Here is a 52,613-nt window from a genome sequence, read left to right on the forward strand (position 1 = left end):
GGGTATACATAATTTTTTTCACGAAGATTTTCATTCGGTATATAGAAATTTCATTCGATACTCAGAAACTATTTTGCTATTGAAAAATCTAAGATTCCTGGAAAAAGTTCAGTATATTAGTTATATCCATTATATTTTTAAAAAAACAATTTAAAAAAGTTTGTGCCTTGTAAAAGCAAATAATTCCCTAAAAGTATTTGAATGGAAAAAGGAATCTATGGCTAAAATCAGTGTTCGAAATAAACTGCCACATTTTCGTACTCTTATTTTATTCTGTCACTTTAAGTTGTATCAGATAGCGTGAACTTGATTTTAAATTATATGATATTTATGTCATAAGTAACTACTTTCCGTATTAAAAAGCGTGCAAGCAAATTAGCATAACATAAGTATTCAAAATATTTGTTTTGCGTGCGCGTTGTGTATGCTTAATATACTATTTGAAAATGGGAGCATATTTAGAAAATGAAAGTGTTGAAATGAAGTTTATATTTCATGAAACCTAAATCTCAATATTTTAACTATGTAAACCGAGGGCTTTTAGCTTAATCTTTTTTATATGTGAAGAGGAAAAAAAAAACACAAATATAAATATTAAATATACAAAATTTGTTCGGAAATGTTTTAGTTAAAAAAATTGACCAGACCCAATTTTTTGTCTACAAGTAAATCAATGTTAAATGAGCTTCATTAGCAAAAATATAGCGAAACAAATATGGTGTATTTATTTTAAAATCAGGCAAATAAACTATATACTTTCTTCGAAACAAAAGAGGTTGTAGATTTATATAGTTTAAATCCCAATGTGAGAGTCCAGTTTACATAATATTTGAAAGTAGTTTTAAAAAAATCAAATACAACAATTTTTGAGATGCAAAAGATATCTGAATGTTTACTTTTACATATAATCGTTTCAAAAGGGACTTCTTATTTCATAAAAAATACTTTAATATATTTGATATTTCCAGTGACAACTAAATCAAATATTTGTAAAATAAGGAAAAGAAACTCCATTATATTTAGTTACATATTAGTCGAAGAAACTTCATTATATTTAGTCACATGTTAGTTAGTCATGTAACATTGCAGAAACAAACAATAAGGCATTGCAGATGAAGCTCGTAACAAATGATGTTGACCGTAGAAATGAGTCGTTCCGGTGTACAATTATAATGAAAATCCTGCAGTGAATAATTATAGTTTAATCAATCGTGAATTTTATCCGAATATATCTGAAAATTATTGATGCATTTGATTGAAAATTGATTTTAAACAATTAGAAAATTTTTCTGTGTAATAAAAGTTTATATTTGAAGCGAAAGTTGTTTAATTTTCTTTAGAACTCTTTATGAGTGCTATAGTGCATAGAAGCATGTATGATATCACTACCTGGAAATGCAACTGTAATAGCTTTAATTTATTTGAGTTGTAATTGCAACTTTTTAATTTAAGTTGTTATTGACTGTTGAAGGCATTTGAGATTACCAATATTTAGTTTGCGTGAACCCGTACAATCAACTCATTTTGTACTTCCATCTCTAACAGCAACTTTTAGCTTAAGTTGTTTCTGACTATACAGAACATCTGAGACTTCCAATACTTACTTTGCATTCCATATAATCAACCCACATATTGCTTTCATTTCTTATAGTAAGGCTGAAGTGGCCGTAGTGGCAAGGTCTCGGTAGCATCACCCATTACAGGGAAAATGCCATATACGTAGATATAGTGCACGCTAAATATGAATTATTGTGTTAAACTTCAGGTGGGATATGGAAGTTTAGAGAGGGAGGCACCAATTCAGATATAATTCAACAAATTTCATGATTCGCCTCCAAAATGTCCTCAAGTTGCTCCAGAATGGAAAGTTAATATAACTAAATTAAACTCCCTCTAATCATGATCTTCTCATTACCAGGTTTAAATTCTGTTTTTATTCTACTTAAATGAAATTTGAAACTACTTATTATTATCTCAAATTGCTCTGTTGAATATTTTTTCTTTTATAATATACCAAATAATAACCAGTTCATCGCAACTTTTTACTAAAAATGTGAAGTAGTAATACTGTGACCATTGAATACTGCAGAAGTACAATTTAGACGGAAGACATCTTCGAAGAATATGCAGAAATCCCAACGCTCTCTTGGTTTTCCCAGCGTAGCTTGCATCATCCCGAATCTGAAACGAGCAAACAGTAAAGAGGAAACCACGAGTGCCAATCATGTATATTTCCCCTCTGTTTAATTTCCTTCCAAACGGTGAGAATTGCATTTTTAAATACACCTATTCTCCAAATAAATGAGGCTGCATTATCCCAGTGATACGACCAATTACACGCAATTTATTGCTGGAGGTATTGTTTCTGGAAGCAGAATGACTGTGTGGCCGTCCCAACTTCAAAACGTTTCCAAACTCGTGAAAACATTACGACCAACTAAACCGCCCATTCCCCTCCACCTACGGTCTTCTGGAGATATGCCGTTTAAAATTAGCCCTTTATTGCCCTATCTTGGGCATCCTAATCGCCTAGCTTTCCTTTTAATTAGTACCACCCTTTGAGATCGAGACCTCGATGGCACCTCTGTTTAATAGCTATTCGGAAAGGAAGAGGGAAATGGACTAGGGTAACCGGCAACAGTTAAACGTTCTTAAATGCCATGTTTTGTTGTCGGGACTGGCACAACAGAAAAGGTAGATGCCGGGTCTGCTATGGGTGATCGGGCATTTTATTTTTCCGTTCGCTGGGGATCTGATTGGTTGGTAGTTGCTGGCCCATTCCGCAGGCCGCTATGTAATGACTACCAAGAATGGGCACGGGGTGAATGCTGGGATAGGCTGACTTGGACCATTTGGTATCTCAAAGTCCGGGATCAAAAATATCTTTAGATACCACCGTTGTAGTACCTTAAACAGCGAATGAACTCTGAAAAAAATATTCAGATCAAAATTAAAGTTTTTATTGATTTCTTTACACATCCTATTTTACCATCTGTTGTGAATATGATTTAAATATTTTGATGGAATTGAGAATTTTTATATATATAAGAGGGGTTCTCAAATTATGGGGGCCATGTAAAATCTTTTCGGGATTGAGAAAACTTTCATGTCAGAATTTTTTTTCTCGGATCTTTCGAAATTTATAATCAAATTTTTTAAGATATTATTTCTGACTTAAAGAATCTTGTTTAAATGTGCTGGGATTACTTTTAAATTCAATTTCTTTATTTTTATAAGTTAATTCGTATTTATGTGTGTGTGTGTGTGACTTTGTGCTTGAATGAAGATATGCCAATGCTTTTTGACCAAAAATGATGGAGTAAATATTTTTTTTTTCCTTTTTAAGTAAAGGTTATGAGTAAGAAAAGTTTATAAAGTTTATTAATTCAGTAGAAAAAATATTTAGATTTATTTAGATTAACTTTAAACATGCTAGATCAAACCCGAAGAATATTGTGAACAAATTATTTTTTCTCCGGAAAAATATTTCGAAACAATAAAGTGAAGTATTCTTGAATATAAATATGAATGCCCCATATATGTCACGAAAATATGGTATATATGGTGCAACGACATATATATATATATATATATATATATATATATATATATATATATATATATATATATATATATATATATATATATATATATATATATATATATATATATATATATATATATATATATAATGAAATGATATTGAAAACAATTATACGAAACTGCATGAGTATCTTCACAGCAAACATTCAATAACTGCGGTAAAACACGTTTTACAGCTAAATCTAATTAGGTTTGATTCAACTATATTAACAACTCATTTGTGAGCCTACATGAGAGCCAAATTGAAATGGATCATATGATTTTTAGCCCTATTGAGGTTAAGAAGATGATACATGAGATTGGACCCCATCTCATTTTCACAACACACAAACAGGAAAATGTTTCAGGAAATGTCGATAAATCTAACGATCACTTGTCCCGCATGCACAAAGGTTGGAATCCGGTATCGAATCCGATTAACAATATACTTACCTCTGCGGCCCTTTAATTGAAGGGGAATTAATAGAATTTGCCATATCTGGAAATGCAATCTCTCTTCAAGACTATTTTGAGTATTCAAAATGTTAAAAGGGATGAAATTCTCAAGCTAATTGGTTGTAAAATAGACAGGATACAATTATGGGGATATCATAATGTTTTAATGACAGGAAATTCATCTCAAACTATTGATTTTACTATGTAGGCAATGAAGAAATGCAATCAAACACGTTACTTGGTTCAACTATCTGGTAGAGCAAACTTCCCATCATTGTTAGTTTGATGCTAAAATCACCAAGTACCAGATATCATGATCTCCATCTTTGAAAATCGTTGTATTCACCAGAATTGGGAAGTGTCCCTTACTTCTCATAATTCTTACTACACCATGATCAAGTCCTATATTATACGAATAACAAGCAATGAGAATTTTGCTTTTTTCTTGAATCTGCTTTTTCATCCAGATGTTTTTGGTAGCTCCAGTGCGAACATGGATTTTTGGTAAACAAAATAAAGTCCCAACCCAAGCATTAGTTTTTCAGTAAGATTAGAGTGACCAATCGCCATGCACAATAAAAAAATGAGTTCTGTACTTGCTGAGAAATAGGCCCTCTAATAGCATGTCCCATGATGAATAGCGGTTCATCAGTTCAGAAACAATAGTTCTGAAAAAATATTTTCAGAGAGAATGCCATTAAAATACACTTCTTAAAACGGTTTTAGATCTAAATAATTTGAGAATTTTAATTGGTATTATCGAAATTATATTTTAGAAAATTATCGACGTAACTTTTTTTACTAAGTGATGCTACTTTATCCTCTATAAGTACTTTTGTGGATGCGCTACTATTCTTAAGGAATTTAATTACGTGAGATTTAATTTAAAATCTATGTAAATTAATTAAGAAATATTATAAGACAAATATTGATAGACTGATATAATTAATAATTGGCTCGTGTGTATGAGATTTCATGTAGTTTTTCATATGGGTGAATGAAGAATTGATGGTAGAAGAAGACATTTTCATTGCAGCTAATGTATGAAGGATACTGCTATGCCGAACTTGCTGAGTTACTTCCATCCAGTACAAATCTAACTTCTTTGCTTACATATAGAAACAATATCTCTGATATAAAATTTAAAACGATTTCTCTTTCAGAACTTGGAGAAATGACTAATGAAGTAATGTTTTTAAAATTTTATGAGGTTACTTCAATTATGAACTTGCATTCTAGTTGCAATTTAAAGAGTCATTTTAGAAAACTTAAATCATCCATAAGCGTATTACCATCCAAACTTATTTCAAAATCAGATTAAAAAGAATTTAAAGATTCGTTAAAAATTCATATTTGTTAAAGCTTTGATTTAAGAGATCTATCAATGTTCCGGTTGAAACTGGGAATGATTAGGAGAACGCTCGTGTTGGTACAGTTATATGACGTACGTAAATGACCATGCCATTTAACATATAATTTTGAGTTGTCACTGGTTTCCAAAATTAAATTGGTACAGTGTACTTGACATGCGTTGCATATCCATGAATACACTCGATTAAAGTTTGAAATTTAAAAGAAATTAAAACTAGAGTGTCCAAGCAATTTATTATTTTTAATATTATAAAGCCTCAAAACTTCCTATATTCTGGTTTTAAATCAAATGCCTCGATGTTTACGTATTTTTAAATAAAAACTAATACGTTACTTCTTATTAAAAGTTTTTAAGACTTGATTTAGTTTTTTGAACTTTCTCTTTTCGAGATTGTATTATTATTAGAATACAATTTTAATGAGCGTTAGTACTCCAGTATTGATTTTTTAAAAAAATAAATTAGGTTTCCTTATGCTTTTGGGCTGCTGCCGTGAATACCAGTGAATATATATCCTATGATAGCCGGAACACAACCGGGTTTTGACTATTTTATCCGATTTCATCTTACCATATTTAGAGAGTTCCTTTCTGAAATGCAGAAAAACTACTCAATTCGAATGAATATATCTCTTAGAACACAGATGTTATAAAATAGTTTAAGTAACTTTTTATTTACGTTTGATAATCTTTAACGTCATTGTCAAGAAATTAAACTTTATTTTGAGAATATTGAAAAATTTGAGACAGAATGAGGAAATAGTAAATTAGTAACAGGGAAATTAAAACAAAAATTGCTCTTTCATTATATTTCATTATTACTCTTTCATCAAACTTCTTCACCACTTTCAAATGTAGACAAAGTCGGATGTGGGTAGCTTCATCATCAAATTAGCATGTTTACTTAGAAATTTTATTTCATTAATTTCCTGACAGGGCACAATATGGATGAGAACAATACGTATGCAGTGACCTTAACTTTTTAAAGCATTGTAATGGAACGCCATTCTATTTTTAACCCGTTCATTTGGGCTTGTCATTGACGAAAAATTCACACCATTTTCTCACTAATCTCCTCGACGAACGCCTTGCTAGAATACATCAAAAGCCCTCCCACTAAACTCCTAATCAAAAATGGTGCGATAGAAATTCGAAACGATTAGTTATCTAACCTTTGACTCTACGACATGCCAATTTATACAGGTTTTTGCATCAAAGATCGATTTTTGAGCGCAATCACTCTATTCACTTGATTGGAAGGATTCAAGAAAGTCCGGCTTTAACCAGGGTCTCTCAACTAATTTCTTCATCGATTATTGTTTTTTAATAATCAATTTTCTATTGATTTTAATAATCAATTTTGCATCGATTTTCTAGTAAGCTTGATAGTCGTCAGTTTTTATATATTAATAGTAAGTTATCCTATCATAGTACTTATTTTACAGAGTGTCTATTTACTTGCATCATTGCTATTTACGAAAATATTTCATTTCTACTGCTTTATCAGCTCATTTCTCTGAGTTGATAATTAATGTGGTATTAACGTTTTTAATGTAAAACATTTCCCACTTAAAACGTTGTTTTTAATAGCTTCAGAGATTTTACTGAGCAAAATTCTTTGCATTAACTTACTTATGCTTAACGTGCTATTATTGGTACTATAGACAACCAAACACAATCTACCTATATAATCAAAGGATATAGTCACTTCTTGTATAGTTAAAAATTATTTCGTACAAATATTTCTATTTCTTTAACTTATAAACATAATAATTCAATGGTGGCACATTGTCTCATATTCTATAAGTTTCGTATAAAATAGTTGAAAATTTTGTATTTTATATGCAAAAACAGACTAAAAAGTTTGGAATTTCTTTATTGAAAAATTTACTTCTTGTCAAATGCGATCATTATTTTTACAAAAATGTATGTAAATATTTCTCAAAGTAAGCAAAATCAGTGAAGGAGTATGCAAAGTGTTAACATCTTTCCGCGAAACGGGGCTAACGCAAATCAGTTTTTTTTTCATCAGTTCCTGGTCTGTCTAATAAATAATTTCGTTATAGAATTTTCATTGAAAAAGGCGAATTTAAAGGTATTTTTACTTGATATAAACTTAGGAGAAATAATCTTTCTGAAGAAATTCTAAAAAATGTGTAAATCCAAAAATGCCCGCGTTCTTTCGTCATGTTATATAGAATAGTAATTAAATCATGTAAATAATCAAAAACCCTGACAAAATGTACTTACAAATATTATGCATCTATTCATAATTTTTTTTATTATTCAGACCCTCTTTTGATTTGTTTAGAAAAGATTTTATCAACTACAGCAACATAACAGCGAGAAGCCTCGATATTGTACTTTCGAGCCGCTTCTGCTCCTTTGGCGCTTTGTTACATGGTCTGAAGACAATTTCTGCCGAACTTCTTCGAAATGGAATGTTACACTGACTTGTGATATGATGGCAAGAATAATGTGATAATCAATCAAAGAAAGCAAACATATCATAACAATCAGGGCCGGTTTAATCATTACGGGATTCTAGGCGATCGCCTAGGATAACCCCAAGCTTGGGAAGCTCATCAATTATGTCTTCAGACTTCGGGCCTCAATAATGAATTTTTATTGTAATTTATGTTTAACTCAAACTATAAACGCACTATTAAATTGGTTAATGAATTAATAATGCTTAAAATCCAAGTTACTGAATGATAGAAAATTGTTTTTCCATAAAGTACAATTAAAAAGTGTAATTAATTAAAAAAGGTTTCTCATTATAGTTAAACTTGTCTATGTTATGCTTACTTACATTTATACACGTAAATATGTAAGTGTGTATAGGTAAAGGGCGCATAAATTTGCTTAGGGACACCAAGTATCTTTGGACCAGTTCTTACAACAAGTACCGATGCTTGAAATTTGTTGTAACGTTTTTATTTGAAATCTTCTCTTGAATATTACTCTCAAAGTAACTAAAACTGACTTCTGAAGCAAAAACTAGGATTTCATTCTTTGTTTACAGAAAATCCCCATTAGGGGGGCACGCCGAGTATGAGAAGTCGCCAGTTCAGTGACTGAGTTCTCGGTCCAATATGTCTATACCAATGTTGTGGGGCCGAGTTATCCCTCATTCCAATGTCAGATCGTATTTCTTAAGGCAGGGATTGTACCGCAAACAGTGATGACCTTTAGGACGTCATTTTCCCGTCTTCAGCTGCTGTAACGATGTCAATTCAGATTACTCTAGGCTTTAAGATAGGGCGGGGTTAACTCCTTTACGGTTGTAATTTATTTGCAGTTTTGAAATGATCTTTGTAAATATTTCATTATTTCAATATAACAAAACTCAAAATTAGATTGATATCAATTAAATAATTAGATTGAATTTTTTGCTATATTTTTTAATTGCCATTTTGTTAAATTCATTATTATTATTATTTTATAATGTCATGTATACATATGAAAAGTTAAACTTCTGGCATAAGTGGATTAAAGTTGGTAAGCAAAACGTGGCATACAATCAACAAGGAAGACAATGAAACATAAGCCTACAACAATAAATTTTATTTGATTCATATACAATATTAATACACTTGGAAATAAATGGGCTGTCAAAAGTGCAGCAAATATGTAGTTGTTTTATCATTACATATTTTAGGAGTTATCTAGGAACAATGCATAGTCAGAGTCAGCAGCTCATATGAATGTATTAATTATTTTCGTCTTGTATTTGTTTAAAATCAAATAAAAAAATTAGAACATTTACGATATTAATTGTTTTTTTTTTTTCCATTGTTTTAAACTGAAATTGTAAAATAATAATTTTCAATACCGTTTTTAGATAATATGTATTATTAAGAGTTATAATGCACCATTGAATAAAAAGCATGAATTGAAATCATGGTAAAGAACAAAAACAAATAAACTTAATTCGAATGCTTCAACAATTAAACCATTTCTGAGAAAGATAAAGAGAGTGATTACATCTTTTGTCAACTGCATATATCTTTATCAATGTATAATGACCAACATCTCAATATGTTCAGGATAAATTAAAGTAATCTTAATTAGGTGATTAAAGTACTTGCATCATTTAATATCACATAAAGTTGATTTCTTCAGAGTGGAACTAAGGATTAAAAATTGCGTAATTTTATTGATGTAATTTTAATTGAAGTTCCTTATCAATTTTCACTTAGTGGAAAATAATATACTCTTTTAATCCAAATTCTGATTTTAAACATGAAACCTTATAAATGAATAATGATTATGTAAAATTCTACACAGCTAATTTTCAATTCCTCTTTGTTTCCAGTATCATTTTATATATATATATATAAGTTTGCCCTTGAATAAATTCAGCAGCGAGTAGTTTAGCTTTACAACATAACTTGTCATAGCTTAATAATGTCATTAAATTAGTAAATCAAGTAAATAATTTCATCCATCTTTTATTAGTATTCATTCACAAAGCGTAGCTTAGAAACATGTTTGGTCCTTGATATTTTGAGCAAAGTGGAAAGTTAGTCTAATTAATGTTATTTATAAGAGTGTATGATGTAAATTTATTAAAATATTTCATCTCCATTTCTTTTGTCTATTCATTTAAGAACCAAACGCTTTAGAAGCAGTACGCCCTCTATCCAATCATATCTTTGGAAGAAAATGTCTTATCCACGATTATTGGTGACCTATCAATTTATTTACACAACTATCAGCAAAGAATACATTCAAACAATTATATACAATGCAATTATGAAACACAATCATGCATATAAATTTTAAGAAAGTGCATACATAGGGAAATAACAAAGATGCTTATGAAATGCTTTACAGATAATTTACAAATCCAGGTATAAGATGATTATCCATCAATCTTTTGCTTTGTTATTTGTTGTAAAATTATGAGATGCAAAAAATATTTATATGATTATTTCCTTAAAAAGATAAAGCAAAGAATCAAGGAGAAAATGCAGTAAATACTCAAAAAGTAAAGATTTAATCTTGCTTGAATCGCCCAATCGCTTAAAAAAATGATAAATTTATTTCAGTGCTTTACAGATAATTTGGTGCTATTTTCCTGCAATTTCAAAAATACGATATGCACCGTATGGTCAAATACGACTTTTATGCCATGAAATCCACAATCACTTATAGATAATTTGCATTTCGGGTATACGGTGTTTATTCATTAATTTTTTGATATATAATTTTTTAAAAAAATTATATCAAGGTTGTGATGCAATAATTAGTTGTATGATAATTTCTTAAAGAATAAATAAATAAAACACAAAATGAGGGGGAATTATAAAATATTCATACGAATAAGGATTTAATAAAATTAACTAAAAAAATTGTCTAGACAAAAACGATTTATTAAATTTTTCAATTTAATTACATAAAATTAAGCATAGTTTGCCGTTAAATAATTGACACTTTTCTTGATAATTTATTAAGTCCACACATATGTAACATTAAAATCACGGCAATTTTCTGCAACAAATACAAGTTAAGACTGATTTGAACACTATTTTTCAAGAAATAGAATTATTAACGGCAAAAAGGCTTGAAAATATGCAAAGGATGTTAATGAAAAGAAGAGAAATAAACAACATTGAAATATATTGAAAACATTAAAGTTAGTAACGGTGTACTTGCATGAATGATTACAATGCCCACATGATCCATAATAATCTAAATAATTTCCAGTTTACTAAATTTTTATGAAACCAGTGTTTATTGGTTTAATTTTATTTAAATTTTTGCTTTAACTTTAGATCTGGGAATAAAAAAACTAGCGTTAAGGAAATAGTTAAGCACATAGCCAATATAAATAATCATCATTTATTAATAATAATATATTGAAAATACAATTTCTAATTCCATAAAATTTCAAAATTGCTTCAAGAATGATTATCAAATACCAGTTCAGATTTTGCATTTTTCCGGGTAGAAAGGATAATGTGTAGTGAAGAATACTTCCCCTTTAATCAATATTTTCTCATACTTATGTGCTACAAAATAAAAGCGTACTTTAAAAACTACAAAGCATAATGTTGCCATGTGTAAAAAAGTGCTCTTTTCGGTAAATAATACTGATTGCAAAAATTGAACTGAAACTTTTTTAATATGTATTAAATTTTCAAAATTGTATACTCTTAGAGATAATTATCAAGGAGATTTTTTTGCAGCTTATTTGAGATTAAATTTGAAATTTCTAAGAATTCAATGGTTGCCATTGGAATAATTTAAAAAAAATTCAAGCCACTGAAATATCACAATGCATAACGCAACTTTTCACCTTCCTTATCTTGAAATTGAAAACAGGCACGAAAACCTCTAAATCGATTGGCTAACCCAAATAACAAAATATAATCTTCCTTAATTAAATGCATAAATTTTATGCAATTTTTTTGTAGTAAAAATGTTATGTACCAACCGGAAAAGCATATACTTTTTGTGAAAAAATAATTTTCATACCTTATAGGTTCTATATTTTAGTGAAAGAAGTTATTAATTTAACCTGAAAACTTGCTAAAAAAAGTTTTAAATATATCTTTGCTTTCTGCGTTGCGTTTTTAAACTAACATTAAGCAATTTCATTTCATAAGTTTTCCCCTTAAAATGGCAATTGTTCTGGTGGAAATAGGTTACAAAATAATTTAATGAATCGGGCTCAGATGAATTCAAATTTTTGCTAGGCTATTAAAGGATGAGGATGTGCAGTAACTTTATTTTTGAACTTCGAGTCCCTTTTCTTTAAATTTTTACAACCAATTTTATCACAATATCTACAATAATACAGCAAAAAAATTAATTGGAGTTGCATTTTGAGGCAGTTAAGACTCATTCAGTAGATGTTTGAAATATTGGAGATGCCTTATAGCTTATATTTTTACAAAAAAAAAATGTCTCATTCATTTGAAATTCTTAAATGTTCTTATTTTTATAATAAATGAGCCCATCAGTAGGGTAGTGAGATATTTGCTTTATCAAATGTGCTTAACAGGAACATTAGACAAAGTCTTCAATGTCTGTTGTCTATCAACGTTTTCATAGTTGAATATCAAGAATTGTCTACTGATCTTGCAGATGAAATTCACTGTCACAGGAATTCGAAAGACCTATTGTCTCTGAGACACCAGGAACTATCTACTGGACTTAGAGAAGAAAGTTACTGGCTGTTGGATCCAAAGGCCTCTCAAGCTTTTCAAGGTTGCATCACTAGGAACTGTCTAGTGTTTAGCATAGTCATTGGGGACATACCGTAGATGGGGAGGAATAAATTGGATAAGGAGTCATTAGTGGTCCAAGGAGGGGCCTGGTGATAGATGCACCAAAATGAGCTGGTACACCAGGCAAAAAATGCGACGCACCAGCAGCGGTCATTCCGAATCCAAAGGACGGTAACAAAGGACGAGTAGCCATGCGAAGTTTTTCAATTTCTGCTTCTTTTAGCCTCTTTTCTTTTGCCCGACGATTCTGGAACCAGATTTTCACTTGCGTCTCAGTCAAGTTCAAAGAAGAGGAGAACTCTGCTCTTTCGGCGATAGACAAATATTGTTTTGATCGAAATTTCCTTTCAAGCGCCAGCAGCTGCTGGGTCGTGAAAGGGGTTCTTGGTTTTCGGTTGCTTTTGTGCTTCCGGAGTTGGCACTTCATCGGGGGCAATTTGGGAGGTTCGCCGGATTCTGCAAAGACAGAAATAGCAATCATAAGCGAAAAAATTTTAAAACAAAATCATAATAAGGAACAGAGTTGTCCTTTTGATTTTAATCCTATTACGATAAAATAATAAAATGCAGTTTGTATAGTTTAAAAAAGGTTTAATAAACTTTTCCAACTCGAGGCTCTTTTTCGAAGGTTGATTTTCTCCTCATTTTGATCGCAAAAACATTACCATTAATTAAATTACAGAATGAGGTTTCAATAAATTACATGATGATATATTTAAATAACTTCAATTAAAAATATTTTTCAGAAGATTTTATTCTTATATATAGAAACAAGGTGAATTCTTAACAATTTTTGAGTGCACTACATTGAATTACCGAAAAGGGGAAAGAGGAATTTCCAAGAGGAAAATGCTCTGTGTGACCTCAGATGAGGCAGCTATAGTCCGACTCGGACGAATTCATGAATATGGCATAAATAATACCAGATCACGGTTTCGTAGTAAATAGGGGCGGATGAATTGTCAAGTTCAATTTAATCACATTTATTACAGTCTTGTCATTTTTCTGAGATTTTCTTTCCATTTCGCACTTTATTTCTTCTCAGTAAATACACTCATTTATCTGAAGTAGAAGGACTTCAGAGTTATGCTATACAGACAGTTCTAGAAACCTTGAATTACAGAAGCGAAATCGCCTTTTATATGATTAATAGTCTAAATATAGATTCTGTACACGAAAATTCTTCATTAATGATTGTGTGACTTTGTATACATTATTACAATTCAGATATTTTAAAAATTAAATAATTTTGATTAGTAAGATATCACTTGTCATTTCCAGTTCTATGACAAATATATAGTTCCCTGGGTTAAAAAACTTCCCCTAATTCCTCTGTTTCCCATGAGAGATCTACGTAATATTCTCATAGGAAATGTTTTAATTTTATAACTCTTATTCCTTATTCTTCTTCTGTGTACAATTCAAGACTGCATCCTCCTTAATTAATTATTAATTTTTCTTTCTCTGTGTTAATGGGCCTTTCATTAATGTAGAGACTCTCTTTTTCTCTTCTTCTACGTATTCAGTCTTGATGTAACGTAAAATTATTTTCATTTTATAGAAATCTGTAAAAGAAGCCAAGAAATAAAATTGTTGGAAGGAATTGAAATAAGTGTTCTTAGAAAAGGAGTTACTGTGAATAAAAAATCGATATAACATTAATTTCTTTAAGAAGCTAAAATCGGCTATTATAAATCTTTGGTTGAAATATCATTAAAGATTTTTAAAAATTAAAAAATATCTTTTTCGGCATGTTCCTTTAGAATCTGATCAACATCATTGGTAATAAAATGGAATTTAGGCATTAAACATCTAATTTTCAGCAAAATTAAGTGCACATTCCTCCAAAAATTGGAATGAGAACAAAAACGGAAAATCATTGTCGAGTCTTCATTTAAAGATAAAAAGCGCATTTCAATAAGATTCGTAGTAATTAGCGAAAGATTTCCGACAAAGCAGCACTTGAACAATAAGACCTGTCTAATGAGGTCGATTTTAAAACTAATTTATTTGTGAATTGTCAGACGATTGTCTCTCCCATTTAAAATCTATGCGATGGTATTGAGTTGAAAACAGTTATGCAGTAAGGCACCAGCCCCAAAACTATATTCTGAGATATAATTGATTTTTTTTTTATTAAAAAAAATGGAGAAAAATTCATGTTTTGCTTCTTCCCAAAATAAAAGATTTCACTATAACTTGTGTTGTACAGTATGTATATGTACACTTGTGTTATACAGTACTTGTATTTGCCATAGATTAAAACGCCATAGATTTACGTAGTCTTGAAAAATTTTCAATTAAGAAATTGATACTCTTTTTCTGCACAGTCTGTATCGAAATTTGTTAAATGTTTATATTTAATAGGTTTTTATCATTATGTTCGTCATTTTTATCATGATTGAATAAATGCCATGTTCAAGCAGATTTAATAATATATCTTAGTAACAGGGAACATAAGAAATATTTTTTTAAAGTATTAGCTTAAAAATTTTAAAAGAGGAGGAGTGTCGTTTTTTTCATCTCACCAAATTTGAAAGAGCAAGAGCTCCATTACAAAATAGTCTGATCTAACTTTTAATTAAGATATTACTTTAGCTAATTAAGAATCTCCTTTCTCCTAAAAAGAACTTTCTTTAATTACAAACTCCAAAGTCTGAATGTAATGCTGTGTTTTTATTATCATACAGAACTAGTGTTCTCAGAATTCCATCAATATGTGTGGATAACGTTTCGAGACGATGTTTTGTTTTTCACTACATTTCTTCTGCAAATTGTATTGCTCTGAAAAATCAACAAAAATTATATCTTTTACTTTGACTTTCGAGACCGATTTCGAATATTATCTCGTGGTAATTGTTGGTACAAATAAACAATACTTAACTCAATAAACATAACCTTTGACTTTTATATAAATATGTATATGCAGAACACTAAATTTCCATTATTTTTAATGAACACATAATTCAGTAGCTTTTTTTAGGATATACAGTAAACATACAATTGCTTTTAAATGAGTAAATCTTGTTTACATCCAATACTCAATTATTTGTAATTGGTTAGGCATTATTATACATTGAATGGAAGTAAAGCTGTTACTATGGAAACAAATTGTTTGAACTAAAATTGATGACCGAAGTAAATAAAAATTGTCGTTACATATTGTATCAAATGCATTATAATATGAAATAAATTTTAAACATTTGAGAAGTTCCTTAATTTGTAAAAAGATATAACAGCTGTATCTATAATTCAGTTGAGAAATTAATTTATCTATTGCATAGAAACGATTTTGGATGATTTATAAATTATAAAAAAGAAAGGAAACAATAGCCTTACAAACGGAATATTTCAATAAATGTTATCTAAAAGCAAATACTTTTTTCTATGTTTGAAATTAATAATTTTCAAATTATTTTGCATGAAAATGTTTATTAGTTGGCATACTATATATAAACTGAGATATGCAACATGAAAAAATCATTCAAAAACTCTACTGTACAGATCAGTAGAGTTTACTGCGTACCAAATTTGGTACGCAGTTACTTCTGGGGTGTTAGATGCTGACTAAAAAGGATTTTTTAAATTTTTTTTATTAATTTAAAATTAGTCTTTTTATTATTTTTTTAATTTTCTTTAGTTATGAATATGTTAATGTTTTCCCTCAATAACTTCAGAGCATGTTATTGCATGAACACTATTTTACACTACTTTGAAATTTAAAAAATAAATTTTTCAGCAATTTTCCATACAATTGTTTTTTCTCCATTCAATTTTTAATAATATTTTTTGAGTACATTTTACAACAATACTTTTCATTGTTTTATTTATTGGATTTTTATTTATGAGCGTTGAGATTACGTCAAATACATTTTTGTGTGCACATTATTAATGCTATATAATTAAAAATTATAAGTTCTAAAAATATAATAAAGTCAAATAAATCAAGCCTAAACCATTAAAATACTCCGATGTTTCAAAACAGAGATTTGAATCTCTTTTAAGTTTTTAAAAAAATATTTTTGACTTATGAAATCTTAAAAAATAATTTCCTTTTTTTTTTTAGTAAGTGTGAACTGATTTTGTAAATTATTCTTGTAACATGTAGTTTTAAATTCACATTTTTATCTTTAGAAAGACGCGTTTCCTTAATTTCTCCGAACTTTGAAAATAATAAATTTTTTGTTGCTTAAAACTAAGAATCTGTTTCCGCTTAACAAATTTTATTTTTACTACTTCGTATTATGCACTACTGTATCTTGCTGAGCTGATAATTTTTTAGATTTTGATCTAAACCATGAAATGAATATAGACTGAGAATGACTATTTAAAATAAATGCTGTACGCTATTATTTTAGTGTATACAGAGAGCTTCAGAATTTTGAAGCTTGCATTTTCATTTTCATGTTTTATCCTCTTTTTCCCTTCTGTCGTATCTTCTAATTTTATAAAGAAATCAGCATTAAAAAGAATGGATGAACCATTCATATAACGAAAGATTATTCAAAGGCAGATCAGAAAATAAAATCTCATTTATTAACTTTCATTAAATTAAAAAAGTGGCAAGATAATAAATTATTTTAAGTCTTAAAAACTCGGTGGAAATGAATACCTTCGACACCTACACAAAATTCCATTTTTTTAACAGTACTTGCCCATATGGACCGAGTTCATTACTTGTGACTTAAAGACAAACTTTTTGCTTTCGTCGGCAAAAATCAAGAGCGTGTATTACCAAAGCCAATTCATTCCTTAGTTCAGACATAATGCCACCAAAACTAATTGGTCACCATTCAAATTACCGCTGTGCAAAATGGAAATAACCGATGAGTTTCTAAAAATGCCACACCATATGTTACTTGTTACTGAATACGTCGCTCTTTTAGAAAACACACAAGTCTTAGCAATGAATTTTATTTTTTTGCTCGGCATTCAAATAAAGATATATCTTTACTAATATATATCTTTAAAGTTTGGTTCCTCAAATTTCTCTTCCCTTCTTCATAAAGTCGAAGTTGCAACTGTCAACCAATCGAAGTGAAAAGCATCATGCTTGATGAGCGAAATTATTTGAAATCAGCATTATTGGATGACGTACTACTAGAACATAATTAAATGCATCGAAATTTACGATTTACCCCCTTTAAATTTAAGAGTAAGTGCATCTCTGAAAATTTTGCAGATTAAAATTAAATTTTTATAATTTTTTATTATCTCCCTCGACAAACGTTAAAGTGTTTTCTTAATGCCTACTTAACTGCCCACCTACTTTAATGAAACTTTGTAACTGGAAGTATATATCTAGGTGCAATATTTAGAGAAATAAATATTTGTTTCACTTTTTGGGAATCCTATATAGCTAAACTGAAATAACTATCTGATTTTTAATTAAAAATTAGAAAAAAATTGTGAAACCGCTAATAAAATTTAATTACGAATAATTAACAATACAAATAAATAAATAAATGTGGACATTTGTTAATTTAAAAGTGGAAATTTTAAAATTTGCAAACATTATGTGATCAGTTTACATGATCTTATTTTTGATGGATAAGTTTCACATTAAAAGTGATTTGTAGTTTCACCCTGATAGTCTAAATCTCTAAAAATGCCTACTTAATTTACTTTGATTTTATTTGTTCCACAACAAATATTATAAATCAGAATAATAAAGCCCGAATGTCAACATATTATATCTATTCTTGTGGGACAAAAATTCAGTTTCAGTCCAAGCCGTAAATATTTCACCTATTTTTATTTGCATAATAAACCCAACTGATCAATTTTTATATTTCACCACTTTGGTCACTGACTAGTGTCACAGCGTTACTTAAAATCCATCTCATTAACAAAAAGTAAGTAAAGAAAAGTCGCACTTATGCAGCCGTTGAATAACAGACTGTTTACTATGGGCAAATGAAATCTAAAAAATTAGTTGGAGTTGCACACTTTCTGCGACAATGCGGCGATATGATTTAATCTTTCATAAACCGATTTTCACGCGCTGATCACTCAACGCTTTCAATGAAATCGTTTACGTTATCCCCTCCCTATTCCCCTGAGGGGTTCCATAATCACTCTAGTGCGAAAAGAGGGGAAGTGAGAAAAAGGGAATCATAATCCCCCCCCCCCTTTCAACAAAACGGCGATCATTATCTAAAACGACAGCACGCGTTATGTGGTCTATAATATCCTTGATTAGAAGTCATATAAATAGCAAAAATAAACCTTAAACGGATTTTTTTTTCTCATCCCTACTCAAAGCGTTTCCACATATTTAACCACTGGGAATATTTATTTAACAGCAAGTCAACAGGCGAATGGCACGCAAATAAACGTGGCTGGAAACCACTTTTTATCCCTCAGTCTTCCGCGACTGTAAACAAAAGTCGTCATTTAACAGAACATATATACGCACGCATGAACAAAAACGTATATGCGAGGATCTACGTATTCAGTAGAGCTCGCAAAACGCGATTACTCTCAATTCTTTTAATGGCTGGATTCGGTTTGCCATTTGAAAAATGTTTGTCTAGCATACGGCATGGATCATTAATCGCAACCAACATGAGTCTATCACGCGAAATCAGTCGTCATATGGAGGAATAATCTACTTCATATATCCACAAAACTTGCGAATTAACTTAATGGAAATGGACAAACGTTTGGCAAAGTTTTACTGGCAATTACCAGAAACAAATGCAATGCATTGCAGATAAATAAATTAGAACGTGGTTAGTAGCCGTTTGTGACTCACTCATTGTGAGAAAAAGTGGGCAATTGTTATTTGGTTGTCAACAGCTGATTTCTGCATGTAAGAAGGAGTTGATTAAAATGAGACGGTTTTGGTTATATTTAAGAGTGAATCGGTGGTGATAAAGACAAATTAACGCTGTTCTCTTGGTATTTAAAAATTAAAAACTCAGCAGTGAAATAATTTATATAATCCTACTATTTAGAAAATTAATATTAATTACTCCGAGCCTTTTTTATATATATATTTGTTTAACCTCTTTGCGTCGACTTCTGCACAGAACGCTAAAATTTTTGATATTTAAATTTGAAATTAAATCAAAATAGTAATTAATTTCAAGGAACAAAAATCACTTTGACAAGTTTGAGTACCTCGGGTATCCCGTTTCTATAAAAGGATTCAATATCAATAAAAATGTTGCAAAAGAAATAAATCGGAATAGAATTATATTTGAGAGTATAAAATTCTACATTGTATAGAAGAAAAATGTTCATAATTCATGCTGTCTGCTTAGCCAAAAGTATTGCTGATATGCCTATTGTTACACTTGGTAAAAAAAAGAAAAAGAAAAAGCTATAATTTGGAGAATTTGCTCTTGAGATTTTTACAGCGTATGATTTTTTTTTTGCAATTAAATGCTAATAAAATACGGTTTCTCTTTTTGTAAAAAACTAACGCGCATCAAAAAGAAATTTACTTCACTAAATTCTGTGGTCTAATATCAATTTTATGAGTCAAAATTATCTTATATAAAATTGATGTCTTATATAAAAGTAATTATCTTATATAAAAATAATATAAAAATGCATGTCACATGTAAATCTAAAAAGACATCTAAAATAAAGAGAAATTATTTTGCCTAAAAGTTAATTGCATGAAATCTAATGAAGTGGAATTGAAACAGAATTTGTCTCTAGCGAGTGTGGAGAACTTTCTGCGTCAGCTCTTCAAAAGTGCAAAATCTGTAATTTTTGCTTACGGTGCCTCAGAAACGGCTTAGTGTCTTGGTAATTTTGACTATTATATAAACAATTAATAATATGTACAAAAGCTTCCTAACTCAAATTAATTGATACAGGTGTAGAATCTTGCAAATTATCAAAAGTGTTTGAATTATTAGCCGTTATCTGTCATGACATTGCCGATGATGGATTGTAAACTTAGCTACTCATATGATTTCATATTTAAGTCCATTATCTTCCAATGAGTATTCTCATCTCATTGACAGTAGATTTTCTTAATTTATTAATATTATATTTCAGGTGTCGCCCTCCAAAATTAATCTATTGGAAGGAATCTGGAGAGAATGCGAAACAAATTAGCGTCTCTCCCACCTAATCATCTGTACAACAAAATTCCATCAAGAGTTGCTCTCACGGTGTAATTAATGCAATAATTAATTGAGTTATGAATATTTGATTATTTAGTATTATTTTAGCGTTGTTTAAGGGCGTATGCAGTTTTGATGCACTTTGCATAATTGTGATCTGTTTCTTCGGCACTAAACTTTGAAAGGATACATACGTCTGTAACCAACGACGTAGGGTTTATTTTTTTTTTTTTTTTTTTTTTTTTTTTTTTTTTTTTTTTTTTACGGACTTAGTTAAAGCGATTTAAAAATAAATAAATATGACCTCTCATATGGTCTCGAAAAATTTCACGCATACTCTCCATATTCATAAACTTTTTTAAGAAAAGGAATTTTTGTAGAATATCTTTTTACTTTAAAAGATTTTATTTTAAAATGGTAAATAACCGCTTTTAATTCAACATCTCAATTTTTATTAATCAATGTTTTATTTTCTTATTTATTTTAAAACTTTGGGGTTGCAGTAACATATTTTTGATGAGATAGGGTGATGATATATTTGTCCACTCTAAACGGATTTGTGAATGAAAAAAATAATAATAATAAAGCTGCTCTACTATCATCCTTAAGAATTTTCTTTTAAAATTAAAAATATGAAAAGATTTCTTATACCATAGATTCAGTATTTTTAACACTCTACAATTGCTTAATTGGCAATATAAGATGCCAAACAATACATGATCAGAATTTGGTTAAATAAGATGCATTTTGCTCATAATTTAAAAAAACGCAATAGGATGATAAAGACATCATCCCCATTTGGTGCGAACAACTCCATTATCACTAAATATGAAGATTTATTATCAAACCATTTCATAGAAAAATTCACAGAATTATCTTGTTTCTAGCATTTTAAACATAGAGCATTAATTTTTATAGTTTCATTTAGCTTTTTGCTATTTTTTATTATTATTATTTCCGTTTTCATGAATTAATGTTTTGCTTTCTTCTTAATTTTCAAGTTTAAGACTGCGATAAAATTTATCTGTTAAGAATTAACAGAGAAATATTTCTCTATTAATATTTAATAAAGTGGTAAATATTTTTGATGGGATAAGCGATAAACCTTTCCACTCAAAAATGTGAGATGGAAAATTTAGGCAGCTCTGGCTTAGCCAGCAAAACTCGTCGGTTTTAATTGAAATTTTTGCTACTGAATGGAATCGAATCATGGGCTGTTGAAATCGTTTAATAAAATAATCCGCATGCATATAACATCCAACAGCAAGCTGTTAATTACCCAATTGTGATATCACCTCCTTTTTCATCTTGCAAAAGGCACAATGGATTGATTCCAAAATAAAATAAGTACAACTCTCGTTAATACATTCGTAAATATGTATTAATTGTTTTATTTATGTTTAATGATTATTATTACTTCATTATACTCAATTTTTAACCATTCGTGAATCCCTTTTATTTCAATATTTTTTAAATCAAAATTTGTAGAAAACATTTCCATTATTTTTTTCAGCCTTGTTTAAGAAATATCACAAAAGAAGGACAATCAAACTCCCAAGCGGTTAAAACAAGAACTTTAAAAGCGATTTTAATGATAGTTTAAGCATCATTTAATCATAATAATGCTACTGAAATCGACATTCCATGATGAGCATCATTACTTTCGGAGGAAAAAAATGTAACAGGTTGTTTGAGTCAATACTGATACAACCGTTCGATAGATTACTTTCTGAATAGACTGTCATTAAGGAAATGTACAGTTCTATAGTACTGTAAAGAATTTTTTTCTTTTTTTGAAGAAATTGCTGCGGGTACTTTTTGAAAAAGGCCATTTCCTTCGCTGCAGAACGAGTAGTTAAGAACGAAAATGTTTCTTTCGCTTTACCCTTTTCAGGAGATGGCTCTTGAAAGGTTGTGTTCCTGTGAGTTTAATCTAGAGGGGAAAAAACATTTATTTGCTCCTGAAACCCGAAGACGGATACTGACTGTTAATCGTAATCCTGATTCTTAAGCTTCTACTGTTTGCGATCTCCATTTTCTTGCCAAAAAATTTGTACTGCCACCCCACCCCCTCATGGGAAAATGATTAAGGAAATAGAGAATTAATTAATACTCATTGAATAGAAATTATAAGTAATTTAAATAGTATGCTGCGTTCCTAGAAAGTTCACAGAAAATTCACAATATCTACACATTTTAGATCCTCGGCATTTTCAAAATAAATAAATCAATCAAAATAAACTTAATAAAAACAGTATTGAAAAACAAAAATTTATAAACATGCTAAAAAAAAGATTTTTTATTTTGTTTTGTTTTAACTGTTTTCTTTTTCTCATTTTATAATTCATTATTATAAATTCCATGGAATCTTCAAATCAAATTTTTAACAAATTCGCTACCAGGAAGAGCCATTTGCCTGAAATAAAAATTTTACTAAATGAGTCGATTATTTAATTATGAAAATATTAAAGTAGAGTGATATTATCGAAGACATATAAGCGCATAAAATTTCGAAGAGCTAACACCTCAAGAAATAAGTGAAAAATCAATTACAAAATTCCATCATTAAAATATGAAACAAACCAAGTTAAATGCGAATACATAAAAATTGCCTTGACTTATTTCATTGAAACTTGTTGAATAACTACTTTGAATTGAATTTCGTTTTATTTGCCATTTATTTAAACATATTTTTATTGATCATTCCCCAATTTTGGAGTGACAACAATTTGGTCATCTTGATTTGGAAAACAAAAATTTTCAGTTGAAACTGCAACTGAAATTTTTTTTTGAAAGAAGGACCTGAAAGGAATAAGTTAAGAGGTCCTGTTTTGAAATAATGATTCAGCAAATTTTAATTAAATATTTTAAACGAAGATAATTCTTTTAACTAATTTTTTCTCTAAAAAAATATAGTTTAGAATAAAAGGCATATCTCACAACGCAAGGATTAAAAAAACCCTTGATTTGGAAATAAAACATTTGCTTTTGCGTGAAATAGAAACCAATTGCATGATAACAGTTGATTATTTGCAGAAATACTGACAATCTGCACTAACAAACTTTGCTTCTTTTTTTTTTTTTTTTTTTTTTTTTTTTTTTGCAGTCACAAACTTCTTTTATTTCTTCTAGTTTATACGTGTATTAAAAAAAAAATAACAGAACAATACCTCTATGAGTATGCAATAATGTTTTAATTTTAATAAAATTCGGGAATATTCTCCTCTCGACTTATTATAATATCTTCGCAAAAGAGTATCGCTCAAAATGTGCTGTCTCAAAATGCTTCGTTTTAAACAACCAAACGTTCTGGAATTACATCATTGAAATTCCCTTAAAAAGAATTAAAAATAATTAATTTTATTGAGAGTTTGTTATCTTTGCTTTTTGATTTTCCGTGAGCGGAGATAACTTCAGAAACTATTATCCGAACAAAACAATTTGCATGCAGTATAATATATTTCTCTTAAATGATACCAGTTTAACTCATATTTTATCTTTCTCCGAATTGCATAATTAAAAATTATGTATTTTAATCATTGCTGTAATCGTTTGCAATGAAAGCAGTAAGTGCATTTTAATTTTTTACTCGATGGAAAGGAAATGTGACTTATGTAATGACATATGACTTCATATGACTTATGTAATGACATTAGATATAAGACACAAGGGAGTTACCGAAGTATCTAAAAAATGCATATAATATTTTTCAAGCATATAAATGACCAAGGATATGTCCAAAATCAGTGAAAAAATCAGCTATTGTGATTTAGAACCAAATTCAATATAAATAATCATACTTAAATATATTAGGACCATACTGAGAACTTTTAAGCTAGGCTTAATGAAAAGTCTCGCAGTTTCCTCCCCCCCCCCTGTTGTCAAAATTATTTGTCGCTGAATGTCGATGGTTATACATCTAAATATGTGAAAAATCAAGATTTAAATAAAGGCAAGAATAATTCAGTATTTTTCGAATGAAAATAAATAAGCAGAATTAAAATAGAGTTTTCAGTGTATAACTTTGGTTAATAAATCGTGTGATGAGTATAATATTAAAATGACTTTTCTCAAATTTCATTACCTTTTTAACGAATATCATTGCCTTTAATTAGTGTAATAAGTATATTGCACAACTTTTTAAAGATGAATTAATATTAATAGGGTAATCTGCGACATAGAAATATGACTCTTTTTTCATAAAATAATATCGTGAAACCGATAATTACCTGATAGCAATTGTTTTGAAAATTATTGACACATTACTGAAGAACTACAAGTGGCGAGATAAATCAAAATTTAAAAATCTGAAAATTCTATTGAAGATAAAACATCGTATCACCAAATATATATTTTTTGGGATTATTTTCGAAATCTCTCCACAAATGGACTGAAAACATTTTACTATGTGAGAATATGTATTTCATGCGAATAATTATTTCTATTTATAATATAATCTAAAACATTGAAATTGATAGTATGAGAAAAGTTACGTGGTATATCACTACGTCCAATTGAATAATTCTGAATATGATGCTATAAATGTTTAAAAAATTTATATATTTGATCACATTTCAGTTTTACAATCAGTGATTGATATATTTAGTTTTACACAGCAACGTTTGATATCAGTATTTATAAAATATTATATTTAAAGAAATACATATGTAGCTTCACTTCATAAAGTTATTTCTATAACACAAAGATATGTAAAAGCACGTTTTACATCATTCATTGGTAACTCTACTGCTCGCCACTTTTAGTGTGCTATCAGCTTAAGCTGTCATTGACGAAAGATTAGAATTTTTGAATGAGGAATCACGTCCACGCTTCAAACACATCCGAGAACCCCAACAAGGTTGACACCATACACACCTATTAGATTAATCAATGTTTGTAAACACAAATAATGATTAAAACTGTCTTTATTTTTAAAAAAGATTTCTTTACATTTATTAAAATAACTTTTATAATTTCTTTTTTAACATTCATTTCCCCCCTCCTGTGTGTGCTTTCTTGCTTTTTCTGCAGGAAATAGACCCTGAATAAAATATTTCAGGATTCAGATGGGCACAATTATTGATATTTTAAAACGTATTGAGAAGGTATAACATTTTGATGAAATAGTTCGTGATGAATACAAAAAGCCTTTCAAAAATCGATTGAGGTGAAAATGGAATTTTCCGCTTTGCTTTCGATCATGTCGTTTCTTGATATAAAATGAAAAAAAGAAGAGAAGCTTTAACGGATAGAGTAGAAATCGCGTCTCGATTATTCTATCCAATTTCGCGAGTTGAGTTAATTATGTTATGCTTTTATGATATTGCATATGAAGAGTAATTTCTTTTTCTAAGAAGAGTAATTTAAAAAAATTAAATTTCTTTTTCATTTTTTTTCTAAGAAAAGTAGTTCTAAAAGAGTAATTTTGCGAATTAAGTCAATTATGTTATGCTTTTATAACATTGCATATGAAGAGTAATTTCTTTCGTAATAAAAGTATTAGGAACAAGTGGTGCATCTTCTCTCTCTCTCTCAAACACACACATATATATATTACATATATAAGAATAAAAGCATTAAGAAAAAAGAGACCGATATCAGAAGGTTAAAACAGATTTTACTTTGCATTCAAATGAAATGAATCTTCCATGAAGATAATCACTTCTAATACATCAAAAATGGGAGTTTGTTTTTAAACTTCAAAAGCTTTTTCATCTGCGACCCTATTCGATTAGATATATCTTCTTTTTGACATCCCTTTCTCCAAATAAAAGAGAAATTAGGGCAATAAGAAGAAAATAAAACACTAATTAATAAAAAAAATAATAAATTCCATTTTAAATAATTACATTACAAATAATAAGAAAAATGAACTATCTTGATCATTTTTGGCGAAACAACCAAAAACCGCTGTGGACTGGTGACAACACCACCGCGCTTGTTGATCTCGGGTTTGGACATTCGAGCTGTAAATCCGTAACACATAAAGACTTTGTACATTTTACATCCGCCACCATGGTTAAACAACTTTATAAAAATAGTTGTGTTAAGAATAAAAGCGTCACAATATGCCTAATATTTGTCTAATGCGTTTCATAAGGGAATCTTAAAGTATTTTTTTTTTGGAAATCTATACATTATAGATATATCCCGAATATAAAGTAGCAGACCAAAAAGACCTTTCACCTTATTGATTCTCCAGAAATTATAGAAAACCCATGACCTCTAAGACAGAGCTAGTTTAGCCATCTCCTTTTTTCAACGTACATAAAGGTATAAATGCTGTTGTCAAAATACCGAAATTCAATTATTTCAACTAATAGTTTAAAACTGAGGCAAACATGTCTTTTATGTTACCAACATATTATTTTATTTACTCTTTTTTAGCCTATGACCCTACTCAATGAGCCTGCATCTAATAAAACTGCCATGTTTTTTCTTTCTTTAAAACAAGGCATGAGACATTTCTAAGCAACATCATGATTGGAAATTACTGAAACCAATATCCAAGGGCTCGAGTCAAGGCAGGTATCGTTCTTTATTTGAAAACGGTTTAGAATGTCCTCCACAAAATTGCCGTTATATAACTACAAAAAGGATTTGTAACTTGCAAATCAAATAAAAATTTTACTCCTTATTATTTAAGAAACCCCAGAATAGCGCATATATTTAATACTTGGATTAATTGTATATAAATGTTTGTAAATTTTTTATTTCATTATTTGTTGTAAAAATGTTCTCAAATTATTTCCGCATAAGCTTCCTGATCCATTTGTCTCCTCATATAGTTGCATACTTGCTTGTTTATTTATTGCAAGAACTTTCTCAAACTGACTTCGTAGAAGTTTTCTGGTCCTTTAACAGCTTTCTGACACAACTAAGTATTTGTTAGTTGCTTCTTCCCAGAACTTCTCAAACTGTCTTCGCATAAGTTTTCGAATCCATTAGGTGCCTCCACATGAAGATAAGCTTTAGTTTGTTTATTTATTGCAAAAACTTTCTCAAACTGTCTTCGTAGAAGCTTTCTAATCCTTTATAAGCCTCTTCATATAGTAATATGTTTGTTGTTTGCTGATTACAAGAATCCTCTTCTTCACATTGCTTGCATTTGCTTCTTTTTTATTATTCTATCTTTTATTCTGAAACTGTCTTCAGAATTTCAGCTTCCTGGCTCTTTAACCGCCTCCCAGTATAGCTATTATTGAAGTGATGATCTGTCGAAGGAATCTTTATCATTGGAAAAAAAAATGACTTAAATATCTAATTTCTTTTTCCCACTTCATTTGGAATATAACTAGAGATAAACAAATTTACATTCTATAAACTAAAAACATTAGAAATATTTTTTTAACAATTGAAATAGAAAAAATTGCAGAGAATGATGTTCTAGTATGAATTTTGTTGAATTTCCTTTAAGCATGAAGTTGATGACCCTGCTGTGCGTATACAACAGATCTTTTTAAGAATCCAACAGAAAGGGAGTCCAAAAATGCATAGAGTCACGACCATAAAATTTAAAGTCATTTTTGCAAGTTAACGTCAATCAATTAGTATAAGCAAAAAAAAAAAAGAAAAAAAAAAAAAGAAATCTTCTGCCTCAAAATTCTGTACTTCCTACTCGAGAAGCATATTTAAATATAACTGATATCATTTGATTGAAGGAATTTTCAAAAGTCTGTGGTCCCTTCTCGTTTTTTACAAGCAGTTACTATTACATTCTTTAGTTATACTGTACATTAAAAGATAATTAATAAAAATAAAATGTAGGATTATTACACCAAAAAATTAATAACGAAGGAGAAAAAATCTTTACTCCGAGATACCTTTAGTTTGAAAACTGTACAGTTTTATATTTATTGCTCATTGAATTTTGTACATTACTAACCGTCTTCATTAAACATCATGCTGGCACATTAAAATAAGTATGTAACTTGCATCAATCAGTGTTTGAGCTTCTACGGCTTATGGTTTCTTTAAAATTTACAATCAACAACAAAAAAATTATCAAATTTATGCAGCAAATCTCAGAGGCTATTTTTGCTACTAAGAACAGTTACAGTACATAGCTGCCTTATAAATAAGATCACCATGTGCTTACTGTTTATCCGAATAATGGAAAAAAAATCTGCAAAATTGGGGGGGGGGGGAAGGAAACGAGGAAGACAGATTAAATAAAAAGTGTTTTAGTTGTGAGAGAACAAAGGTACTGTTGATTACGTTAAACAGCATAGAAAATTAATCAAACGTATAAGATTCAATTAAATGGACTATATATTTCATAATTTTGTAGCTATATTTTTGTATCTACTTTACAGTATGACCAATATTTTCAAAATTTCTAAGATACATTCATATATTTCTTTTCTACAGCATAAAAATATACATTTCTAATAAGCTAATAACTTATTCATCTTTGCAAGAAAAGAACAAATACGAAAGAAATATAAAGTTTCAATATAATCTAACAATATTATTATTATTATTTGATTTTATTTTAACAAAACTGAAGGGAAATGAGTCAAATTTATTAGAGATATTCCATAACTACACACTTAGTTGTGTATATCTATTAGTATGGTTATCCATTTGTAACCAAATATGTATCTGTATTGGGTGTAGTACTTATGGCCATCGAACAGTCTCAATTTAACTCCTCTTATCTCCTTTCCTCTGATATTGTGTGAAGGATAAATCCGAGTTTTCATTCCATTTTATTGCTTTAGAAATGCTGAAATAGGTGAACATTCGCACATTTCGCAGTTACTGGGAAATGTTTCATGAATGGAATAGTTTTGTTTAAAATGTATCTAATTGTGCAAACACTGAAGTCTGTAATAAGCTATAAGGCATATCTTTTGAAAGAATGAAACAGAAAACTACCTTCTAAATAATTTTGAAATCATTACGAACTTAAGATGCATATAAGATAATCACTATTCTTGACTAACAATGGATTTTATCACTTCAAAGGTTTTTCCAAATATGTGCTTACATATTTCGAGGCTTTTTTGCTTATATCAGTAAGAAATATTATCGCTGTACCGGCCATTAAAAACCATATGGAATTTTTATAACTGAAATCCCATTTGCATATTTTTTACTTTGAAATTTATACTTAATAATAATTAAAAATTACATTCTTCGTTGTTTAATTTAAAGGCATTTTACAATGCAAAGTGTACCGTATAATGTCCTTTGCATAGTGTACCGTATAATGTAACCGTTGTTCAAATGTCCTTTAAATTGATTCTGTCAAAGAAACAAATTCCAATGATGAAAAACATTAATGCACTTAACATATAGCTTACATTGTGAATCAGCAATATTAATCACTGAAAAGTGAATCTAGTATTACAATGATAATATAATAATTTTAATTTCTAAGGTATTGTGTCAAAGATGTTTGATCAGTTGCATACGCTGATAGAACAAAAGTGTGCAATGATCTTTTCTACGACGATTTGAAACAGTTTTATTGTGATATAAAACATTCGATATTTGAGGTTGTGACGAAAACAAATAAGCCTTTTTATAGATAAAATTTCATAAGAATACATCAATAATTTTTTTATTAGTTGTATAAATGCAGTATAATTAATTTTTATACCTTTTCATTATAGTTTGACGTAGAAGCTATTAAATATGAAATCCATATCTTGAACCCATTTTACTAGTTTATTTATTTATTAACGTAATAACACATTTGGAAGGATGTGAAATCCTATTTTTAATAATAATGAAACTAATTACTATGCGTACATGAAACTGGGAAATAAAGTATTTAATAAAAAAATTATTTTCAAAACAGACTGATGAGATCCTTTAAGATTCTCATTTAAAAAAGAAAGAAGCCTTCATTTCAGCCTTGGAATACAACTTTTATGATATGCTTCCAGACGCCGTTATTACATGTAGAATTCTTTAACTATCCTTCTATTTCATCATAAACTTCAAATAAGGATTTGAGCAACAGAATTTGCAAATCACATCTTTGTTCAGGCTTGTTATTGGCATAAAAGAGACTGATATAACAGAAACATGGACTCCATTACAACGTATTAATGCACACCTCCATTCCACCTCTCATTAACAAGGGAATAAATTGCCAACGCCTGGTCGACCACAGTCATTTTTTCCCCTACAGTGCTAGTTGGCTGAAATTGTAGTATTAAATATCCTTAATGGATTTTAATATAAATGCCTCAGGATGGATACTAATGTATAATTAATCAATATGAATGGAAAACTTGAAAAGAAAATTTCATTTCACAGAGGCGTAATTAAGGTAAATGGCGCCTGTTTAACGTCATTCTTTCAGTCGTTATAAGGGGTTGCGGCATCAGGACAATATGGTAAGATTTTTTTTTTATCCTTTGTCACAATTAGCTTTAAGAAGTGACACATGTGAGCTAATATTGTTTTTTCCTGTGGTGTCCCTTAAGATTGGTGCATTGAGTATCATACTTTCTCTCTCTCCCTCTTCTCCTATTATTACGCCACTAGCAACCGAAACAAAAATGCTTCATAGATCAGAAGTTTTAGACAAAGCCGTCCTGTTTGATTGAACCTATATTTAATAGAAATTACAAGAGAAAGATATTAGGAAAAAATGATACCCTTACCTAAACATTTAACTGATATGATCTAAATCGGAGTGCTTTTGAATTCCAAGCGTGAGAAACAAAAAAAAAAAAAAAAAAAAATGACGGAAAAGATCATAATTTGAACTTTTTACAAACAATATCATATAGGTGCCTCATTGATCAACTTGATTAATATCTTCTGGAAGTATTATCTTCTGGATTAATATCTTCTTCCCGTTACAAATTCTAACTTTCATGAATTATGAAAGTAATGGTAATGGTAACTGTCCGTATTGGAATATATTTTTTTCAGATTCCAGATCCATCTTTATAATGGTAGTCGTTCCTTCAATGGCATGGAGTTTTTCTTTGGTTTCTCTCTCTAAAGGCTGAATACTTTTCATCACTGTAAGATTATGCCTGCTCCACAAAACCTTAGAACGACTATAAACCATTTAAGCAATGTCATTTGATGCTTTATCGTCGTAATCCATTCTTCTTCATTCTAAAATTTGTTCATTGGAATATATCTTGATTTAAGTTTACACTTTAGAAACTTTAAGACATAACAATGAATTCATAAATGAATAAATTATAAGCATTGTAAAATCTCAATGTGGCTTATAAAGAAGGAAAATAAATAGCTCTTCTAAATATATTTAGAAAAATATTGGGATTTTTTTAAATTCTCTTAGTATTTTACGATTTGGACACTTTTTTATTATAATTGTCTACAGCAAAGAAATAATGAAAAAGAAAATGATGAGAATCAATAAAAGTCAATTCTGATGGTTTAATTCTCTAAATGATGGCATTCTTTTATTTCCTCGGGATAAAAATCTCAAGTTATTTTTAATCGATATTTTTTGTATTTAACACAGGCAAGCAAATTAAAATAATTTTGCAAAGAAATAAATTCTTGTCATATGCAATGCTATAACTGTGTTGATCACTAGCTTCTATGAATTAATTGACACCCGATTCCCAGGTTGCCAGACAAGACACCTGATTGAAAACACAACTTCATGACTATATGAAAATTGTTAACAACCAATATTACGGTAAAGTAACTTACCATTTAAAAAATATTCTAATAAGATGGTGCTTCAAGTACTGATTTTTTTTAAAGGCCTTCGACAATTAAAAAAATCATCTAAGAAAATTGATGTTAACATATTTATATATATTTGAAGTATTATGAATTGCTTGAAAAGTGAACATATGTGAAATTTCTTATGAATTTAAATACATCGGACTTCAAATCTTCTGAAAAATATAATTATGTATTAAATTTTTCATTCGTGTATCCTTTTATCTTTAAGAGAATGAAATGGCAATTTTAGAGTGTGTTCCCACTTTCTCTTTTGTAAATTAGTATGTCATGTAAATAAAACCAGTTTTTAATCTACTTAGATTCTTAAAATATTTTTTTCCTCTTTATTTAAGAGGAAAAATGAACTCAATTCTTTATAGCAATTAAATTTGAAGATGCTTTTTTTTTGGTAGATTTTAAAATATCACCTTAATAAATTGCTTGCAATTATAAATAGAAATTATTATTTAAAAACATGCATTTTTTTTAATCTGAAGAAAAAAATGTATTCATTAAATATCTCTGCTATTTTTCTTTAAAATTATATTTAAGAAAGTTTTTAGTTAAAAGTCATTGTTATAAAACATTCACTTCTTTCTACGTTAAGTTTTAATTTTCCTGTATAAATTCTTTATAAATGTAAATATTGATTTTAAAAATGTATTATAAACTGCAGGAACATTATAGATAATCCTAATTGTTATGACACAGGCATGTATTTAAAAGCGAAGCTAACTATTCTAGAGCTGAATTAAACTTTTAGTACTCAGTAAAGCTTTTTGTAAGTTGGTAGGACACATTTATATACTGCGCGACTAAAGAAGTTGTCATTATATGGAATAAAAACCATTGTTTCTGATGATAATTCTTTTCTCTGCTAAAAACACGTTTTCAGAAAATTTATTTTATAATCACTAAACGATATCTAAAAAAAACAGTTATTTGTATTTTTTAATCTTTAAAGCGACCTAAAGCGCTACTTTTGCAGTACGGCTCAATAATCTGAAAAAAACATTTGTCGAATAAATATTGAAATCGCTTATAAGACATTATGTTGTAAAGCAAACTGAATTATTCCTTGTGATATGAATCGAAATTATATAATATCTGAACAATGATCCGAAAAAAAAGTAGTATAACTTTAAAACATTTAGATATGCTTTTTACATTTTATTCGGGAATAAAAATCTATAATTTGTCTTATTTTGTGAAGCTACGTGTTATAAACAATCCTACATTGTCAAATGCATTAATGTTAATACATTCTTTTCAGAATTTGCATCCCTGAAATAGAGTTTGCCAAAAGATTTCAAATATACAAAATCATTTTTGACTTCCAGTAAATTAGCTTATAATACAAATAAGCATAGTTAAAAAATTTGTTTCCATGCACCTGCCCTAACATTTTCTATGTGAATTCACGTATTCCTGGTTCATTTTTAATAACTGTAGAGGTCTAAAGTATCACCCCCCTTCTCTCTTAAACATAAATGATCTATTTCAATTAAATTCAATTAATCATTTTACGTAACTTAAAGAAGTATATTTGCCGTGTGGTGCGCCCTTAACCAACTTTTGACAGAAAATTTCTTCAACTATTTATCGTACGATAATTATATTATTCGTACTTTCATGATTAGAAATTATTGTAATAATTATCAATTTTTTTTTTTTTTTTTGAAATCATTGCTATGGAATGGAATAATTATCCTTTCTAAGTTTTGCCACTATGTTGTATGATTTGGACGACTAACTAGTTCTTTGTTCTGATCCTTTAGCTACTGACAACAATAGACGCATCAGGCACTGCTCATTTTACTTCAAATATTTCAACTTGGTGCGTACAGATTCTTCTGATACATGTTTGTTTACATTTTCCTTTCCCTTTCACCAACAACAACATTACTCAGTAATGTCTGCTTAGGATCCAAACTTATCAACGATAACAATTCCCCCCTAACTACATGATAAAAGTAATGCTTTTTCCAATGTAAGGATATCTTCTTTAAGAAGTTGGAAGGGATCTAGTTATCGCAGTCTAACGTCTCAGAATGCGTTTTTTGACATCTCATTCGTTTTATTTCGATTCCTATCTCTAGAATTAGTGCTCGAAGTACTCTTATGCCATCCTTCTCCAGATAATATGGGCGGGGAAAGTTTACCAGAGTTTCGGCCTTTGCGGCATCCTTTTCGGACCGCAACCTGTTTCCCCGTTTGGACCCAATAGACAGCGGCTCCAAGCGGCTATTTCCATAAATCTAGCCGCCGGAACACCTCCGGCTTTTGTCATGACAGCTCCCCCTCTTTTCTTGCGGAGGTTATTGAGGTTTTAAAGTGTCACTGGATAGTCCTGTATCTACGACATCATTAAAGTGCGCCATGGGGGTGAGCGCGGCACAGGGGAAGGACTGAGCGGCCTTCGATTCACTTGCCTATGAGATTTTTCAAAGCGATATATACCTTGATGGATTACAAGCTGTATTCTTTTCAAAATAGACTCCAGTAAAAATAATTGTTAAGCAAAGAGGTCTCGGCTTGACTTGGATGATGCTTTATAATAAACATTTGGTTGACATTGTATGAGGAATTACTCCAAGTTCCAGCTGAAAACAATTCAGATACATCTTTGGCTATTTCAGTTCAATTGGTTAGGTAGATTTTGCAAAGTGATATGCATGACGATGAGTTGTAATTTTTCTTCTTTCGAAAGTATACTCCAATAAAAATATTTCTTAAGGAGAATTAGATTTGGTAGGCACCTAATACCATAATACATGGATATACATTTCTTTGACACTCTGTAAAACATTATTGGAAGCTCCAGTTCTTTAGTAGGTAATAGTGCATCCCAATAACGAGAGAGATCAGAAGTTAGAAAATATTTAAGAATTGGAAATTTCTAAATTTTAGACTTTAGAATTTTAAATAAATATGTTAAACGGTCAGTTAAAATCTAAATTATGAAAAGAAATAAATGGAAGTCAATGACTGAGGAAGTAAATGGTTTAAAAAAAATAATAATATCCTTATTGCTGAAATGGCAGTTTGTGGTAACATTCTATTTAATTCGAATGTCAAATTAGAAAACCAATATTGCATATTAACAAAAAGAAGAATTTTTTATTTTTCTAAATTTTCAAACAGACATAAACTTCCTTGTTTAATAGTTGGTTTCGTTTCTCTATTTTATTTAATTAAACTATGTTAACCAAGAACAATTTATGATGCCTAAATCCGTATTATTAATATTTCAATTGTAACAGCACATGTGAAAATATTTGTGTTGCTGTAATTATTAGGCAATGAATGTCCGTCTGAAGGTCAATAAGTAGAAAATATTCATCAATTTTATACTTTCGTTTTCTAGAAATTATTATTATTATTATTATTTTCCAAAAGAAAGCTGCAAGTCATATCATTTTCTCTGTTTGAATTCATTTACAAGCATCTTAATCAGTTGAAAATCAGTTCAAAAATCAGATTCCATTTTTCAATGCAATACTTTATTCATTATAAAACTGCAATGCTTTATATAGTATTATTGGTTATCAACTCGATACTAAATATAGAACATAAGGTAGTTGATATAGATTAAATTATAGAACAAAATGTTGTTTTGAGACTTTCCTCGAAAAACAAAATGAAATTTTCTCTTCATAATATCTTCAATAATTTATCCTTTTTTCAAATATTGTTCTCGAAATGCACAAAGATAAGAAAGTTAAATCACCCAAAAAAATAATCTGAACTTAATGACAAAGTAAGTAAAATTTATTTCACAAATTATCTAATAAAATTTGATACTAAAAAAGCGTGAAATTTCTGTTGATATCTCAGTAAAATTGAAATACAAAGAAAGTAGTTAATTTGTCCTATAATTTGGTCCATCATATTTCCATCCTTATTTTTAAGAGTCAGTTTATTACACACAAATCTCTATTAATAGGTAATTAAAAACATTCGATTTTACTGTAAGTTGAAATGAACAAAATGAGAAAATAAATATCCTGTATTTATTTTAAAACATTCTAAAATAATTTTAAATAGCCTGTAATAATATTTTAAGAAACCTTCAAAAAATATTTGTACTAAAATGTTATTAAACTACCTATACTAAAACATGTTGCTTCTACACAATAATATTTTAAATCAGTAGTTATTTTCACTCTTAATAAAATCAGTAGTCACTATTCAGAAAATCATTTAAAAATAAAATTCTTAAAAGCCATTTTACCAAACTAGGTTGCAAAAGAATTAAACCAACTGACTGAAAAGGAATTCCAAAGAAAAAAGGATCTATTAGAATTCATTCAATACTTTTTCCCCCTTCATCTGATTATGACATGCTTTTTGAATTATTTGTTTATATTTTTCTCTAAAACAAAACGTCATAACAATTTAATATAAAATTTAAAGAAATTGATTCCCAAACATTTCTGCAGTATTAGAATTAATAATGAAGCTATAGAAATATATCATAATTTGAAAAATAATGAAAAAAAATTTAATATACTGTGTTATAATGTTAGTATTTATACAGCAAAAATCTTCAAAACTCTATTTTTATCCATCAGTAGGAAACAAATAAGAAAATAAATTTAAATATAAGTTGGAAAGCTGTTATATAAGCTGCAAGAAAAAGCCATCAATTTAAATTTATTCCTTTGTTTTGATTATAAAATTATCTTAGCATTTATTATACAAAATTTGTTTTTACATTGAGTTGATTGATTTTATTATTCACGAATTGCTTTGTATGTATTGCATGTAATTAAATTTCGAAATGATCCTATACTTGTAACGATACACTTAAAACTGAAGAGTCATTGAACATTTATTCGGTCAGGTCAATTTTTCCAAAATTATCTATTATTTAAGCTTATTTCGATGACTTTTATTATAAAAAGGGTTTTATTATTCGTGAGTATGTAGATTACTTTGAAATAAATATCGTTAACAATACTTTATTAAGCCAAATGATACATTTCATATAATTATGTAAGCTGAAGGAAATTCCAGAATTTGTTTTTCATTCTTTAAGAAAACTTTAAGTTTAAAAACAGATTTTAATATTGTTCTTGATATTTTGAACATTATGAGGATATAATTATAAAAGTTTTGAAAGAGTTCTCAACTTGTTTTAAGAATAATTTCAGATGGGAGAGATAATAGAAACCTAACGTGTCTTCCCAACCCTTTTTTTGCATAAAAACTTTTCCCAAGAAGATTGTTTTTAAAAATTTGAATATCTATTGTAATTGTTATGTAATAAAGAGTATCAAACCAAAAAAGTTCAATCAAACTATCTTTTAATGTTCTTTCTGAGAGTTAATTTTTGTTTGCTAATGGACCATGAATATGAATACCAATTAAAATATGAAAGGCTAATACATTGATTATTATACCTAAGACCTTTAATCTGAAGGGCTTCTGCCTTGACTTGTCAATATTCACAAATAAATAAAATGAAAAGTAAATTTATTCAATCGAATTATAATCAAAAACAATTTCAACAGACTGTAAAATTGACTAGTGCACAGTAAGTTGAATGCTAAACTAATAATATCACATCTGTCTTACAGTATTTAAAAACGGTCTATTTTCATTCTACAAGAAATTAATTATATTAGAAGTTTATTAAAATCAATTCCATTAAGAAACTACTTTCCCTGTTGGTTTATTTAACGGAAACAATTCTTCTCGAAAATTCTAAACACCATTTAAATTATTAGTATTTTATTACTTACTGTTTTGTGGGGATAATGATCTAGAACCTTGAAGCCAAGGAAAAGCAGACCCTAGAGGATGTGCCCAACAAGGCGCAGCGATGGGAACTGTTGCTGCTTGGGACTGCAGAGCAATAGGCCGAGACCCTAGTCCAGTACATACAGTACCAGTCACCGGTAACCTTTTACTGTCTTCAGCAGAGTCCAAAATACCATCTACAGTGAAACGTTTATGTAATTGTTCTACAGGCCGACGGGTTGGCGGAGAGGGACTCCGTCTAAACGTTCTGCTTTTATCGGCCAAGAGATAGTCCACTGAAAATGATATACATGATTTGGAAACATTTGACCCATAATATTTTTCAGGGCCCCTTGGTGGGGATAAATGGTCATTGGGTCCTCTATAAAGAGGCGATGGACTATGTGACAGGTCCTCCATGTCATCAAAATGTCCAGAAACAGGAGGAGATGGAGAAGAAGCGACCGGAGATGACATCTTAACCTCTGCCATATCTTGAACAACGGAACAACTAAGCTGCATCTTCGAACAAACACCTCACAGACAGAAGAAACTATAACAAAAAGACGGTTGCAGCCCTTTACCCAGTCACGTTTCTGTGACAGCGATTTCGGCGCATGATCATTTCCCACTCGGGAAAATTTTCCACCAAGAAAACCGAAACTGTTCAAAAACCGGAGGTTCTCGGTGTTAAGTGTTTGGGATAACTTCATCCGAATTCTATCCTACCGGCGATGGTTGAAAGAGGCGGTGACAAAGGATACTAGAAGTTGTTTCATTGGCTCCATTACTTGACGTGGGCACTAGTGCGCAGCGGGAGGGCGTTTTCGAAGTATGAAGGGCCCGCCTTCCACACCGAGTCGCAACCCTCAGAAAAGATGGCTTGTCAGGTGTCGTGTACATTTTAAGTGCTCTTAATTAACGCATCACGGGAATCTGTGCTTCTTTTTCGTTCCGCTTCCGTTGCAAATAACGCTAAAGATCTCTTTTCACGACTGACAGCCCGTTTTTCTCAACTGGCGGGCATTCAAGTGAGACGCAGGGAATTGAATCCGAGTTTCATGGGAAACGGATCGAGGATCACAGCATATGGATTCGTCGTGCTGATGAGGGAGAGCAATTATGTTTCGAGAGTGTCAAAGGAACGATGAGGGATTTTTCGTTCCTTTTAATGATGAAATAATTACGTCTGTCTTTCTCTCTCGATCTATTTTCTAGCTGAATCAGAAACATTAATTACGATATAATTATACTTTTTTTTTCTCTCGCACTCGATTGATGGTAATAATAGAATGGAATAAAAATCTCAGTGTTTCTTCTCAAACTTCCAATTTGGCGCAATGTATTACTAGTGTTTTATTACGTAATTGTTTTTGTGTAATTATTTTTGTTTTCGGTTTCTTTCGTTTCTAAACTACCACCTGTGAGTATTTAATTTCGTTGAGGTAAGAAGAATAGCACTGAAAATGAAAATTCCTTTTTGATGACTTGTTGAGGTAAAAATTAGGTAAGGAAGTTTGTGAGGTAATTATAAGCTGGTAATTTCTATTGTGTGCAAAATTTTCAACGTAGCGCTATTTTTATAACAGCAGAGTATGAGATTTGATTTGAAATATTAGAAATATCTAAGTGTCTTATGATTACTTGGTTTGCATTTTTTTTTTTTTTGTAAAATTACTTTTATACCTGATTTTAATGTATTCTTACTACTTGCCTAGTTGCCGCTGATGGTGTATAGAAGCAATCAATGTTACAATCGTGGCAAACTCAGGCACGCCAAATTGCATATCAAAGGAACTTCTTCAGGATTCTGCTTCAGATTGATTGTTCCACAGCGAAGTTTCTCAAACTATGGTACATATACCAATTATGGTACATTACACTATTTATTTCGGTACATTTTTTACACAAAATATTTAAATGTATGCCAAACAATCCTCCTTTTAACATTTTGTTTCATTTATTTACGTGGTACAAAAGTTTAAAAGAACATGGATTGATTGTTCTACAGTCAAATTCATGTTCGCTTTCGCATTGAAACTCCTTAGCAAAAGACTTTTGAATGAGACAAAAGTTTAAAAGCTTTTTTTATGATTTATTATGAATTCATTTGGCGTTGGAGGCTCCGTTTCAGAAAGAATAATCCAAATGTTAAAAAGTCTTCGCTGTAATTTAATCTGACCTTTATGTCTCAAAATACTCAAGGTGAAAAGTACTGAGTCCCCATTTCTTCTTTTATTATTTTTTTTCTTCTTTCCTTTTTTAAAATTTAATTAAATAGTCAGAAAACTAGTTATCAGATATCAACCTATTGTTTTAACAACGTAGAAAAGAGCGAGAAACGAGAGGTGCAGCAATTACAATTTTTAATGGAATTATATATGCAAATATTTTCTAAATCTGAACCAGGTCGAAAAAATGCAGGATGGTTATAATATATTTTTACTGTTTTCAGATATCTGCAACTGAAACTAATGAACAGAATGAAACCAAATTTCATATACATACTATAGAAAGCATGAGGAGATAAATTCCATAAATAATAATAATAATTTAGCGACGAAAGTTGCCGACAGAGAAGATTTTGGTGCTCTCAAAATAGAAAACTAACCAATAATTACAATGAGCACATGGAAAATGGAGTATGATAAATTTCGTTAATATTCGAGTGCTAATAAATGCATATACAGAAATTAATGACATTAAATATGAAACTCACAGAAAATAAGTCTTTATTAATTTTTTTTTTTAATTTCCAGCATTAGTTTCCCCTGGGCACGTGACATTTTCCTTGTGCTGGCTTACCCTGTGAACAAAATATTGCATCGGTGGGTTTTGTTACTAGTTATTTATTTGTTCATTCGTTTTCGCCGTGGATATCAGTTCTCGTACTTGCGGTGAGACTGTGGTTGATACGGATGAGAGTACGATTACAAATTGGGAATTCGCTTCTTTGGAATAGTTATTAATGAAATGTGCCGGTGGCCTGAGTTTTGACAGAGATTGACGGATGGGCGAGAAGAGGAAAAGCTCTGTTGATATAGTTAGTATAGAGGAAGACGGGATTCTTCAGTGGTACGCGCACAGTTACATGGGGTAAAAGGCAATAATGGCTGGGGATGAAATATTTATAGTTAAAAGGAAACATTTCATGTGTTTATAGTATCACCGACAAAAGACGACGAACTAAGTTATATCGACTTAATAATTTGCATTAAATTAATATACTATCGTTCTATTGAGAACGAATGAGGTCGAAGAAATTATTAGACGATATCAATCGAGTTCAGGTACTCTTAGTTCGTATCAATTTTGTGCACCTGATACTTTTGTATATCTGATACAAAGTATCACCTGACACCAAAGTATTTGTATACCTGATACAAAGTATCACCTGACACCAAAGTATTTGTATACCTGATACAAAGTATCATCTGACACCAAAGTATTTGTATACCTGATACAAAGTATCATCTGACACCAAAGTATTTGTATACCTGATACAAAGTATCATCTGACACCAAAGTATTTGTATACCTGATACAAAGTATCACTTTGTACAGTGTATCAGTGTATACTTTGTATCAGTGATACAAAGTGTCAGGTTGACATAGCATCACCGAGCGCTAGTTAGATGACATGCTTAGTTGAATATGTAATAAGCATTGTATTCTTTAGTATGAAAAAAAGACAAAGTACTGCTGCTAAATTTTTATTTTCACACAATGGAAATTCTCAAAGATTTGGATTTTAAAGGCGACTTCCCCCCCCCCCCTTTATATTAGAGTGTAATCGGCTATCGATAATGACAATACAAGATAACTTTTACATTTGAATTATATCAATGACATGACATCTGTTTTATAGGAATCCTTGATAGCAGTATTGTGTAACATCAGTAGAAGTCACTGAATTTTTCCTTCAATCTGAATTCTCTCAAATTTTCAACTGATTCTGTTTTTATGCGATTTATTTGGTGTTACATTTAACTAGAAAATTGTACAAAAAGATGTATTTTAAGTAGTAAAATACTTTGAATTGTGTGAATTTAATTATCTTTAATAAATTGAATTTTATATCTTAAAATATGATCCAGATATTTGCGAAGCAATGAAAATTAACTTAAAATTAGTTACAAATAATTAACAATTTGAAATTTACAAAATTAAGATTAATGGGAGAAAATTTTATTGAAAACTTTTGTTTCATATCCTGTTTTATCATCTCAAAAGTAGCCGCTGTGAGCCGTGAATCTTTCATGTTTATTTTAATAGATATTTTTAATCAATAAACAATTTCCGAAAACACATCTTTGCATTTTTCATAATTTTTTAGACAAACGAAAGTCTTTTTTTTTTCTTTCAAAATATAAGATGACATAGTATCATTTCCATGAATATTCAAATCAGCGAATTCAATAGAATTTACTATTTTCAATCACAATCTTGCTTTTACCATTGAAAGTATCGTAAAAAGAAACTGGCATTTTAAATTGTTAATCGATAATCCAGTAAAATGGCTGTTTCCTTTCTGGAAGGTAACTCTCTGATGAATCAAATCAAACAAAAAAAATCATGTATTGATTTGCATTTTATTTCTTTTTAAGTTTATAAAAAAAATGCGTCAGTACTGTTGTTAATAATTGTTTGGTTGTCAATAATCCGAAACTGGGCAAATCCGAATTGGCTGCCCAGTTTCAGATTACTGACATTATTATTTCCACGGGAAAGGGGATGAAAGCCTGAGAGATTGTTTACTTAAAAATGAATGACTTCACTGACCAGCTCTTTTTTGGTCATATTAATAACATTAATTTAGTTACGTCAACCCATAATGTCTAAGGCACAGGAAAAGAAAGTATTGTTTTATATTAAACTTGCTAAAAAATGATAGAGCACTCATATTGTTTAGATATGCCTTTAAAGTGCAGAAATAAATTGGCGAAATCTATCCAGTTGTTAAGGCCGTGGTATCTGTCGAAGTCTTTTTTTCCCACATTAATGGAGAGTGGCGAATGGGTGGAGGGCAGACACTTGGGGGCCCTTGATATTATATCTTGGGGTAATAAGATTTCATGTGAAATAAAAAAAAAAAAATGGTTAAATAGGTGCAATATTTTTTGCTGGGGTCTCTGTTAGGAGTCATCCCCGTAAAAAATTGCAGTAAAGTAATGTTTTTGAGATTTTGCTCAGCAATGGAGGACGGTGGGAGGAATAGAGACGTCATTAGTAGTGGGTAGATGACCACTAATGACGTATCTAGGGGGTCATAAGTTTTTATATAAAATACAAAGTAATAATTCGAACTAGTTTTTTGGATAGGATAGTGGTTTCTAATCGGTGGTCTGTGGACTACAGATTCAGATTATCCACGAGAGGGCCATGCAGCACTTATAAAAAATCGTGTAGCAAGTAAATTCATTATAAAATTGCCTCAAAATGCCCTTTGTAGCATCCTAATTTTAAAAACATTTTTTTAAACTTTTCAAAACTTTTCCACGTCTTAATTTTCAAAACATAGGCTTTGAGAAAATCCCCCCCCCCCCACACACCTCTCAAAGTCGGGATGGTGTTGATCCGCTTATGATTCAGTTTCTGGCTTATTCATTCACAGATTCCGACGGTTGGGAATTACAGGGATAGACAGAGTAATTCTTTGGGTTTGCCAATTATCTTAAATATATGGAAATAATCATAACACGAAAAATATTCAAAGAATTTTTATTTGTAAATCAATTATCCTTAAAATTATTTACCTAAACTGGTTTTTATTCGTAAATTATTTATTAATTATTATTATGTATTGCATTCAAACATGGCATTGTAAAGTTGGTATAAAATAAATGAGTTAATTTGTGCTCATCTGACCTGATATGTGTTAAGTGGATCGATCTAATTTAGTTTAGAAATCCCTCACGCATTTAATAGGAAGAAAGATGAAGTGATGTCACAGAAAAGCACAAAGTAAAGCACTTTTAGATGCTAGATGACATGCTCGATTATGTTTTTCGTATGACTGTTATGTCTTCTGAACTGATTGAATGGTTTCACCGGACTTCCTTTTTCCTTCAAATTACTCCATCACTGCAAAACTCTGTTATTTTGAAAGCTGTATTTTGGTAATATTTTGCATATGCGAGCTCAAGATTTTACTTCCCAAAACAGAGTAATTGTGGAAACATTACTCTGTTTTTACTCTGTTACAAGCATTTTCTAAATAAAAAATGAAAGTGAGGATAAAAAAATAACGATGATTTTTCATCCCCCCTACTTTAACAAAGAATAATCCGCGATTTTTTTCTGGGAGCTTGAGATATAAAATCATGCATTCTTTTCTAACTGTAACAATAATTCATTGGTTCATATATATTTTTTTCATTTGAAGGATATTGAATGCTTTTTTTTTTCTTTTCATCATTAATGAAATACAAATCAGGCTTAGCCCTGTCTAACTATAAATCTTAATAGCTTTTAATCTACATGCTCCCATCATCCTGAAACATCCATCTTCTTTGGTAAGCACTCAAGAAGGGCAAAACATTTATGCCTTGTCCTGCTATCGCAATTACTTGCTATTTTCTGAACGATTTTTTTAAAAAAATCTTCTTCGTGATCATGGCTAAGCATATTTTAAAAGAAAAATATCACTTTTCAAACTGAGGGACCCCTTTCAAATCGTAACAATAGGGCAGAAAACACGTGCAGACGTAGACCAGGAGCATTCAGGCATATTAGGCATAACTAACCCCTGGGAAGATCGAAATTTTTCACTCTTTATAAAGAAATGTTCTGACAATATAAATGACACCATCCCCTTTTGTCATCCACATTCACAACTTCCTCAACAATGCGCAAAACCAGAGAGACAATTATATCTTCTTGCTATCTCCAGGACAGAACATTCTCTCTTGTTAACTTTATACATGTGACCACGGATTCATTGACTTGAGACACCCATATATCACAGAATCCCTCAATGGCCCTGTTTCTGTCCTAAATGACTTCACCGCACTGTATTTTGAACAGAAGCCACAAATGTCTCCAACTGTGAGGTATTAAATAACTCCTTAGTATGGGCTATCAATTTTCAACACTAGCTTCTGAAGGCGATTCATTGAAACTCGGTATCCCTGCTGGAAGGGTGGGGAGATGGGTCAATTAGTCAAACCTTATTATCTAAATCCTGACGTACCTTCCTTCCGGGACCTATTGAATCCTCCGGAATCCTGTCAGTGCACTTGTTGAGTCTTTGTCCACTGCGCGCATTCTCGTCTGTAGAGGGCCATTCATTCCCTTTTTGGGGGGAATTGCTTCAGGAATAGCAGACGCCTCCTTTATGGCAAGAAGAGCTAGAAAGACTTCAGGTAAAGCGACGATTTGAAGTTACAATAAATGGGCCATAGAAAGTAAGGAGAGGGATTTTTGCCTTAGATATTTTTTATTATTTTTTTCGGTCAAAAGCATGTGATGCTCCTTGGGATTTTTGTCCTTCGTGCGATTTATTTTATTCAAATGGCAGAAGGTATTTCCAGTTTCAATTTTTTTAAGTCATGCGAAAAGTTCTCACCATTAAAAAAAATCTGGTACAGTGAATAAAAATTTACTATGAAATGTACATTTTTTTACAGAATACGATTGTAAAAGAAAATATCACTTTGAAAGCCATCTCATTGAGCAAGAATTCATAAACGTTTTCGTAGAAAGAGAGAGAGAGAGAGAAATCCCTTTTCAGATGAAAAGAGAAAAAAAAAAAAAATCTTGAATTTAAATTAGAATAAAAACGAAAATGAAAAAATTACTAAATGATAAATAGAAATAAAATGTTTAATTGTTATCCTGAGAGTCTTAACAAATGATTTTAAGATTAGGTATGCTTAAAAACTTCTGACTATAAATATTGAAGAATTTGAAAAATGAAGGCGACGTGAAGTCAGAATTTCTGTACTATTCATCGCAACTCGATCTGAGTATACGATCTTCAATTTAAGAAATCCATCACCAATTAGAAATTTTGTAGTATTTTCATTAAAAGCAAGACTATAATGCACAATTTAAATGACAGTTTCAGGTTAAGAACCTTTTGGTAAAAGAAGCAATTACATAAATATTTAAAAAAAATGAAATTCAAATGTATCCTGTACGTTGTTTATATTTGTATCATCTTTATTTTTATCATTCCACATTAAATTTTAACAATTAAATTATTTAATAAGCAATTTACTTATCACATTTTTTTATTTGAAGTAGAAAAGCTTCAACAGAAAAACTTAATTTGCGATATTTCAGTTAATTAATTTTAATTAAAATTTTAATTTCAAGATAAATTTTTAAAATTGTTTTCTTCATATTTTTTACATTTTTTTTACAATACAATTCCGGTAAATATATAAAACTGTAGTATATGGTACACAACAATGGTCACAACTGGGGAATTGTACAGTGTATAGTTAAATACGACCGGACAGTCTAGATAATCAGTCCTGTTACATAAATGAGGAGCGTCACACACTAAAAATCATTTAATCGATTTAAAATAGGGAAGAGGATGCAGGGATAGAAGGTTTTATTAAAAATAAAAGAAGGGTTTTTTTTATCCGCACTTTCTATTTTTTTCTCAAAAAGCAAATAAGCATCCTCGCTTTCTATTTTGAATACTTACCTAAAATGGATTATACCTACATAGAATACGACTAGGTCGGATTTACCGTTTGTTGTTGATTTTGGAATTATACCTGTTGATATTTTTTTTAAAAAAATGTAAAGTTTTACTATGTAGAAACAGATTTATACTTTCTGCTATGCTTGATTACATTTTGTTGTTGTTGTTGGAATCAATTAACTGCAATATTTCAAAATATGTTAATTTATTCATAGAAATATTTTGTATTTACAGTGTGCATTAGCAATTTAATTTTAATCTCTTATGTTTCTGTTTCTAATAATTCAAATTTGAAGTAACTCAAGGAATTACCAATAACAATTAACAAATCAATAACCTTTAAAGCTGATTAATAATCCCAGGAATTATCAGCGAAATACTGAATGAACAAAAAGGAGAAGAAAAGTATATATAGTCCACAGCAAAATTCTTAAGAGGACACAATTTGTTTATTAAAAAATAATCAAAGCATAGGAAAGCAGAAAAAAAAAAAAACTCTGAAAAGCAGCCAAAAGAAAATTATCTTGTGCACACGGGGTGGTAGAGTCTCATCTTCAATCTCAATTAAAATAAAGATGTGCCTGTGCGTGATCTGGATGGACGTTAAACATACTAGAATCCTGTTGGTCAAAGTTTGGAGAGGGAAGTGCTACTTCAGTCTTGGAGCTTTCATCTGATACCGATCAAAATTACTAAATCTTGTGACTTCCAAACGAAATGCTTATCTAATTAAAACTACAAATTCATTTATCTTACAAGGTTTACTTTAGGTTAATAGTATTGACTTCCTGCTGATAAGCAACAATAGAGTTATAGTAGTTATTTTGAGACCGATTGCATGATTTTGAACAGTGATCAGATGAATGGAAAGACACTTGAATCGCCAGTGACAGGACATTTTGTCCATAACGGACTGAATGTGCGCAATAATACACTATGGATCTTCCAAGATGGAACCTTCTGACCTCTAACCTGCGATCTTGCCATTACATCATTGTAGCTTCTAATTCATATAGTGTAAAAATCCGGAAAAAAGCATCTTGAGGGCAATTTTATATTGTTGCTTTCAGCTCATAAAACTAAAAAAGATCCGTAAAAAAATGTCTTGTTTCTGTGTTTGAAAAAAAAAAAAAATCCTCTGAATTCTGATGTACTAAAAAAAGCCAACTATTTCGTATATCAGCTTTATTAGCAATCCAAGTGCTACGAAATCAATAAACGAGAGCTTTTCTAAATAAAGGTATTAAGAGACTTGAGAAATCGGGTGCTGGAAGAAAACCCTCTCAGATTGTGGGGTGGGCCACCAGAGGGGTGAGGGAAAGAATATTGGGGTGCTTTTAATGAGTGGCATCAATGGCTGCAGGAAATTAGGCACATCACTCTAAATGTTCGACCTGCCCCTTTCTTTCTAAGGAGGAGTCTTTTTCTTCCGGGTGACAAGAAAAAAAACGAGAAAAAAAATCTCGAATAAATAAACAAGCAAAGTAGCGTGTGTGAGAGAGAGACCGTAGCAATGTAGGGGACTAATTGCACTTTTTCGTTAACTGGTATTTTTTTTTTAGCAACTGTTACAGGCGTATTTTTTATTGGAGTAATTACGATCAATATTTGTGTTAGGAGAGTAATGGGTTTTGGGCTGCAAATTTCTTCACTTTGAGATTTATTATTTTATTTTTAAATAATGTTAGAATGATCAGAATATTATTGTTATTAATCGTTGTAGAAACAAATTGTAAATTAATTCTGTAAATAAACGGTGAGAGGAAATGTTAATTTCGGTAAGAGCTAATTTCATTCATCAGCGAAAAAGAAGAGCAAGTAATTGGATTGGTTATATTAACGTCTTATTTTGAAGTTTGACGAGGTATAGTTTGAAAGTGTTCTCGCAACTTTGAATTATTGTCAGATAACGAGAATTGATATCTAAGCTGGCACAAATCCCTTCAGATTAACAAAACTAACTAACAAGACTAACAAGGGATAAAAGTCTGGCTGGAGGAGTTTAACATTGAGTTAATCTGAATGGCCTAGTGAGGGTAAGTAGGACCTGGAGGACAACACGATTATATCCCCCCTAAGATATTTCTTTTTAAAAAGTCACATAAACGCACTAATGTTTCATCAGCATGCCCATGCCCGAGGCAACTATAATTCCTTTGCCCCCCCCCCCGGGTTTTTACAGCAGAATCGGATCTCACATCCATGACCGGTCTTGAAGACGAGACCCTATCACAAGCTATTGTGGCACAAGTGAAAAATTCAATGATGTAATGAGGATAAACAACGTAGGGGCTTAGATTATTTTGCTTCCCCTTCGGTAAAGGTGCCAATTTAAAAGCAGCAAGACTGAAAATGCTTCGTTTACTAGGCTACCTCCTGGAATTTTCTTCCATTCACAAGGCCGGTAGAAAAAAATCATGCTTAAATATAAAAATCCTTGAAAATACCAATCAAATAGCTTTTAAATTAAAAAAAAATCAGTTATATAGTTTAATAATAGCACTAGCCTGAATTTTATATAATTAAAGCAATGCAATTACAATACATTGAATTGAAAAGACATAATTTAAAGCATCATTTTTAAATTCAAACAGTGAATGAATTAAGATTTATCACAGATAATTTTGTGATCAAAATTATTCCTTAATCTATCACTATTTTTCGTTTAAGAACGAATCGTGCCCTAACATTTTTCAATCAATGGCAAAAGATTAGAATCCACCAAAAAATAAAAATAAACAATTTCATTCTTTTAGAACTGTAGCCAGTCTTATAAAGGACAGACATCACCAAGCACTTTGACAGTTTCACATTCACTGATCAGAATATAACGCCCAATGAAGTTTTACACTGACCGAAATAACAATCGTCAATCTTGTTTTTCTGTTGTTTCAGCTGTCATTCAATATGTGGAAGAATAAACACTCCCAAAAGTCACGACATCTGCACGAGAGTGTAACTAAAAGGTGCGGTGACTGAAAAATAGATTTAATATTAGGCTACACAGAAGCCAAGGTCCAACCAAAAGACTTCATCACAGCGTTTGACATTTTCAATAGATATGGTACACACTATAGTTGTTTGCCTCTTGGCAGGAGGGCTATAAGAAATTGAGGATTGGAATAATCAGCTTGAGGAAGAGTACATAAACATGAATTTCAATTTACAACAAAAATTCTCTTTTACTATAGCAACAAATCTCTATCAGCAACTCTTTTATAGATCAGCCTGTAGTGGGCGGAGTTCGGGAGAATAGTTGAAGACGGATCCAATGACTACCATCTTGGGTGGCCACGCGACGCACGAAGTTTCTTGACCTAAAACAAAAAGTTTCTATTATTGACATCTTTTAGGAGGAAGCCGAGCAAGGAACACGATTATGAAAGGGGAACCACATGTGGCTTGATCCCTGGCGTAACGCCATCCCCTGCGGGGCGTTGAGGGAAAGACACGTGCTAAAAGTGAAATTGTCTACTCCACTCTTCAACCCCTTTCCTTTCAATAGAAAAGGCGTAAAGTCTCGTGAATGGAAATTCTGCACAATCGAAAACTCTGAAAATTTGAAATAAAAAGTTAGAATGGAGTCAATTCACACTCTCTACGCACATAAAATGCGCATAGCCAATTCAAATGCTGCAACTATTGTAAAAAGACAAAACGTTTGTAAAAGTAACATTAAGGAAAAATCACTTGCTTGAAATACCCGCCTGCTTTTTTTTTCTTTCTTTCTGTAAATTTAGTTTAGTGTGGTATAATTCTAATTTTGATAACAATAACCGATTGATAACAATAACCGAGTTGCATAAAATCAACTGTATTTTTATCACATCAAAAAAAAAAAAAAAAAAGGAGAAAAAGCAATTATCTGAGGATTATCTATAGTTTATTTTAAAAATAACAATAGGAAAACTGCCTTTATTTTTGCTTATCGACAATTATTCCTTAAAAATTCACTTGCATAGCATTATTTGTACTCCTTTTCATTATTATTATTATTATTAGTTGAACAATACTGCACGTCAGGTTTCAAATTAGCAAATGCTTCATTTCGGTACTCGTTGTAGATTCTCCTTCCCTCGCAACACATTCGTTCCCTTCAGAAACATCTATTATTTTTTTACTTGATTTTGCTTGTACAAAGTTTACGACTTTTGAAAATTTTATGAAGAAAAAACTGTGAAATTTTTAAACTGTTCCAAAGTATTTTGTTAACATATTTTAGATAAATTTCGAACATGTACAAAGTTTCATTTTCTTAACACATAGGCTCCTTTTTTTAAAAAAAAAAATCATTTTGCTTCCATATTTCGAACATGGACAACAGTGGTTTACTGTTGTTCAAAAGATTTCAAGTTAGATCCGGCAGCGTAGCTGCTCGTTTAATCTAACCCAGATCGCTCTAGTCGAAGCAAAAGTATGCAACTTTATCCCATGGGAAAAAAAAAAAAAAAAAAAGACTCACAGATGATTTCTTTTAAGGAGAGTAGGAAATTTCATAAGTATCAAGCATTAATGCTGATTGAATCTTTGCTACAAACATAATAACGTTAATAGAAATACTGATCATACTAAACAAATATTTCTTTCACATTTGAATGTATTGGCTCGGGACCAGAAGATTCTGATAATATAAAACGAATGGTAACATTAAGCACGATCATATTAAGTGGTGTCCACCATTTACACAAATGTGGTTTCACATTTGTATAAATTAGTCAATAAATATTAGTATGAATGTGTTCGAAATGCTTCTGCCTAATAAAATCCAGTACAAAATATGACATAGGCTTCCTGACTTCCCTTCGAATTTCACATCCTACGTTTTAAATAATCCAAAATAGGTAACTGGGAACTGACTTTTTTTGTTCACTTTCTTTTTTTACATTATCTTAGTTAAAATTTAAAAATAACGCTTTTTTAGCGAAGGTTGCTCAAAATGGAAGTTCAATACATTTTATGACAGACAGGCATTGCCTTCGTTGGGTTTAAATTTGTTTGATAGTTTTTTTTGTTTTTTTGTCGCAAAAGCCCTTTTTGCCTTCGTTTAACTGTAATTATTTAACTAAAACATTTACATGCAACCAATAATACATAAAATAGAATTATAATTGTGTACGAAATCCAAATGATTAAAAATATAAAAACAACTGTGCTGAGAAAATAGAAGCCGTGATAATAATAATAATAATGATGATGCAAAGAAGTCATATATCCAAAGGAAAAATCAAAGCTAAATCAAGTAAAACATGATTATAATATTTCATAGTTTTTAGAGGACTAAGAAAATTGACTTGAAGAGATACAGCATCATACATTTAATCTAAGTATGGTAGGAGATGCTGAACAATGCAACGTTTAGTTACATACACTGGTGTACAAAATTTAAGCAACAATGTAAATTTTAAGCATGTAATCATGAAATTGCAGAAAGTGGTTATTGCAATCAGTACAATGAACACGCAATTCAGTAGAAAGGTGATATGTATGCAAATGTCAGAAACAAAACATCATAAGCGAAGTGAGCGTACGCAAAACGCGCAGAGTTGGAGCGCGCAGCTCAAGACTATAAGGAAAGAAGAACGGAGGCGCAATCAAAGACATTCGCTGCAAGTGCAAGTGAGTTGTTTCGTAAAATATGGTTAGAATAAATCACCTGGACGATATCACACGTGGAAGAATGATTGGAAAGCTGGAGGGCGGGCGCAATTTGACCGGTAGTAGCTGAAGAGTTCGGAATCAACAAAAGTGTCATTTCGCGTGCTTGGAAAGCCTTTCAAACCGTAGGTACAGTTGTTAGAAAGGTTG

The 52,613-nt window shown here is 30.4% G+C and overlaps 1 protein-coding gene across 1 annotated transcript; it reads right to left on the reverse strand.

The window, feature by feature from the left end:
- Positions 1-12,034: 12,034 nt before the first annotated feature.
- LOC129959782 (homeobox protein MSX-1-like) lies at positions 12,035-38,672 on the reverse strand. Its single transcript, XM_056072675.1, has 2 exons — positions 38,153-38,672; positions 12,035-13,101 (listed from the first exon to the last, which is right to left on the reverse strand). Exons 1-2 carry the CDS (start codon positions 38,670-38,672, stop codon positions 12,662-12,664), a joined length of 960 nt encoding a protein of 319 aa, XP_055928650.1. The 3' UTR covers positions 12,035-12,661.
- Positions 38,673-52,613: the final 13,941 nt, after the last annotated feature.

The sequence above is a fragment of the Argiope bruennichi genome, chromosome X2, assembly GCF_947563725.1.
Source record: "Argiope bruennichi chromosome X2, qqArgBrue1.1, whole genome shotgun sequence".
In the NCBI taxonomy this organism is placed as follows: Eukaryota; Metazoa; Arthropoda; class Arachnida; order Araneae; family Araneidae; genus Argiope; species Argiope bruennichi.

Bases quoted from the DNA above. Each gene is read 5' to 3' on its own strand.
- LOC129959782 (XM_056072675.1), bottom strand. From the start codon at position 38,672: ATGCAGCTTAGTTGTTCCGTTGTTCAAGATATGGCAGAGGTTAAGATG. The intron at 13,102-38,152 runs GTAAGTAATAAA...CTGTCTTTGCAG, and splicing joins ATCATTATCCCCACAAAACA to AATCCGGCGAACCTCCCAAA.